Genomic DNA, 72,089 nt, shown 5'->3' on the forward strand with positions numbered 1-72,089 from the left:
TGTGTGTGGCAGTCCGGGTGAGCACCCTTCCCTACTATGGGGATATTATCCCTCAGGTGGAAAACAAATTGAGAACCAGGGGTATAGAATTATGGCCTATTGCTTTAACCAGATGCTTTTCAAACCCAGTTGGAAATGAGATGTAATTCTCTGCCACCTGCTTAGAGCAGTGAATTAGAACAAAGAGTGAGAAAGAAATGATGGCTGTAGACACACAGAGTAATTAAATGCTCCCAGTAGACGCTCAGGGCTCTCTTATGAAGATTCTTATCTCAACTTATCTAAGGGGAAAATCCTCCAAGTACCCTTCCCAATACGCAGGCTTAGAAATCTTGACCTCTACCTAGGATAATTCCCAAGCTGAACCATAGTGCTTATACTTGTTATTTCTTCATTCCTTCTCCCAAACAGAAAGGAGTCAGCCTCAAGTCTCTAGTGTTTGAACCTGGCTCCCTTACTTTGATTTTGTTCAGTAACTCCTTTAAAATGCCACCTCTATTTATTCACCACTCTTCTTTTTTCCCTTTCTCAATCCACAATATTCTCTCTCCACCCGTTCATAGAAAAAATGACTTAAACAAAACCAGTACCTTTACTGTCAGAAAATTTAAATTTTATTAGAAATCAGATAGGAAACTTGGCAATTCAAGAAATTGTAGAGAAACAATAGGCTTGACTTATTTGGAGTGTTAGAATCATAACTCTAAGGTTCATGGAGGATTTACAGATTTTTATCACATAGGTACAAATTCCAGATAATAGTGTTGTACAAAAATCTTTCTTGGCAGATGGAACTGAAATTATTAATAGGTACCAACCATGGTAGAGGGAGAAGGGGTATTTGGAAAATTAGACTCAAATAAAAAGACTCTTACATGCTCAGGAATGTGGCTTATAAATGTTTGTGAATAACTACTCTCTTAATTTTGAGAAAGAAGTCTCGGTGAGGAAGATTTGATGGCAAATAGCTGAGCATTGTACAGAACATTCAACAGCAAGAACCACCACAGTGTTCTTGAAGATCATGGAAATGGTATTCTGGTATCATTTAATTCATCTCAGCAGAAATTGGCTTTAAGAATCACTCCTGTAAAAGAACACACATTTGGACCACCTTTCCTGCCCTCCCAAACTTTGAATAAATTTGGTCTCATGACCTAAACATATGAAGGAAAATAAATATGTACTAAGTCCTGAGATTGAGGTAGCTATGCAATAGGCATATAACCCTTTGATCTAATCATAATCTCTGGATCATAAAAGGGTATTTTTTGTGCTTTATGTGAAAAAGATAAAGCAGCTAAGGGAAATTAAAATTAGAATTTACCGGGAAAAAGAGAGAAAGGGTAGAAAGATGAAAAGGTGAAGGAAGAATGCATTACTCATGTCCAGAAGAGTGTTCCAGTTTGCTAATGCTGCTAGAATGCAAAACACCAGAAATGAATTGGCTTTTATAAAGGTGCTTTATTCAGTTACAAAGTTACAGATTTAAGGCCATAAAGTGTCCAAGGTAAAGCACAAACAATAGGGTACCTTCACTGGAGGATGGCCATTGGCATTCAGAAAACCTGTCAGCTGGTTGCATTTCAAAATGGTGTTCTCCAAAATGTCAGTGTCAGCTTCCAACGGCCATCTTCAAAATGTGTCTCTCAGCTGTAGCTCTCCAAAATGTCACTCTTAGTTGCTCTGTCTGAGATTTATAGGGCTCCAGTGAACTAATCAAGGCCCACGCTGAATGGGCTGGGCCATGCTTCCATGGAAGGTATCTAATCAGAATTATCACCTGCAATTGGGTGGGTCACATCTCCATGGACACAACCTAATCCAAAGTTTCCAACTTAATTGTCTGCCCACACAAGTTTGCATCAAAGAACATGTCATTTAGGGGACATAATAATCCAAAACAGCACAAAGGACATTAGGTGGATCCCCAAGTGAGGGAAACCTGGAACTTTTGATGAAAAGCTGAATAAAAAGAACAGCCAAAGCACTCACTGGTACGAAGGCTAACATCGCTCAGAGATGAAAAAAGAGGTTTTGATGGGGTCACTTTCTTAAGAGACATAAAGGCATCTTGGTTGGATTCTCAGGTAGCCCTTGTGAGCCACACCCACCTCCTTTCCACCCATACCACCTTCTTCACCTATGTCTTCTACTAGGTTTTATCTAAAAGTTTTAAAGTTTCATATTTTATATTTAAGTCCATGATCCATTTTTAATTCAATTTTATTGAGATATATTCACATACCATACAATCAACCATGATGTACAATCAATTGTTCACTGTATCATTACATAGTTGTGCATTCATCACCACAATTTCTGATCATTTTCATTACCACACACAAAAAAGAATAAGAAGTTAAAGTAAAAAAGAACAACCCAAACATCCCATACACCCATTGTTCCCTAATGTTCATTTACTTTTTGTCCTCATTTTTGTATTAATCTGACCATACACTGGATAAAGGGAGTGGGAGCCACAAAGTTTTCACAATCACACAGTCTCACAGTGTAAGCAATATAGTTATACAGTCGTCTTCAAGAATAAAGGCTACTAGGTTGCAGTTCAACAGCTTCAGGTATTTCCTTCTAGCTATTCCAATACATGGAAAATAAAAAAGGGATGTCTCTTTAATGCATAAGAATAATACCCAGAGTGACCTCTCACTCACTCAGTGACTCTCAGCCACTGAAACTTTATTTTGTTTCATTTATCTTTCCCCTTTTGGTCCAAGAAGGCTTTCTCAATCCCACAGTGCCAGGGCTAAGCTCATCCCTGCAAGTCATGTCCCACATTACCAGGGAGATTTACACCCCTGGGAGTCATGTCCCCTGTATGGAGGAGGGCAGTGAATTTACCTGCTGAGTTGGCTTAGAGAAAGAGGCCACATCTGAGTAACAAAAGAGGTTTTCTGGGGTTTACTCTTAGGCACAATTATAAGTAGTTTTAGCCTCTCTTTTGCAGTAACAAACTTCATAAGGGCAAGCCCCAAGATCAAGAGCTTGGCCTTCTAAATTGGTAGCCCCCAATGCTTGTGAGAATATCATTAATTCCCCAGGTGGGGAAATGTAATATTTACACATTTTCCCCTACTTCCTCAAGGGGGCTTTGCAAATACATTTTTATACTCTGCCCAAATTACTCTGGGATGTATTGGGGCGTCACACTAACCTTACAAACCAACCAGATTTCACTCCCCATTCAACATTCCATGTAATTATGTTGTTGGAATAAACTGACCATACAAGTTAAATTAGATAGTGTGTTACAAAAAAACACAGATTTTGCACCTGATAAACATCTCTTCCTTTGGTCTCACACAGAAGTTGAAGTTTTAAAAACACTGTCAATATTGTCCTTTACTCTTCAGTCTGATTTACTTTAGTCCGAACCAAGTCCATTTTGTTCATGGTTCTAACTGAAGTCTGATCTCTTTTTATCAGACTCCAACATTTGCTCTATGGAGTAATGCTGACATTCATAGCTGCTGGACTTTGGCTCTGAGTCTCAGGCATCACACAGATACCCAAAGTTCCAGGGACTGATCAGGTTATACACAAAGAATTCAGCATCTCAGAATTTAGAAATAGCCATTACAACTCAGGAATAAATGTAACTGCTGTAAGAGCTTACAATCTAAGAACCTTTACAATAAGCCTTCCCCTGATAACCTATGCTTTCAGATCAATTCTCAGATTTGTACATTATAGTTAATCCATATTAGTGAGGCATTATAATGTTTTTCTTTTCATTTCTGCTTTATTTCACTCAACTTACTGTCCTCAATGTCCATTCACCTCACAACTTCACTCCTTATTGTAGCAGCTCAATATTCCATTGTTTGTATACTCCACAGTTTGCCATTCTGTTTATCAGTCAGCGTACCCTTAGGCCATATCCATCCACTGCAAATCATGAGTACTGACACCATCAACCCCACTGTACAAATGTCCATTTGTGTCCTTCTTTTCAGTTCTTCCAAGTATATACCCAATAACTGAGTTGCAGGACCATATGGCAACCCCATGCTTAGCTTCCTGAGGAACCACCACACTGCCCTCCAGATGGGCTATACCATTCTACTTCCCCACCATGGTGATTAGGTACAACCCTTTCTCCACATTTTCTCCAGCACTTGTATATCTTTGTTTATTTTTTAGATGGTTTTATTCACAAACCATACATTCCATCTTAAGTAAACAATCAGTGGTTCCCTGTATAATCACAGTTATGCATTCACCACCACTATCTATATGAAGACATTTCCAATTCTTCCTCAAAGAAAGAGAAAAAGGTGTAAAAAGAGAAAGAAAAAAATGACAACTAAAAACAACAGAAGAAAAAATAAAATTAAAATAAAATACACAAAAAAGTCAGACAACACCACCAATGCCAAGAATCTCATACCCCTCCCTTTTATCCCCCTCTCATAGACATTTAGCTTTGGTATATTGCCTTTGTTACAACCAATTGAAGCATATTACAATGTTACTGTTAACTAGACTCTAGTTTGCCTTGATTATATTTTTTCCCCAACACCACCCATTTCTAACACCTTGCAAAGTTGGCAATCATTTGTTCTCCCTCATGTAAAAACATTCTTATAATTGTACATTTAATCACAAACATTGACCATTCTAGGTTTCACTAAGTTATGTAGTCCCAGTCTTTATCTTCTATCTTTCCTTCTGGTGTCCTACATGCCTCTAACCTGCCTCTTTCAACCATACTCACAGTCATCTTTGTTCAGTGTACTTACAATATTGTGCTATCATCACCCAATATAGTGTTCCAAGCCTTTCTCTCCTGTCTTTTTCTATCTGCCTGTTGTGCTCCCTTTAGTATTTTCTGTAGAGCAGATATCTTGTTCACAAACACTCTCAATGTCTGTTTGTCTGAGAATATTTTAAACTCACCCTCATTTCTGAAGGACAGCTTTGTTGGATATAGAATTCTTGGTTGGCAGTTTTTCTCTTTCAGTATCTTAAGTATATCATACCACTGCCTTCTCACCTCCATGGTTTCTACTGAGAAATCTGCATATAGTCGTATCGAGTTTCCCTCATACATGATGGATTGCTTTTCTCTTGCTGCTGTCAGAATTCTCTCTTTGTCTTTGACATTTGGTAATCTGGTTATTAAGTGTCTTGGTGTAGGTCTATTCAGATCTACTCTGTTTGGGGTATGCTGCACTTCTTGGATATGTAATTTTATGTCGTTCATGAGAGATGGGAAATATTCAGTGATTATTTCCTACATTATTGTTTCTGTCCCTTTTCCCTTTTCTTCTCCTTCTGAGACACCCATGACATGTATATTTGTGTGCTTCATGTTGTCATTCAATTCCCTGAGACACTGCTCATATTTTTCAATTATTTTCCTATCCTTTTTTGTGTTTGTAGGATTTCCAATGTCCTGTCCTCCAGTCCATGAATCCTTTCTTCTTCCTCTTCAAATCTGCTGTTGTACATCTCCATTGTGTTTTTCATCTCTTGTATTGTTCCCTTCATTCCCATAAGTTCTGCCAATTGTTTTTTCAAACTTTTGAGTTCTTCCTTATGTTCACCCAATATCTTCTTTATATCCTTTATCTCTTTTGCCGTATCTTCAACTCACTGATTTGATTTTTTAATTAATTTAGCATATTTGTTTTTTGATCTGTAATTAGTTGTTTCAACTTCTGTATCTCATTTGAAGTGTAAGTTTGTTCTTTTGACTGGGCCATATCTTTGTTTTTCCTAATGTGACTCATAATTTTTTGTTGCATAGGTATCTGGTTTCCTTGATTACCCCAATCAGATTTTCCCAGACCAGATGGGCCCTGGTCTCAGAAGGAAGGTGCAATCATTATTAAGTTTCCCTGAGGATGAGACCCAGAATGTTGTCAGCCTTAGAATCTGCGCTTTTCCTATCCTGTCCAGCAGGTGGCTCTTGTCAGCCTGCAGCTCCCCACTGGTATAAAGAGGTCTGGCCCCTTTAATTCTTAGCAGACCCTGTCTTGGCCAGAGGCCAAGGGTGTCAGAAGCCAAGCTTAAGTTGTTTCTGGTTTGTTTGTTTTCCCCCAGGCCCTGGGTTCTGAGCTCTAAAGGGAGGGAAGCCACTTGAGCTGGACCCTGACCCCATTTTTTTTAGGGAAGATACACCCTTTAAAGAATTATCTCCTACACTTGAATTCCTCCTTTGTCTCTCTGACTCTATTAACTCCACTCTTGCCTGGGTTAGTGCTGACAATTGAACACGCCTGAGGCTTTCTCTAATGAGCTACTTTGAATGGGAGGAAAAAAGGGAAAAGAAAGAAAGCCCCTTTTCAGAGCTAGTCTCCAGCACCCCAGTTTTGCTGGTTGACCAGTATTGGTACACAATTCTCTGTGCCCCTTTTCTTGGGCCACAGCCATTGCCCAGTATTCTGAGCTCAGTTGTCTCCAAAAGCCTCTGTTTTTATGTATTTATTATTATTTTTTTTTACATCAGCCCTGCCTCCTCTCTTCCAGGAGAGACCTCAGGCTTCCTTTCCTGCTTGCTCCGGGTTTATCTGTGCTTGTAGCTTGTATTCAGTAGTTAAAATTTGTTAATAAAAACTGCAATTAGAGCTTGGTTGAGTTACTTGCTCTCACTCCAGATAGGTGGCATCTTTTCCCACAGGGAGTGTTACAATTCAGGTTGCAAGTTGGTGTATCAAGGATTACGATTCGGCCTATCAAGCTTTGACAATACTTTATGTTTCCCTCAAGGTAAGATTTATGGTTTTTATGATAGGGGAACATCATTTCTCTAGGGCCTGTGGGAAAGGGAAGAGTTAGGAAGTATCCAGCTGCCAAGATAATAATGGAGAAAGTAGTCTTTTGAACAAATGGTGCTGAAATAATTAAACAAACCTGTGTAAAAAAAACTAACCTTAACTCATGCATCACATCATGTACAAAAATCAAATCAAACTAGATTATAGACTGAAGGGTAAAAATGTAAAACTCAAAAACTTCCAGGAGGAAAAATAGAAAAAAAAGCCTTTTGGCTTACATTTTAAGAGTGAAACAAACTCGGGGCAGACTCACCTTAAACAAGCTCATAAAATCAGTATGCCAATTTATTATTAATTAACATGAGATATAATGTAAAGAGGAGCTAGAATTTTCATAGTTCATTTGAATAGCATATTTTTCCTGTAAGCATAACTGCATGTAAAGTTAAATCATAACCAGAGGGCAAAAAGTTATTTTCTGGGCAAAAACTTAGAACAGGACATTTGGCGAAGAATACTGAATGTCATCCAATGTATATGCTTCAAAATAGATTGGCCAAAGAATTTGAAGACTCAAAGTGCCTTGTCTGGCTCTCTCTATCCCCTGCAGTGCTTGGCCAGGCCTCGCTGACAGCGGCATTGGTGCCCCTCCTCTTTCTAAGTTGCCACGGTGCACCAGCCTCACCAGCCCCATTTAAGAGTCGCAGGTTCTTTAACAAACACCTTCAATCAACTTAGTGTAAATTCCGCAGCTTTGACACGGCACCTCTTCTGGTCCCTGAGTTCTGATACAAACTTGCTCATGTCTCTGCCTCATGAGTATCTACAATGGAATTTTATATTTTTATTCTGTTCAGTTTTGTAGTTACATTTATTGACTATTTTTAAAATACCATGTCATGGAAGTCTAATTATATTTTAAGTGACTTGGGGTTTCATCCACTTTTTATCTTTCTTCAAATAAATGTACAAAACTCAACCATTACTTTGTATTTTCACTCAGTTGTTACATGAGCTTTATCAATAACATCTGTATAAATGGTTTTTAAAAATTACCTGTATTTGCCCTTGTTGATGTATAGCAATAACATGAATGCTGTTTGACATTTGACATTTAAGACCTGGATCCCTTTGTACAAAAGTGTGAGACATAAGGGAATTTTTTGTTATACTTTTGAAACTTTTCTATAAATCTGAAATAATTCCAAAATGAAGACTTAATAAAAATAAATTTATGGTAAGAACAGAGAGAACCAAGCACAATAGTAGGTACAAAACAAACAGTAGAACATGTCGTCGTTACAGTGCACAATAGATGGGATAAATTGTAGAAGGTAAACTGATGGGGAGATAACCCTGAATAATTCATACTGTGAAGCACAGAATGTGTTAAATGAATGACAATGAAAATGATACATATCAAAATTTGGGGGAGCTGGAAAATTGGTAGTTCAGCTACATTTATAACCTTCAATACTCAGATGAGAATAAAACTTCAAAAGCAATTAAATGCCCATATGAAAGAGCTAGAAATATAAAAATAGAATTAACCAAGAAATCATAAATTAACGTGTAAAATATTGATACAGAAGAGAAGACCAACAAAGGCAAAATGTAATTTTTTGACTAAAAAATTGATAAACCACTGGCAAAAGTGTTCAGGACAAAGAGAGAAGACAGAGATAAAAAAATATTATGGATGAAGACTATAATGTGCATTGACCAAAGCTAGAAACAAACTATCCATACGGGAGAGAGAAAATTGGATTCCGACCACACCTAATGTACAAGTAAACTCTAGGAGTATGAAATACTTAAACATAAACAAAATCTTAAAACCCTTATTGGATAATTTATGGGGATGACTTTTGATCTTGACCAGGAAAAAACAGTGAAAGAAGAAAAACACATGGGGAAAATGCAAGCTTTACCGCACGTTTCCCACGTTCAAAGATAGCACAAAGTTGACCGATGTCCTGAAAATAGTGGTTTTCTACATTTCTCCAGCCTTCATTATTTTTTACAGCCTGAGGGAAAATGTTATGCTGCCTCCACATTACAGGAGGATTGAGAAGCCTAGTAAACCTGGTTTATCTCAGCACCATGACTCAGCATGTTTCCAGTAAGGCCAGGGATGTGCTATAAGGCAGCCTTCAACCCAACCGCGAGGGGCACAACACACCAAAGAAGGACACGGAGGAGTCCAGCCTGGGGAATAAGATGGGGCATTTATTAGGGGCCTTAACGGGGTCCTCGTCCTCAGTGGTGGGACGAGAGACAGAAACTCCTTGCTATGTTCATCCACACTACCCAGAGGACAGGTCAATGCTTGATAAGCGTCAGACAAAGGAAAGTGGGGTTGAGGACCTGGCACTGTGTGGTTGGCTATATATGGAGTCAAATGATGGATTTCAAGTTGGCTTATCAAGCTTCAACAACACGTGATGTTGTCCTCAAGGTAAAATGCACTGTTTTCATGATAGAGGAACATCTATTCCCTAGAACCTGTGGGAAAGGGAAGAGTTGGGGAATAATGCAAAGGATTGTATATCTTACACACATCACCATCACCATCTCTACAAAGTGCTTCCCAATGTAAGTCTTGCCAAGGGAAAGCAGATGCAGACTGACACTTCTGACATCTCAACAGGCTTAACAGTATTTCTTGACTGCATAGATCATTTCAGGAAAATACTCTTATTTTTAGGTTTCAATTAGGAAAAGAAACAAATCAATTACCCTGAGAAAATTCTTAACACTTCAGGACCAACTTCCTCCTTGGGCCATTTCCCCATGGACCATGGAAAATAACATAAACAACCACAAGGAAAAGTTCTGCTCATTGGTCCCAACACTGGGGGGTCCAGTGTATAAAAGCCCCAGAAGAGAAGGACTTCTCAGAATCTGGGAAACTCACCTTTGAACAGGAACCCGCCCTCCACACCTGACATCATGTGCTGCTGCTGCTCCCCTTGCTGCTCCCCTTGCTGCCAGCCAACTTGCTGCAGAACCACCTGTTGTAGGACCACCTGCTGCCAGCCCACCTGCTGTGGCTCCAGCTGCTGCCAGCCTTGCTGCCGTCCATCCTGCTGCGGGTCCAGCTGCTGCCAGCCTTGCTGTCAGAACACCTGCTGTGGGTCCAGCTGCTGCCAGCCTTGCTGCCGCCCAGTCTATTGTCAGACCACCTGCTGTAGGACCACCTGCTGCCGCCCCAGCTGCTGCTGCAGCCCTTGCTGTGTTTCCAGCTGCTGCCGCCCTTCCTGTTGCTAAAGCACCTACCCAGAGCCACCACCCACCACAGACTATCTATCCTCAACCGTTCTACAAGTTCCTACTGCTGCAAAAAACTGGTCCCCCATGCTTGCCTGAGAAACAACATGTGACTTTGACTACTACTGGCATCTTCTTCAGCCAAAGCTTGCGAGTCTGCTGAGGAATGCCGTCCTACTTCACCTTGATTTGAATCTTCTTTATTTCCTCCACATTGCTGCGCTCAGTGCTGGGCAGCGCCATGTGAATTTGCCCGGGATTCACAGTCTCAGCCTTGGGAAAGTGATCATCATTTCTTGTCTCTAACTAAAAAGAAAAAAATTTTTAAATCTTTTGATTGTGTGTTTAGCTCTGTACAATGATCAAAATGGATTAGCATTTTTCATATGGATATTATTTTGAGTTTTGTTTTCATTCATAATGATATCTGAATTGTGTTCATAGGTGCTCTTTTCTAATAAAATCTGTATTTTCCTGCATCAGATGGTATGTTTTTTGGGTTTTCTTTTTTTCTCAATAGTGCTTTTTTTCTAAGTCCGCACTTTTGAAATGAATTTCACATCTATTACCTCATTTAAGTCTCAAAATGGCCCTATATATTGGGCAGAGCAAAGATTTCATTGCCAGTTTAAGGATGAGAAAATGAATTTCACACATCTAGGAAATGATGGGAAGAATCCCAATGCCAGGTCCTCTGTTTCCAGGCCTAACATTTGCATCTTTCTCCAAGTAGAACTAACACACGTAACAAGGCACGGGGAATACGCTCACCTTGTGTTGCTTCTATAACAATGGAAATAACTAGACTCTTGAGCTGTGGAACACTTTCCTATCTTCACTGCTCTTCCCAGATACCCTTTCCTCCTCTATGATCAACAGACATTGCCTTTAGGATTTCCTGTCAAAAAAGGGAGGCCTTGCATCTTTTATGGGTTCTGGTCAACTACTGATGCACTCTGTCATCAACGAACCAAGTGAGCCCCAATGTCATCTAAAGAGATCTGCTCTCTGATTGCATGGAAATGGTATCCGGGTATCACTTAATTCATCTCAGCGGTAACTGACACACACGTTGGGCCACATTTCCTGGGCTCCCGAACATTGAATAGATTTGGTCTCATGACCTCAACATTATGAAGCAATGAAATGTGTACCAAGTCATGAGTTCTGAGATAACAATGAAATGGGCTTAAAACCCTTGGTCTAATCATAATCTCTGGAACATAAAAGGGTCCTTCTGCTTTCTGTGAAAAAGATAGAGCAGGGAAGGTATATTAAAATCAGAGTTTACAGGGAAAAAGAGAGAATGGATAGGAATGTGAAAAGGAGAAGGAAGCATGCGTTACCCAAAGTCAAGATGGACATTAGTTTGGTTCCCAAGTGGAGGGAACCTGGATCACTCAATGAAAAGACGAAAAAAAAAAAGAACAGCCAAAACACTCAGTGGTACAAAGCCAAAAGCAACTCTGAGATGAAAGTAAGAGGGTTTTATGGGGTCACCATTTTAAGGGACACAAAGGTGTTTTGGTTGGTTAATGCACTAGATGTGCACCAGACGTATTACCTTCCTAGAGGTTGTATCTGGAATTCTTTGCTTAGTTACTTAGCTTTCCAACAGAGGGAACACTTTGGAATGAGTTACCCTGATTTAATGAGTCCCTACTCTGTACTAGGTAGTGAGCTGGATCCTTTATCCACAATCACATTCTCATATAATCCTGAAAGGTGGGTATTATTGCTCCTCTATCAGATAGTAAGAAATCATAAATGTTGGAGGTAATTTGCAAACTTGCATGAATAACACACCTTAATATGGCTTCACTAGCAGTGCTGTTTTGTGTGTTGTTGGGGAATTGAGAGCCATATAGATAAACGGAACATAATTGAGAGTCCAGAAATAGATCCCCATATACATTACCCATTGATTTTAGACAATGGTGCCAAGATAAGTAGTGAGAAAGTTTAGTCTTTTGACCAAATGATGCTGATACATATTACACCCTTCTGCAAAAAAGTGAACCTTGACTCATGCTTCACATCATATACAGAAATCAAGTCAAAAAGGATCAGGACCTAAGCATAAAATGTAACACTACAGAACTTCAAAAAGGAAACAGGCAAAATGTATTTTGGCTTACATTTTAAGGGTGAAACCACCTTGGTGTAGACTCACTGTAATCAAGCCCATAAAATAAGTATGCCAATTTATTATTAATTTACACGAGAAATAACTTAAAGAGGAACTACAATTTCCATAGGTCATTTTGACCAGCATATTTTTCCTATATGCATACATGCATGAAAAGTTAAATCATAACCAAAGTATCAGAACAGGGCATTCAGAAAAGAATTTTGAATGGCATCTAATGCACACGTTTCACAATAGTTTTCCAAAGAATCTCAAGACTCAAAGTGCCTTGTCTGGTTCTCTCTATCCCCTGCAGTGCTTGGCCAGGCCTCGCTGACAGCTGCGTTGGTGCCCCTCCTCTTTCTAAGCTGCCACGGTGCACCAGCCTCACCAGCCCCATTTAAGAATCGCAGGTTATTTAGAAAACACCTTCAATCAACTTAGTGTAAATTCCGCAGCTTTGACGCGGCATCTAGTGCTCCCTCACTTCTCATACAAACTCGCTCGTGTCTCTGCACATGAGCATCGACAGTGGGAATTTATGTTTTTTCCCTGTGGATTTTTGTCATAAAATTTATTGACTATTTTTCAAGTTTCATGTGTAGCAATCAAATTATATTTTAGGTGACTCAGGGTTTCATCCCATTCTCTTTCTTCCAAATATTTAACACTCAACCATATATGTCTGTCCTCAGAAACAGACACTGGCCCTTTACTTTCATTAGGTAATAATATGACATCATCAGCTTGTGCGGGACCCATCCACCCCACGCAGGACTCCCGCCGTGAGTGGTGACTGGGGAGGCACGTCCTGCAGCAATTTCCTCTTCCTATGACAACAGCTGAACATAAAAGATAATTCCACGTTTCTGTCCTATTAAAATATATTGTTATGGAAAAGACAAGGTAATACTTTCAGGAAACCCCACTTCATCTTCTTTGCCTCTATAGAAAGTACATAACAATGCTCCCCTCCTTTTCTACTAGAGAATGTCTACTCCGAATCCTTTGCACATGGAATATGTATCAGAACGATTTCACTTGAGTTGTGTTTAAATAGGGAAGGAATGTCAGTCTCTGGACCTGAAATCTGGGATAGCACCAATATTTTAAGGCCTATGCCAGTTCCATACAAATGCCAATCCTGGTAGTCCTATCAATGACAAATTGATGCACAGGAGGATTGAGAAGCTTGCTATGTTCAGAGTTCCCTTATGTGTAAAATGTGGAGAAAACGCAGAAAAACAAAAGGATATGTAACCTGTCCTTACTTCCTTCAGTAGGATTTTTAAAGAAAATTTTTATTTTGAAACATATCTATCCCCTGTAACCTCTACACAGTATCCAACAAGCCTATCTTGCAGAACTATAGAATATCACAACCAGGAATTGACATTGATACAGTCAAGATATAGAACATTTCCATTCTCAGAAGGATCACTCAGGTAGACTTTGTGAGCCACACCTACCTCCTTCCCTCCCACACCATCTGCTTCACCTATGTCTTCTAATACGCTGTTTTTCTTTAACAGTTTCATAGTTTCAAAATTTACATTTAAGACCATGAGCAACTTTAATTCATTTTTGTATGAAACATGAGATACACGGGAATACTTTGTAACATTATTGCAACTTTTCTATCAGTATGAAATAATTCCAAAAGGGTGTGTTAATAAAAATAAATTCATGCTAAAGGCAGAGAGAATAGGTACAATATTAGCTAGAAAATATTACTTAGAAAACAAATAGTAGAACGTATAGTCATTACACTGCACAATGGATGGGAAAAATAGCAGGAGATACAGTGACATGGAAGACCAAACCCAAATAAATAAAATGTGAGGTATAGAATGTGTTAAAAGAATGACAAAGAAAATGCTAAATATCAAAATTTTGGGATGCTATAAAATTGGTACTTTGACTACATGCATAGCCTTAATTATTATGATGAGAAGAAAACCTCAAACTTAATTAAATGCCTGTCTGAATGAGTTAGGAAAATTAAAAGGACTAATCAAGAAATCATAAAATAATTAAAGTTTCAGTTTTTGAAATAATTAACTAAGATACAAAACAAGGGACCAACAAAGCCAAAACTTGCTCTCCTTTTTGTTTCTTTAAGTAAAAACTTGATAACCCATTGTCAGAAGTGATCAAAAATAAGAGAGAAGACAGAGATAAAAACATGAAGGATGAAGCCTAGAATGTACATTGATCAAAGCTGGAAACAATCTATCCACAAGGGACAGAAAAAATTGGATTCCAACCACATGCAATGTACAAAAGTTGAATCTAGGAGTATGAATTACCTAAAGATAAAAAACAAACCCTTAAAATTCTTACTAGATAATTTATGAGGATGACTTTTGATCTGGAGGTAGGGCGATATCCCTTGAAAGGAAAAAAATCCTGAAAACACAGAAAACCCTGGGGAAAATGCGAGCTTCACCTCGCGGGTTTCCGTTTTTCAAGGACTGTAGCACAAGTTGGCTGCTGTGCTGTAAATACTTGCTTTATATATTTCTCCAGCCTTCATTATTCTCTACAACTGAAGGGTAAATCCTATGCTTCTCCACGTTACAGGTGGAATCAGAAGCATAGTCAACCTAGTAAACCTGGGTTTTACTCAGCACCACGACTCAGCATGTTTCCAGTAAGGCCAGGGATGTGCTATAAGGCAGCCTTCAACCCAACTGCAAGGGGCACAACACACCAAAGAATGACTCGGACGAGTCCAGCCTGGAGAATAAGATGGAGAAGTTACCAGGGCTTATATGGGGACCCCGCCCTCGGCAGCGTGAAGAGACAGAAGTTCTTTGCTGTGCTGGTCAGCACTGACCAGAGGACAAGCCAATGTTTGATTAGCTTCTGACAAAGGGACGTGGGGTTGAGGCCCTGACACAGTGTGGTTGGCTGTGTATGGAATCAAATTAAGGCTTTCACGTTGGTCTATCAATTTGCTTAGGCATATGGAAGCATCTGTTCTCTAGGGCCTGTGGGAAAGGAAAGAGTTGGGGCATAATGCAAAAGTTCATATATGTTACACATGACCATCACCCTCTCTTCAAAGGTGCTTCCCAATGTAAGTCTCACCAAGGGAAAGCAGATGTAGACAGACACTTGTGACATCTCAGCAGGCTTAAAAGCATTTCATGACTGCATATCTCATTTCAGGGAAATAGTCTTATTTTTATGTATCAATTAAGAAAACAAACAAATCAATTACCTTGAGAAAATTCTTAACACTGAAAAAACAACTTCCTTCTTCGGCCATTTCCCCATGGACCATGGAAAACAACATAAACAACAAGTAAACTTCTGCTCATTGGTCCACATATTGGGGGTCCAGTGTATAAAAGCCCCAGAACAGAAGGATTTCTCAGAATCTGGGAAACTCACCTTTGAACAGGAACTCACCCTCCACACCTGACACCATGAGCTGCTGCTGCTCCCCTTGCTGCTCCCCTTGCTGCCAGCCAACTTGCTGTCAGACCACCTGTTATAGGACCACCTGCTGCCAGCCCACCTGCTGTGGGTCCAGCTGCTGCCAGCCTTGCTGCCATCCATCCTGCTGTGGCTCCAGCTGCTGCCGGCCTTGCTGCTGCCCCAGTTGCTGCTACACAACCTGCTGCCGGCCAGCTTGCAGTGGCCCCGTGTACTGCTCGAGAACCTGCTACCAACCAACGTGCTGCTGTGTGCCCGGTTGCCTAGCCAATAGCTGTGGAACCAGCTGCTGCCAGCCTTGCTGCCACAACACCTGCTGTGGGTCCAGCTGCTGCCAGCCTTGCTGCCGTCCATCCTGTTGTGGGGCCTGCTGCTGCCAGCCTTGCTGCCAGCCTACCTGCTGTGGAACCAGCTGCTGCCAGCCTTGCTGCCGCCCAGTCTGCTGTCAGACCACCTGCTGTAGGACCACCTGCTGCCGCCCCAGCTGCTGCTGCAGCCCTTGCTGTGTTTCCAGCTGCTGCCGCCCTTCCTGGTGCTGAAGCACTCACCTAGTCCCACCACCTACCACAGACGATCTTTCCTCAACCATTTGCCAGTGTTCCTACTCCTGCAATAAACTTGCTTCCCATGCTTTCCTGAGAAACAACACGCTGGCATTGAACAGTGCTGGCATCTTCTTCAGGCAATGCTTGTGAGTCTGCTGAGGAATGCCGTCTACTTCACCTTGATTTCATTCTTCATTTCCTCTTGATCGCTGTACTTGATGCTGGTCAGCGCCATCTGAATTTGCCCTGGATTCACGGTCTCGGCCTTGGGAACATGGTCATCATTTTTTGTATCTAATGAAAAAAAAAGAAAAAAATTAAATGTGATGATTGTATTTTTAGCTCTCTAAAATGATCAATATTTATTAGCTTTTATCATTGGAAAGTGTTTTGTGTTTGCTTTTCACTCTTAATAATATCTGAGTTGTCTTCCTAGCTGGTCTATTCTAATAAAATCTGTATTTTCCTGGATCTAATAGTATGTATTTTGCTTTTCTTTTTAATAGCGCTTCTTTTATAAGTCCTCCCTTTTGAACTGAATTTTGTATGCATCATCTCATTCAAGACTCACAATGACCCTACAAATTGGGCAGAGCAAAGATTGGTTGCCATTTTCAGAAAGAGAAAATGAATTTCACACATCTAGTAGACCACAGAAGCAAGCCCAATGCCCAGGTCCCCTGCTTCCACTCCTAATGCCCTTTTATTTGCATCTTTCTCCAAGTAGAACTAAGACAGGAAATGTGCTCACCTGCATCTTTCTCCAAGTAGAACTAAGACAGGGAATGTGCTCACCTTGAGTTGCTTCTCTAACAATGGAAATAACTATAGTCTTTATCTGTGGATCCTCTTCTATCTACAAAGCTCTTCTCAGACCCTTCCCACCTCTTTGACCAACAACACTGCCTTTAGGAGTTCCCGTCAACGAAGGGAGGCCTTGCATTTTCCATGGTTTCTGTTCAACCACTGGCACACTGTCCCTGACAAACAAAGTGATCCCCAACGTCACCTAAAGGGATCTGTTCTTTGATGGCATGGAAATGGTATTCTTGAATTATTTAATTCATCTCAGCAGGAATTGGGATTAAGAATCACCTCTGAAAAGCACACACACTGGGGCCAACTTTCCAGTGCTCCCAAACTTCGAACAAATTTGGTCTCATGACCTCAACATTATGAAGGAAAGTAAATTTGTACCAAGTACTAAGATTTGAGGTAGTTATGAGATAGGAATATAAGCCTTTGATTTAATCATAATCTCTGGGCCATAAAAGGGTGTTTCTTATGCTTTATGTGAAAAAGATAAAGCAGGGAAGGGATATCAAAATCAGAGTTGAAGGGAAAAAAGGGAGAAAGCAAGATGAAAAGGAGAAGGAAGGATGTATTACCCAAAGTCAAGATTGGCAATCGTTTAGTTCCCAAGTAGCTAGATCTTTTGATGAAAAGCTGAATAAAAAGAACAACCAAAGCAACTCAGAAGTACAAAGTCTAGTGCAGCTCTGAGATGAAAACAAGAGGTTTCCACAGGGTCACCTTTTTAAGGGATATAAAGTTGTTTTGGTTGCTTAACGGGATCAAGAGATGTGATATCTTCCTGCAAGATGTATCAGGAATTCTTTGCTTAGTTACTTAGCTTTCTAACAGAGAGAATATTAGGGATGAGTTACCCTGATTGAGTACCTATTATGTTCTAGTTAGTGAGCTCCATCCTTTATCGACACTGTCATTCTCATACAACCTTGAGAGTCTATTATTATTGACCCTATATTAGAGCTGAGAAAATCATAAATGATGGATTTAGAGCAATTTGCACAAGTTGCATGAACAGCACACCATTATATGACTCCAATAGCAATGTTATTTTGCGTGCTATTGGTGAAATGATAGCCATATAGGATCAATAGAAAGTAATAAGAATCCAGAAATAGATCCACACATATCATCCATTGACTTTAGAGAAAGATGCCAACATAAGTAGGCAGAAAGTTTAGTCTTTTGAATAAATGGTACTGAAACAATCAAAGATCCCTTTACAAAAATGAACCTTGATTCTACGTCACATCATGTACAAAATCATCTCAAAATGGGCCATGGACCTAAGAGTAACAACATAAAACTACAAAACTTCAAGAAGGAAACAGGATAAAAGGCCTTTTGACTTACATGTTAAGGGTTAAACCACCTTGCGGCACATTCACTTTTATCAAGCCTATAAAATCCATATTACTATTTATGATTTATTTACACGATAAATAACTTATTAAAGAGGAACTAGAATTCTCATAGGTTGTTTGACTAGCACATTTTTCCTATAAGCATACCTGCGTGAAAAGTTAAATCATAACGAGAAGTTTATTCCCTGAGCAAAATACCAGAACAGGGCATTTGGAGAAGAATATTGAACGGCATCTACTGTACATGTTTCACAATGGTTTGCCAATGAATCTGAAGTCTCAATGTGCCTTGTCCGGCTCTCTCTATCCCCTGCAGTGCTTGGCCAGGCCTGGCTGACAGCTGCATTGGTGCCCCTACTCTTCCTAAGCTGCCACGATGCACCAGCCTCACCAGCCCCATTTAAGAGTCGCAGGTTATTTAGAAAACATCTTCAATCAACTTAGCGTAAATTCTGCAGCCTTGACGCTGCAGCTCTAGTGCTCCCTGGCTTCTGATACCTACTGACTCATCTCTCTGCCTTCTGAGTATCCACAATGGAATTTTTTATTTTTATTCTGTTCATTTTTGTCTTTACATTAGTCAACTATGTATCAGAATGATTTTACTTGAGATGTATTTAAAAAGGAGAAGGAAAGTCAGTCTCAGTACCCAAACTCTGTGGTAGCACCGACATTTAAGGTGTATGATAGAATCCTAAAAACAATGCCAACAATGGAAGTCCTATCAAAGTCAAATTGATTCAAAGGAGGACTGAGAAGATTACTATCTTCAGAATTTCCTTATGTGGAAACGTGGAAAGATGAAAAAAGAATCCAAGGGAGATGTACAGTAACTTCCACTGAGATATAGAAGTGTAATTTTTTTTTAAGTGATAAAAATGATTTTACAAATTTGTCAAATTGGAAAGACTGACAAAGCCATTATATAAATTATCCGTGGGGATGCCCATGAATCTGGCAGGATGTTTTAATATCCTCTGGAAACAACGACCAAGATTTGAATGCTTCACAAATTAGTGACCAGATCTACCCAGTCTGACAGATTTCTATTGTACCTCTCTAGTTAGTATAGAGGCTTGAGGGCAAAGTTTTAGACTTTCCTTGGAAATGCAGTACAGATACTGTGACTCTACATTCAACAGCAAGTTAGGCTTTTATTTAAGAAGTGACTCACATCCCACTGACGGATGATCTCCAAGGCTATGGTGGAGGTGACCAAATGGTTGACTAATCTCAAAACCCTCTAATACTTTTGTGTTTTATAGACAGATGGCATTTTTAAACTTTTCCTCCTTCCCTCCGCCAGAATTTTGAAGTAAATTTTTTTTATTTGAAAAAAAGATAACCAATTTAACCTTTACCCAGTTTCCAAAAAACAAAATATTCAAAGCTATAGAACATCACAACCATAAATTGACAATGATACAGTGAAGATACGGAACATTTCCATCACCACCAGGATCCCGCAGGTAGCCCCTGTGAGCCACACCCACCTCCTTCCCACCCACACCACCTGCTTCACCTATGTCTCCTACTATGGTTTCTTTCTTAAAGTTTTATACTTCTACGTTTTGCACTGAAGTTCATGATCCATTTTTAATTTAATTTTTATAAAGTGTGAGATACATGGGAATTCTTTGAAATATTTTGCAATTTTTCTATAACTCTGAAACAATTCCAAAATGAAGACTTGATAATATAAATTGAAAGTAGGGGCAGAGTATATGAGGCATAATAGTAGTTAGAAAACAGAGTGGGGCATATAGTCATTAGGTTGCACACTAGATAGGATAAAGTGTAGAAGATACACTGGCATGGAACACTAAAGCTGAATAATTCATAGTGTGAAGTATAGAATGTGTTAATTGAATGACAATGAAAATATTACTTTTCAAAATTTTGGGATGCTGTAAGATTGGTACTATACCTACATTTATGGACTTAAATACTTTCATTAGAATAAAATCTAAAAATTAGTTAACTAAAACCCATTTTCATGAGTTAGAAAAATACAAACTAAATTAACCAAGAAATCATATATTAACTAAAGGGTATATTAATGAAACAATTAATATAGAAACAGTAGAAAGGTAAAAACCCCAAAAAATGTTTTGTATTTTTTTAACTAACATATTGACCAACCACTGTCAGAAGTGATCAAGAGAAAGAGAGAAGAGAGATAATAAAATTATGGATGAAGCAAGAATGTACCCTCATCAAAGCTAGAAACAATCTATCCACGTGGAACAGTTAAAATTGGATTCCAAGCGTACGTAAGGTAAAAAATGTCAACTCTAAGAGTATTAATGAACTAAAGATAAAAAACAAAACCTTAAAAGTCTTACCAGAAAAGTTACGTGAATTACTTTTGATCTTCAAGTAGGGAGATACCTCTTGACCAGGACAAAAATTTTAAAAAAGAGGAAAACCTGGTGATCCTGTTTGCTAATGCTTCACCGAAGAACACTGATAGTGTCTGGAAAACATCTGTCAGCTGGGAATGCACAGGCACGTGGCTGGCATCTGCTCTGGGGTTCTGGTTTCAAAATGGCCTTCTCCCAGGATGTTTTTCTCTAGGCATCTGGGGGTGATCTCTTAGTTTCTCCCAGGCAAACTCTAGACTAGCAAAAGTCTACTTTCAATGGCCATCCCCAAAATGTCTCTCTAAGCTGAAGCAGCACTGAGTTCCTTCTGTCTGAGCTCTTACACGGTTCCAGTAAATAAATCAAGACCCAGGCTGAATGGGCGGGGCGACACCTCCATGGAAATAATCTAATCAAAGATATTACGCACAGTTGGGTGGGTCACATCTCCACGGAAAAACCTAAGACAAAGATTCCAACCTAATCAACACGAATACATCTGTCCCCACAAGATTGCATTAAAGAACATGGCATTGGGGGGACATAATACATCCAAACTGGCACACCTGGAGAAAATGCAGGCTTTACCTCATGTGTTTCCTTCACTGAAAAATCATAGGTGAATCTGATTGCTCTCCTGGAAATACTTGTCTTATATGTTTCCCCAGCTTTCAATTTTGTTTACAGCTGGAGGGTAAATCCTATGCTGCTTCCACATTGCAGGTGGAACCAGAAGCCTAGTAAACCTTAGTTTACCTCAGCACCACGACTCAGCATGTTTCCAGTAAGGCCAGGGATGTGCTATAAGGCAGCCTTCAACCCAACTGCGAGGGGCACAACACACCAAAGAATGACTCGGACGACTCCAGCCTGGAGAATAAGATGCACCATTTATTAGGGGCTTTAATGGGGACCTCGTCCTCAGTAGCGGGAGGTGGGACAGAAATTCCTTGCTACCCTGGTCAGCACTGACCAGAAGACAGGCCCGTGTTTGGTAAGCTTCGAATACGGGGATGTGGGGTTGAGGTCCTGGCACTGTGTGGTTGGCTGTGTACGGAATCAAATTAAGGATTTCAAGCTGGCTTATCAAGCTTCAACAACACTTGATGTTGTCCTCAAGGGAAGATGCACTGTTTCATGATAGAGGAACATCTATTCCCTAGGGCCTGTGGGAAAGGGAAGAGTTGGGGAATAAAGCAAAGGTTCGTATATCTTACACACATCACCATCACCCTCTCTACAAAGTGCTTCCCAATGTAAGTCTTGCCAAGGGAAAGCAGATGCACACTGACACCTGTGACATCTTAACAGGCTTAATACAATTTCTTGACTACATAGATGATTTCAGGAAAATACTCTTATTTTTCGGTTTCAATTAGGAAAACAAACAAATCAATTACCCTGAGAAAATTCTTAACACTTAAGGAACAACTTCCTTCTTGGGCCATTTCCCTACGGACCCTGGAAAACAACATAAACAACAACAAGGAAAAGTTCTGCCCATTGGTCTCAACATTGGGGGTCCAGTATATAAAAGCCCCAGAGGAGAAGGACTTCTCAGAATCTGGGAAACTCACCTTTGAACAGGAACTCACCCTCCACACCTGACACCATGAGCTGCTGCTGCTCCCCTTGCTGCTCCCCTTGCTGCCAGCCAACTTGCTGTCAGACCACCTGTTGTAGGACCACCTGCTGCCAGCCCACCTGCTGTGGCTCCAGCTGCTGCCAGCCTTGCTGCCGTCCATCCTGCTGTGGCTCCAGCTGCTGCCGGCCTTGCTGCTGCCCCAGTTGCTGCTACACAACATGCTGCCGGCCAGCTTGCAGTGGCCCCGTGTACTGCGCGAGAACCTGCTACCAACCAACGTGCTGCTGCGTGCCCGGTTGCCTAGCCAATAGCTGTGGAACCAGCTGCTGCCAGCCTTGCTGCCAGAACACCTGCTCTGGGTCCAGCTGCTGCCAGCCTTGCTGCCGTCCATCCTGTTGTGGGGCCTGCTGCTGCCAGCCTTGCTGCCAGCCTACCTGCTGTGGAACCAGCTGCTGCCAGCCTTGCTGCCGCCCAGTCTGCTGTCAGACCACCTGCTGTAGGACCACCTGCTGCCGCCCCAGCTGCTGCTGCAGCCCTTGCTGTGGGTCCAGCTGCTGCTGCCCTTCCTGTTGCTGACGCACTCACCCAGACACACCACCCACCATAGACCATCTATCCTCAACCATTTTGCCAAATTCCTACATGTGACTTTAACCACTGCTGACATCTTCTTCAGGCAAAGCTTGGGAGTCTGCTGAGGAATGCCGTCCTGCTTCACCTTGATTTGATTCTTCTTTGCTTCATTTATGTCGCTTTAATCTACGCTGCTCAGCTCCATCTGAATTTGCTATGGATTCATGGTCTGAGCTTTAGGAAAATGATCATCATTTCTTACGTCTAACTAAAAAAAAATTTAATCTTGATTCTCTTTAGCTCTCTACAGTGATCAATATTTATTATCATTTCTCAAACAGATTTTTTTTTTTTGAGTTTTGTTTTCACTCATAACGATATCTGAATTATATTCCTAGGTGGTCTTTTCTAATAAAATCTTATTTTCCTGCATTGGATGGTATGTTTTTGCTTGTTTTTTTTTTTTTACAGCAGTTCTTTTATAAGTCCTCACTTTTGAATTGAATTTTATATCTGTTATCTCATTTGAGTCTTACAATGGCCCACAAGTTGGCCAGAGCAAAGATTTCATTAACATTTTAGGGGTGAGTAAATGAATCTCACACATCTATAAATGACAGATGCAGGTCCATTTCCCAGGTTTTCTTCTTCTAGTTTCTATGGGTTCTGGTCGACCACTGGTGCACCCCGTCACCAACAATGTGAGCCCCACCCTCACCTAATGGGATCTCTTCTTTGATGACTTGGAAATGGTATTGTGTTATCATTTAATTCACTTCAGCAGAAATTGGGATCAAGAATCACCCCTGTAAAGCACACATGTTCCAGCCACCTTTCCTGCACTCCAAACTTGAATACATTTGGCACCTGATGTAAACACTATGCAGGAAAATAAATTCGTACCAGTTCCTGAGATTTGAGGTAGCTATGAAATAGGCTTATAACCCTTTGATCTAATAACAATCTGCGGACTGGGAAAGCATGATTCTTGTGCTTTATGTGAAAAAGGTAAAGCAGCTCAGGAAAATTAAAATCAGAGTTTACAGGGAAAAAGAGAGAAAGTTTAGGAAGATGAAAAGGGGAAGGAAGGATTCATTATCCGAAGTAATTATGGGCAAAGGCTGGATCCCAAGTGGGGGACACCTGGGTCTTCTCATGAAAAGCTGAGTATAATCCCTCCATGCCGGGGCCAGGCTCATCCTGGGAGTCATGTCCCACTTTGCCAGGGAGACTCACACCCCTGGGAGTCATGTCCCACATAAGGGGGAGGGTCATGAATCCATGTGCAGAGATGGGCCTGAGAGAGAAAGGCCACATGTGAACAACAGAAGAGGTTCCCTGGAAGTGACTCTTAGGCACAATTATAGGTGGGCTTAGCCTTCCCTTAGCAGCAGGAAGTCTCAGAAGAGCAAGCCTCAAGAGCAAGGACTTTACTTATTAAGTAGGGGGTCCCTAATCTCACATAGCATATATTCTGTCCAAAATAAACAATCAACGTCTCACATTATCCTCATTTAGTTGTAAAATCATCATCACTCTCCATTTTAAACAATTATCATAACCCAGAACACCCCATAACTCTTATTCCCCACCCAATTATTTACCCCTAGTATTGGTGAGTACCATAAGGTATTCCTACTAAATATAGTCCATAGTATATAACAGGTAGTTTTCCCCATATACCATTCTGTTGTTAACTCTTTCTTCAAGTTTCATACCTTAGAAGTAGGCCATGCAAGAACTTATTTATATTTGTAGTGCTAATGCATGAGATACATGACATTAAACAACCCTTCCAATTGTGTTGGCCTTCAATACAGCACTGATACTTCTAAACCCATTAATGAACTGTCACCACCCCAGTCCATTCTCATACCTTTAAGTTCAACTTTGTTAACAAGTCTGTACATATTAGGTGATCGTTCCCCTTTCTCGAGCTTCTTTCTCTCTCTAGGTCCCCTATATTCTACATTTTAAGTCACTAATTTTACACTATCGAGGCAGTTCATATTAGTGATACCATACTATATCTCTCCTTTTGTGTCTGACTTATTTCACTCAGCATTATGTCCTCAAGGTTCATTCACATTGCCATGTTTCAGGATTTCATTCCTTTTACTGCTGCATAGCATTCCTTCGTACGTATATACAACATTTTGTTCACACATTCATCTGTTGAAGGACACTTGGGTTGTCTCCATGTTCTGGCAATTGCAAATAATGCTGCTATGAACATTAGAGTGCAAACGTCTGTTCGTGTCACTGCTTTCAGATCTTCTGGATTTATACCAAGTAGTGGAATTGCCAGGTCACAGGGTAGCTTGATACTTAGTTTTCTGAGGAACCGCCAAATTGTCTTCCACAGCAGCTGTAACATTATCCAGTCCCACCAGCTGTGGATAAGAGTTCTAATTTCTCCATATCCTCTCCTACATTTGTACTTACTTGTTTTTTTAATAGCAACCATTCTTACAGGTATGAGATAGCTCATTGTGGTTTTTCATTTCCCTGATAGCTAATGAAGATGAACATTTTTTTCATGTGCTTTTTAGCCATGTTTATTTCCTCTTTGGAAAAATGTCTTTTCATATCTTTTGACCATTTCATAATTGGGCCGTTTGTACTTCTGTCAATGAGTTGTAGGATTTCTTCATAAATGCTGGATATCAGTCCCTTATTGGATACATGGTTACCAAATATTTTCTCCCATTGAGTTGGCTGCATCTTCACCTTTTTGACAAAGCCCTTTAAGGCAGAGAAGCTTTTGATTTTGATGAGTTCCCATTTATCTCTTTTTTTTTTTTTCATTTCTTGTGCTTTGGGTGTAAGATCTAAGAAGCCACCTCCTATGACTAGATCTTGAAGTTCCCACATATTATATTCTAGAAGTTTTATGGTACTGGCTCTTATATTTAGGTCTTTAATCCACTTCGAGTTAATTTTTGTATATGGTGTGAGATAGCGGTCCTCTTTCCTTCTTTTGGATATGCATATCCAGTTCTCCCAGTCCCATTTGTTGAAGAGGCTACTTTCCTTATATTTAGAAAGCTAAATAATTGCTTCTTTATATGCATTCAACATCAAGGATCCAGAAATAATGAGTATTAAAGAAAAGAACTTCAGGAATGTGCTTAAAAATTGTCAGATGCTGCCAACTATCACAGGTGAACAAAAAGGAGCTATACTAAACCCAGTTTGGCACAGTCAAGAAATCTTAGTCTTGAATAATCAAATATTCTGGTTTATAACATTAGCACATGGGACTCTGATGAAATTCATGGAAAATTGAATGCTATTTTAGTTGTCTTTGGTAATTCAAAATTACCCCAACACCTTGCTACTAAAAGAAGCAATATCCATTAAAAATTCTCAGCGCTAAACTGGTTGACCGGCCTCAGTATGAACTGTATACAGAGACACATGCATGCATTTTGACCAGACGGTTGTTCTTTAAAATTATGCTTTCCTCAGGTAGTAAACTACAAACTGTCCCCCATTGCTGGTCTTACCTGGATCAGTGCTGCCTGACCTGAGCTGCGCACAAATGTTCTCATTTTCCTGCAGAGCCTTTTTAAAGTAGAAAATCCCCAAATTGTGCTTGCTCGTGGAGAAATGGATACAACCAAGATTATTCCAGAACATGCATCTCAAGCATTCACCTGTTTTCATCAATCGCGGATGTTTAGCAATGTTTGAACTATTTAATAGCCTCACGGCTTTTCGATAATTGCCTCTTAAGTACTCAAAATTGTTTTTAAGAAATAGAGAGGGTGCCGAATTTCCAGAGGTATTCATAACTGACTGCGTGTCCCTTTTGCATGCTTTCAGGGACTTCATTTGGATATAAGCTCTCAGTTTACACTGATGTATCTTTGATTTTACAGCCTCTATGAGAGCTCCATTTCGAGCTCTATGATTAGATCCATCTTTGAGGGTGTTATTACCAGCCTCAATCTTTCCGTTTTTGTTACTTTGCCCTGGGAAATCATTTTTGCTAGGACAGCAAGAAGATACAAAGATTTCTCAGCTTGGTAGGTTAATCTATACAGGTCTACAAGCAAAAAACACATGGCTTAGGCAAATTTTTCCTGAAAAGTCTCTATGAACTGATAGTTTTTTGCTGACTGATACTGCTTCTGTATACTGCCGCAAGTGATAATGACTGCTTGATTGTAATACAGCATGCTGTTTTCCACATTATCTAATCCATCCATTTCAACAGCTGAGTGGACCCGATTCTTCAGCTGGTTAAGTGTTTGTCTCAAATTATCTGCTGTCATTTGGTTATTTTATTTAAAAAATTCAGCTACTGCTGTATTCAAAATTATTTTATAATTATCTCTGTTTACATCTTGTAGGCAGGCAAGGTGCTGCAGACATGCATCACAATTCCCAGCTATGAAGGCTTGAAAAGCATTGCCTGACAACTCCTTCTCTTGATCAGTGATCCCAGAGGACTGACCTGTCCTTCCATGTTTCTCTGCTCCATGATCTCTTCCTGTTCACAGTGGATCTTTCTAGACTAATCCCAGTTGATAGGTACAGGGGTGGGGGTGGGGGCAGACTTGCAGAACCTTTCCTCCATTTTCTTCATCTTGGGATCTGGACCCTGCAGCCTTGTCTGCAGTCATTAACCCCAGTCTCCTTATGTGTAAAACGTGGAGACTATGGAAAAAGAATCAGTTGGAGATGTATAATGAATCCCACTGACATAAAAATGTGTATAGAATATTTTTTCAGAGATATAAAGGATTTTATGAATTTGTCAAATTCTGAAGACTGGTAAAGCTCTTATGTAAATTGTCATTGGGATGCCCAAGAATTGGCAGGATGTTTTAACATCTTCTGTAAGTAAACACCAGGATGTTGAAATGCGTCACAAATTGGTGACCAGATCCACCCCATCTGACAGATTTCTACTGTACCAATTTAGTTAGTATAAAAGCTTGAGCAGCAAAATTTTAGATGTTCCTTGAGAATGCAGTACGGATATTGGGACTTCAGATTCAACAGGAATTTAGACTTTTATTTCAGGAGTCACTCACCTCCCTCTGATAGATGATCTCCAGGCTATAGTGGAGGTGTTCAAATGTTGGATAATCTCCATATCCCTCATTCTTTTGCGTTTTACAGAAAATTGCATTTTTAAATTTTTCCTCCCATCCTTCATGGGATTTTTAAAGTAAATGTTTTTATATTGAAACAGATAGCCCAATAGACCTTTACCCAGTTTCCAAAAACAACATCTTCTAAAACTAAAGAATACCAAAACCATGAATTGACATTGATACAGCCTAGACACGAAACTTCTCAGTCCCCACCAGGAACCCTCAGGTAGCCCTTGTGAGCCACACCCACCTCATCCCACCCACACCACCTGCTTCACCTATGTCTTCTGTGTTTTTCCTAAAAGTTTTATAGATTTACATTTTACATTTAAGTCCATGATCCATTTTAAATTAATTGTTGTATAAAGTGTGAGAAATATGGGAATTCTTTTTTTTTAACTTTTTAGTTTTTACCAATTTTAGACTTAGATAAAAGTTGCAAAAACGGTACAGAGTTTCTTTATATCTCTCACCCAGCTTCCCCTAATGTTAATCTCTTATAAAACTGTAATACAATTCTCAAAAACAGGAAATCAACATTAGTACAACTTTATTGATTAAACCAGGATTTGACAATTTTTTCTGTAAAGGGCTAGAGAGTAAGTATTTTAGGTTTTTGGCCCCTATGATGTCTGTTCCAACTACTCAATGCTTTTGTTTTAGCAAGAAGACAGCCACAGACAGTTTGTAAGTAAATGAGCTTGGCTGTCTTTCAGGAAAACTTAATTTACAAAATCATTGCAGGCTTGGTTGCAGGCCTGAACTAAACTACATCCTGTGTGAGAATTTCACTAGTTTTTTTCCATTTGTGTCCTTTTTTTTTTTTCCAGGATCCTATTTAGGATCCCACATTCATTTTTTTTCTTTACTTTTAATTTTGAAATAATTTTAGACTTACAGAAGAATTGCAAAAAATAGTACAGAGTTCCTGTACTCCCTTCTCCTTATTTTAGCTAACATCTAACCATCTAAAAATTATCAAAACCAAGAAATTAACCTTGGTACAATACTATTAACTGTATGTCTTAGTTTGCCAGGCTGCTCTGACAAATACCACACAATGGACTGGCTTGAACAACAGGAATTTATTGGCTCACAGTTTTGAGGCTAGAAGTCAGAAATCAGGATCCCAGGAAGGCTTGCTTTCTCCCCAAAGATCTGTGGCGTTCTAGTCCTGGCTGCCAGCAATCTTGGGGGTTTCTTATTTCCGCCTCCCATCATATGGCCATGCCCTCTCCTTTTTCTTTTGGGGTCGCACTGACTTCTCCTCATGGCCTTCTCCTTATAAGGCCTCCACTAATCCAGACTGAGGCCCCCCTCATTCAGCTGGGCCACACCTTACTAAAATGGCATCTTCAAGAGGTCCTGTTTACGATGGGTTTAGCCCTACAGGAATGCAGATTAAGGTTAATAATATGTGTTTATTGGTGTACAGAGGGAATTCTTTGTAAAACTTTTATAACTTTACTAGAAGTCTGAAATAATTCCAAAATGAAGACTTAATAAAATAAATTGAAAGTAGGGGCAGAGTATATGAGGCATAATATTAGTTAGAAAACAGAGTGGGGCATATAGTCATTAGGTTGCACAATAGATAGGATAAATTATAGAAGATACACTGACATGGCAGATTAAAGCTGAATAATTCATAGTGTGAAGTACAGAATGTTTTAACTGCATGACAATGAAAATATTACTTGTCAAAATTTTGGGATGCTGTAAAATTAGTACTATACCTGCATTTATGGACTTAAATAGTTTGATTAGAATAAAATCTAAAAATTGATTAACTAAAAACCACTTTAATGAGTTAGGAAAATAAAAATTGTATTAACCAAGAAATCATAAATTAACTAAGGGGTATATTAATGAAATAATTAACAAAGATACAGTAGAGAAAACTAAAAAGCCAAAAAATGTTTTTGTTTTTTTGTTAACTAAAATATTGATAAACCACTGTCAGGAGTGATCAAGGAAAAGAGAGAAGACAGAGATAACAAAATTATAGGTGAAGCATAGGATGTACCCTGATCAAAGATAGAAACAAACTGTCCACATGGGACAGTTAAAATTGGATTTCAAGCACATGTAATGTAGAAAAAGTCAATTGTAGGGATATTAATACCTAAAGATAAAGATATAGGAACCTTGAAAGTCTTAGTGGATAAGTTATGTGAATGACTTTTGATCTTCAAATAGAGATCTCTTACAAGGACAAAAATAGTTGAAAATGAGAAAAACCTGGGGAAAATGCAGACTTCACCTCACATGTTTCCTTCATTGGAAAACTGTAGCCCAAATTTGATTGCTTTCCTGGAAATACTTGTCATATATTTCTCTAGCTTTCATGATTAGTCATAGCCGGAGGGTAAATCCTATGCTGCTTCCACATTACAGGTGGAACCAGAAGACCAGTAACCTGGGTTAACTCAGCACCATGACTCAGCATGTTTCCAGTAAGGCCCGGGGCTGTGCTATAAGGCAGCCTTCAACCCAACTGCGAGGGGCACAACACACCAAAGAGTGACTCGGGCGAGTCCAGCCAGGCAAGTAAGATGTACCATTTATTAGGGGCTAATATAGGGACTTCGCCCTCAGCAGCATGAAGAGGGACAGAAATTCCTTGCTATGCTTGTCTGCACTGACCAGGCCAATGTTTGATAAGCTTCAGACAAAGGGATGTGGGGTTGAGGCCCTGGCACCGTGTGGTTGGCTGGGTATGCATTCAAATTTAGGATTTCAAGTTGGCCTATCATCTTCCACAACACTTTATGTTGCCCTAAAGGTAAATTATACTGTATCATGGAAAGGGAAATATCTGTTCTCTAGGGCCTGTGGGAGAGGGAAGAGTTGGGGAAGATGCAAAAGTTCATATATCTTACACATGACCATCACCCTCTCTTCAGAGGTGCTTCCCAATGTAAGTCTTGCCAAGGGAAAGCAGATGCAGACTGACACTTGTGATGTCTCAACAGGCTTAACAGTGCTCCATGACTGCATAATTCATTTCAGGAAAATAGTCTTAATTTATGTATCAATAAGGAAAGCAAACAAATCAATTACCCTGAGAAAATTCTTAACACTTCAGGACCAACTTCCTCCTTGGGCCATTTCCCCATGGACCATGGAAAATAACATAAACAACAACAAGGAAATGTTCTGCTCATTGGTCCCAACATTGGGGGTCCAGTGTATAAAAGCCCCAGAAGAGAAGGACTTCTCAGAATCCGGGAAACTCACCTTTGAACAGGAACCCGCCCTCCACGCCTGACACCATGAGCTGCTGCTGCTCCCCTTGCTGCTCCCCTTGCTGCCAGCCAACTTGCTGCAGAACCACCTGTTGTAGGACCACCTGCTGCCAGCCCACCTGCTGTGGGTCCAGCTGCTGCCAGCCTTGCTGCCTTCCATCCTGCTGTGGCTCCAGCTGCTGCCAGCCTTGCTGCCAGCCCACCTGCTGTGGGTCCAGCTGCTGCCAGCCTTGCTGCCTTCCATCCTGCTGTGGAACCAGCTGCTGCCAGCCTTGCTGCCACCCAGTCTGTTGTCAGACCACCTGCTGTAGGACCACCTGCTGCCACCCCAGCTGCTGCTGCAGCCCTTGCTGTGTTTCCAGCTGCTGCCGCCCTTCCTGTTGCTAAAGCACATAGCCAGAGCCACCACCCACCACAGACCATCTATCCTCAACCGTTCTACAAGATCCTACTCCTGCAAAAATCTCGTCCCCCATGCTTGCCTGAGAAACAACATGTGACTTTGACTACCGCTGGCATCTTCTTCAGGCAAAGCTTGCGAGTCTGCTGAGGAATGCCGTCCTACTTCACCTTGATTCGAGTCTTCTTTATTTCCTCTGTATTACTGCGCTCAGTGCTGGGCAGCGCCATGTGAATTTGCCCTTGGGAAAGTGATCATCATTTCTTGTCTCTAACTAAAAAGAAAAAAAATTTTAAATCTTTTGATTGTGTGTTTAGCTCTGTACAATGATCAAAATGGATTAGCATTTTTCATATGGATATTATTTTGAGTTTTGCTTTCATTCATAATGATATCTGAATTGTGTTCATAGGTGCTCTTTGCTAATAAAATCTGTATTTTCCTGCATGAGATGGTATGTTTTTTGGGTTTTGTTTTTTTTCAATAGTGCTTCTTTTATAAGCCCTCACTTTTGAATTGAATTTTATATCTATTACCTCATTCAAGTCTCGAAATGGCCCTATACATTGGGCAGAGCAAAGATTTCATTGCCAGTTTAAGGATGAGAAAATGAATTTCACACATCTAGGAAATGATGGAAGCAATCCCAATGCCAGGTCCTCTGTTTCCAGGCCTAACATTTGTATCTTTCTCCAAGTAGAACTAACACACGTAACAAGGCACAGGGAGGACACTCACCTTGTGTTGCTTTTATAACAATGGAAATAACTAGACTCGTGAGTTGTGGAACACTCTTCTATATTCACTGCTCTTCCCAGATACCCTTTCCTCCTCTATGACCAACAGACATTGCCTTTAGGATTTCCTATCAAAAAAGGGAGGCCTTGCATCTTTTATGGGTTCTGGTCAGCTACTAATGCACTCTGTCATCAACGAACCAAGTGAGCCCCAATGTCATCTAAAGAGAACTGCTCTCTGATTGCATGGAAATGGTATCCAGGTATCACTTAATTCATCTCAGCGGTAACTGACACACACTTTGGGCCACATTTCCTGGACTCCCGAACATTGAATAGATTTGGTCTCATGACCTCAACATTATGAAGCAATGAAATGTGTACCAAGTCATGACTTCTGAGATAACAATGAAATGGGCCAAAAACCCTTGGTCTAATCATAATCTCTGGAACATAAAAGGGTCCTTCTGCTTTATGGGAAAAAGATAAAGCAGGGAAGGGATATTAAAACCAGAGTTTACAGGGAAAATGACAGAATGGATAGGAATGTGAAAAGGAGAAGGAAGCATGTGTTACCCAAAGTCAACACAGACATTAGTTTGGTTCCCAAGTGGAGGGAACCTGGATCACTCAATGAAAAGATAAAAAGAAAAAAAGAATAGCCAAAACACTCAGTGGCACAAAGGCAAAAGCAACTCTGAGATGAAAGTAGGAGGGTTTTATGGGGTCACCTTTTTAAGGGACACAAAGGTGTTTTGGTTGGTTAATGCACTAGATGTGCACAAGATGTATTACCTTCCTAGAGGTTGTATCTGGAATTCTTTGCTTAGTTACTTAGTTTTCCAACAGAGGGAACACTTTGGGATGAGTTACCCTGATTTAATGAGTCCCTACTCTGTACTAGGTAGTGAGCTGGATCCTTTATCCACAATCCCATTCTCGAAGATTCCTGAAAGGCGGGTATTGCCTCTATATCAGATCTTAAGAAACCATAAATGTTGGAGGTAATTTCCAAACTTGCATGAATAACACATCTTAATATGGCTTCACTAGCAATGCTGTTTTCGGTGTTGTTTGGGAATTGAGAGCCATATAGATAAATGCAACATAATTGAGGGTCCAGAAATAGATCCACATATACATTACCCATTGATCTTAGACAAAGGTGCCAAGATGAGTAGTCAGAAAGTTTAGTCTTTTGACCAAATGACACCCCTGTGCAAAAAAATGAACCTTGACTCATGTTTCACATCATATACAGAAATCAAGTCAAAGAGGATCAGGAGCTAAGCGTAAAAATGTAACACTACAGAACTTCAAAAAGGAAACAGGCAAAATGCATTTTGGCTTACATTTTAAGGGTGAAACCACCTTGGGGTAGACTCACTGTAATCAAGCCCATAAAATAAGTATTCAAATTTATTATTAATTTACACGAGAAATAACTTAAAGAGGAACTAAAATTTCTATAGGTCATTTTGACCAGCATATTTTTCCTATATGCATAAATGCATGAAAAGTTAAATCATAACCAAAGTATCAGAACAGGGCATTCGGAGAAGAATTTTGCATGGCATCTAATGCACACATTTCACAATAGTTTGCCAATGAATCTCAAGACTCAAAGTGCCTTGTCTGGCTCTCTCTATCCTCTGCAGTGCTTGGCCAGGCCTCGCTGACAGCTGCATTGGTGCCCCTCCTCTTTCTAAGCTGCCACAGTGCACCAGCCTCACCAGCCCCCTTTAAGAGTCTCAGGTTATTTAGAAAACACCTTCAATCAACTTAGTGTAAATTCCGCAGCTTTGACGCGGCGCCTCTTCTGGTCCCTGAGTTCTGATACAAACTTGCTCATGTCTCTGCCTCATGAGTATCTGCAATGGAATTTTATATTTTTATTCTGTTCAGTTTTGTAGTTACATTTATTGACTATTTTTAAAATACCATGTCATGGAAGTCTAATTATATTTTAAGTGACTTGGGGTTTCATCCACTTTCTCTTTCTTCAAATAAATATACAAAACTCAACCATTACTTTGTATTTTCACTCAGTTGTTACATGAGCTTTATCAATAACATCTGTATAAATGGTTTTTAAAAATTACCTGTATTTGCCCTTGTTGATGTATAGCAATAACATGAATACTGTTTGACATTTGACATTTAAGACCTGGATCCCTTTGTACAAAAGTGTGAGACATAAGGGAATTTTTTGTTATACTTTTGAAACTTTTCTATAAATCTGAAATAATTCCAAAATGAAGACTTAATAAAAATAAATTTATGGTAAGAACAGAGAGAACCAAGCACAATAGTAGGTACAAAACAAACAGTAGAACATGTCGTCGTTACAGTGCACAATGGATGGGATAAATTGTAGAAGGTAAACTGATGGGAAGATAATCCTGAATAATTCATACTGTGAAGCACAGAATGTGTTAAATGAATGACAATGAAAATGCTGCATATCAAAATTTGGGGGAGCTGGAAAATTGGTACTTCAGCTACATTTATAACCTTCAATACACTGATGAGAATAAAACTTCAAAAGCAATTAAATGCCCATATGAAAGAGCTAGAAATATAAAAATAGAATTAACCAAGAAATCATAAATTAACGTGTAAAATATTGATACAGAAGAGAAGACCAACAAAGGCAAAATGTAATTTTTTGACTAAAAAATTGATAAACCACTGGCAAAAGTGTTCAGGAAAAAGAGAGAAGACAGAGATAAAAAAATATTATGGATGAAGACTATAATGTGCATTGACCAAAGCTAGAAACAAACTATCCATACAGGAGAGATAAAATTGGATTCCGACCACACCTAATGTACAAGTAAACTCTAGGAGTATGAAATACTTAAACATAAACAAAATCTTAAAACCCTTATTGGATAATTTATGGGGATGACTTTTGATCTTGACCAGGAAAAAATAGTGAAAGAAGAAAAACACATGGGGAAAATGCAAGCTTTACCGCACGTTTCCCACGTTCGAAGATAGCACAAAGTTGACCGATGTCCTGAAAATAGTGGTTTTCTACATTTCTCCAGCCTTCATTATTTTTTACAGCCTGAGGGAAAATGTTATGCTGCTTCCACATTACAGGTGGATTGAGAAGCCTAGTAAACCTGGTTTATCTCAGCACCATGACTCAGCATGTTTCCATTAAGGCCAGGGGCTGTGCTATAAGGCAGCCTTCAACTCAACTGCGAGGGGCACAACACACCAAAGAGTGACTTGGGTGAGTCCAGCCTGGAGAATAAGATGCAGCATTTATTAGGGGCCTTAACGGGGTCCTTGTCCTCAGTGGTGGGACGAGAGACAGAAACTCCTTCCTATGATCATCCACACTACCCAGAGGACAGGTCAATGCTTGATAAGCGTCAGACAAAGGGAAGTGGGGTTGAGGACCTGGCACTGTGTGGTTGGCTATGTATGGAGTCAAATGACGGATTTCAAGTTGGCTTATCAAGCTTCGACAACACGTGATGTTGTCCTCAAGGTAAAACGCACTGTTTTCATGATAGAGGAACATCTATTCCCTAGAACCTGTGGGAAAGGGAAGACTTGGGGAATAATGCAAAGGATTGTATATCTTACACACATCACCATCACCATCTCTACAAAGTGCTTCCCAATGTAAGTCTTGCCAAGGGAAAGCAGATGCAGATTGACACTTGCGACGTCTCAACAGGCTTAACAGTATTTCTTGACTGCATAGATCATTTCAGGAAAATACTCTTATTTTTAGGTTTCAATTAGGAAAAGAAACAAATCAATTACCCTGAGAAAATTCTTAACACTTCAGGACCAACTTCCTCCTTGGGCCATTTCCCCATGGACCATGGAAAATAACATAAACAACAACAAGGAAAAGTTCTGCTCATTGGTCCCAACACTGGGGGGTCCAGTGTATAAAAGCCCCAGAAGAGAAGGACTTCTCAGAATCTGGGAAACTCACCTTTGAACAGGAACCCGCCCTCCACACCTGACACCATGTGCTACTGCTGCTCCCCTTGCTGCCAGCCAACTTGCTGCAGAACCACCTGCTGCAGGACCACCTGCTGCCAGCCCACCTGCTGTGGGTCCAGCTGCTGCCAGCCTTGCTGCCGTCCATCCTGCTGCGGGTCCAGCTGCTGCCAGCCTTGCTGTCAGAACACCTGCTGTGGGTCAGGCTGCTGCCAGCCTTGCTGCTGCCCATCCTGCTGTGGGTCAGGCTGCTGCCAGCCTTGCTGCCGCCCAGTCTGTTGTCAGACCACCTGCTGTAGGACCACCTGCTGCCGCCCCAGCTGCTGCTGCAGCCCTTGCTGTGTTTCCAGCTGCTGCCGCCCTTCCTGTTGCTGAAGCACATAGCCAGAGCCACCACCCACCACAGACCATCTATCCTCAACCGTTCTACAAGTTCCTACTCCTGCAAAAAACTCGTCCCCCATGCTTGCCTGAGAAACAACATGTGACTTTGACTACTGCTGGCATCTTCTTCAGCCAAAGCTTGCGAGTCTGCTGAGGAATGCCGTCCTACTTCACCTTGATTTGAATCTTCTTTATTTCCTCCACATTGCTGCGCTCAGTGCTGGGCAGCACCATGTGAATTTGCCCGGGATTCACAGTATCAGCCTTGGGAAAGTGAGCATCATTTCTTGTCTCTAACTAAAAAGAAAAAAAATTTTAAATCTTTTGATTGTGTGTTTAGCTCTGTACAATGATCAAAATGGATTAGCATTTTTCATATGGATATTATTTTGAGTTTTGTTTTCATTCATAATGATATTTGAATTGTGTTCATAGGTGCTCTTTTCTAATAAAATCTGTATTTTCCTGCATCAGATGGTATGTTTTTGGGTTTTCTTTTTTTTCAATAGTGCTTTTTTTGTAAGTCCGCACTTTTAAAATGAATTCCACATCTATTACCTCATTCAAGTCTCAACATGGCCCTATATATTGCGCAGAGCAGAGATTTCACTGCCAGTTTAAGGATGAGAAAACGAATTTCACACATCTAGGAAATGATGGAAGCAATCCCTATGCCCAGGTCCTCTGTTTCCAGGCTTAACACACTTTCATTTGCATCTTTCTCCAAGTAGAACTAACACACGTAACAAGGCACGGGGAATACGCTCACCTTGTATTGCTTCTATAACAATGGAAGTAACTAGACTCTTGAGCTGTGGAACACTTTTCTGTCTTCACTGCTCTTCCCAGATACCCTTTCCTCCTCTATGACCAACAGACATTGCCTTTAGGATTTCCGGTCAACAAAGGGAGGCCTTGCATCTTTTATGGGTTCTGGTCAACCACTGATGCACTCTGTCATCAAGGAACCAAGGGAGACCCAGTGTCATCTAAAGAGATCTGCTCTTTGATTGCATGGAAATTGTATCCTGGTATCACTTAATTCATCTCAGCGGTAACTGACACAGACGTTGGGCCACATTTCCTGGGCTCCCGAACATTGAATAGATTTGGTCTCATGACCTCAACATTATGAAGCAATAAAATGTGTACCAAGTCATGAGTTCTGAGGTAACAATGAAATGGGCTTAAAACCCTTGGTCTAATCATAATCTCTGGAACATAAAAGGGTCCTTCTGCTTTATGGGAAAAAGACAAAGCAGGGAAGGGATATTAAAATCAGAGTTTACAGGGAAAAAGAGAGAATGGATAGGAATCTGAAAAGGAGAAGGAAGCATGCGCTACACAAGTCAAGATGGACATTAGTTTGGTTCCTAAGTGGAGGGAACATGGATCACTCAATGAAAAGATGAAAAAAAAAAAAAAAAGAACAGCCAAAACACTCAGTGGTACAAAGGCAAAAGCAACTCTGAGATGAAAGTAAGAGGGTTTTATGGGGTCACCTTTTTAAGGGACACAAAGGTGTTTTGGTTGGTTAATGCACTAGATGTGCATGAGATGTACTATCTTCCTAGAGGTTGTATCTGGAATTCTTTGCTTAGTTACTTAGTTTTCCAACAGAGGGAACACTTTGGGATGAGTTACCCTGATTTAATGAGTCCCTACTCTGTACTAGGTAGTGAGCTGGATCCTTTATCCACAATCTCATTCTCATAGATTCCTGAAAGGCAGGTATTATTGCTCCTCTATCACATCTTAAGAAATCATAAATGTTGGAGGTAATTTGCAAACTTGCATGAATAACACACCTTAATATGTCTTCACCAGCAATGCTGTTTTCTGTGTTGTTGGGGAATTGAGAGCCATATACATAAACGGAACATAATTGAGAGTCCAGAAATATATCCCCATATACATTACCCATTGATTTTAGACAAAGGTGCCAAGATAAGTAGTGAGAAAGTTTAGTCTTTTGACCAAATGATGCTGATACATATTACACCCTTGTGCAAAATGATGAACCTTGACTCATGCTTCACATCATATACAGAAATCAAGTGAAAAAGGATCAGGACCTAAGAATAAAAATGTAACATTACAGAACTTCAAAAAGGAAACAGGCAAAATGCATTTTGGCTTACATTTTAAGGGTGAAACCACCTTGGGGTAGACTCACTGTAATCATGCCCATAAAATAAGTATGCAAATTTATTATTAATTTACACGAGCAATAACGTAAAGAGGAACTAGAATTTCCATAGGTCATTTTGACCAGCGTCTTTTTCCTATATGCATAAATATATGAAAAGTTAAATCATAAACAAGGTATCAGAACAGGGCATTCGGAGAAGAATTTTGAATGGCATCTAATGCACACGTTTCACAATAGTTTGCCAATGAATCTCAAGACTCAAAGTTCTTTGTCTGGCTCTCTCTATCCCCTGCAGTGCTTGGCCAGGCCTCGCTGACAGCTGCATTGGTGCCCCTCCTCTTTCTAAGCTGCCACGGTGCACCAGCCTCACCAGCCCCATTTAAGAGTCGCAGGTTATTTAGAAAACACCTTCAATCCACGTAGTGTAAATTCCGCAGCTTTGACGCGGCACCTTTAGTGCTCCCTGACTTCTGATACAGACTCACTCATGTCTCTGCACATGAGCATCGACAGTGGGAATTTATGTTTTTTCCCTGTTGATTTTTGTCATAAAATTTATGGACTATTTTTGAAGTTTCGTGCGTAGAAATCAAATTATATTTTAGGTGACTCAGGGTTTCATCCCATTCTCTTTCTTCCAAATATTTAACACTCAACCATACATGTCTGTCTTCAGGAACGGACTTTGGCCCTTTACTTTCATTAGGTAATAATATGACATCATCAGCTTGTACGGGACCCATCCATCCCACGCAGGACTCCCACCGTGAGTGGTGACGGGGGAGGCATGGCCTGCAGCAATTTCCTCTTCCTATGACAACAGCTGAACATAAAAGATAATTCCACGTTTCTGTCCTCTTAAAATATATTATTATGGAAAAGACAAAGTAATACTTTCAGGAAACCCTTCTTCATCTTCTTTGCCTCTATGGAAAGTACGTAACAATGCTCCCCTCCTTTTCTACTAGAGAATGTCTACTCCGAATTCTTTGCACATGGCATATGTATCAGAATGATTTCACTTGAGTTGTATTTAAATAGGGAAGGAATGTCAGTCTCTGGACCTGAAATCTGGGATAGCACCAATAGTTTAAGGCATAAGCCAGTTCCATACAAATGCCAATCCTAGTAGTCCTATCAATGACAAATTGATGCACAGGAGGATTGAGAAGCCTGCTATGTTCAGAGTTCCCTTGTGTGTAAAATGTGGAGGAAATGAAGAAAAAAGAAAAGGAGATATAACCTGTCCTTCCTTCCTTCAGTCGGAGTTTTACAGAAAATTGTTATTTTGAAACACATCTATCCCCTGTAACCTCTACACAGTATCCAACAAGCCTATCTTGCAAAACTATAGAATATCACAACCAGGAATTGACATTGATACAGTCAAGATATAGAACATTTCCATTCTCAGAAGGATCCCTCAGGTAGACTTTGTGAGCCACACCTACCTCCTTCCCTCCCACACTATCTGCTTCACCTATGTCTTCTAATACGCTGTTTTTCTTTAACAGTTTCATGCTTTCAAAATTTACATTTAAGACCATGATCAACTTTAATTAATTTTTGTATAAAATATGAGATACACGGAAATGCTTTGTAATATGATTCCAACTTTTCTATAAGTATGAAATAATTCCAAAAGGGTGTGTTAAGAAAAATAAATTTATGCTAAAGGCAGAGAGAACAGGCACAATATTAGCTAGAAAATATTACTTAGAAAACAAATAGTAGAACTTACAGTCATTACAGTGCACAATAGATGGGAAAAATGGCAGGAGATACAGTGACATGGAAGACCAAACCCGAATAAATAAAATGTGAGGTATAGAATGTGTTAAAAGAATGACAAAGAAAATGTTAAATAGCAAAATTTGGGGATGCTGTAAAATTGGTACTTTAACTACATTTATAACTTTAATTATTATGATGAGAAGAAAACCTCAAACTTAATTAAGTGCCTGTCTGAATGAGTTAGAAAAATAAAAACAGAATTAATCAAGAAATCATAAAATAATTAAAGTGTCAGTTATAGAAATAATTAACAAAGATTCAAAAGAGAGGACCAACAAAGCCAAAATTTGCTCTCTTTTTTGTTTCTTTAAGTAAAAAATTGATAACCCACTGTCAGAAGTGATCAAAAATAAGAGAGAAGACAGGGATAAAAACATGAAGGATGAAGCCTAGAATGTATATTGATCATAGCTAGAAACAATCTATCCACAAGGGACAGAAAAAATTGGATTCCAACCACATGCAATGTACAAAAGTTCAATCTAGGAGTATGAATTACCTAAAGATAAAAAACAAAACCTTCAAATTCTTACTAGATAATTTATGAGGATGACTTTTGATCTGGAGGTAGGGAGGTATCCCTTGACAGGAAAAAAACCTGAAAAAAGAGAAAACCCTGCGGAAAATGCGAGCTTCACCTCGCGGGTTTCCCTTTTTCAAGGATTGTAGCACAAGTTGGCTGCTGTGCTGTAAATACTTGTTTTATGTATTTCTCCAGCCTTCATTATTGTCTACAACTGAAGGGTAAATCCTATGCTTCTCCACGTTACAGGTGGAATCAGAAGCCTAGTCAACCTAGTAAACCTGGTTTAACTCAGCACCATGACTCAGCATGTTTCCAGTAAGGCCAGGGGCTGTGCTATAAGGCAGCCTTCAACCCAACTGCGAGGGGCACAACACACCAAAGAGTGACTCGGGCGAGTCCAGCCTGGAGAGTAAGATGCAGCGTTTATTAGGGGCTTTAATGGGGACCTTGTCCTCAGCAGCGGGACAGAAATTCCTTGCTATGCTGGACGGCAGAGACCAAAGGACAGGTCAATATTTGATAAGCTTTGAAAAAGGAGGGGTGGGGGGTGGGGTTGAGGTTCTGGTACTGTGTGGTTGGCTGTGTACGGAATCAAATTCAGGATTTCAAGGTGGCTTATCAAGCTTCAACAACACTTGATGTTGTCCTCAAGGGAAGATGCACTGTTTCATGATAGAGGAACATCTATTCCCTAGGGCCTGTGGGAAAGGGAAGAGTTGGGGAATAAAGCAAAGGTTCGTATATCTTACACACATCACCATCACCCTCTCTACAAAGTGCTTCCCAATGTAAGTCTTGCCAAGGGAAAGCAGATGCACACTGACACCTGTGACATCTTAACAGGCTTAATACAATTTCTTGACTACATAGATGATTTCAGGAAAATACTCTTATTTTTAGGTTTCAATTAGGAAAACAAACAAATCAATTACCCTGAGAAAATTCTTAACACTTCAGGAACAACTTCCTTCTTGGGCCATTTCCCTATGGACCCTGGAAAACAACATAAACAACAACAAGGAAAAGTTCTGCCCATTGGTCTCAAAATTGGGGGTCCAGTTTATAAAAGCCCCACAAGAGAAGGACTTCTCAGAATCTGGGAAACTCACCTTTGAACAGGAACTCCCCCTCCACACCTGACACCATGAGCTGCTGCTGCTCCCCTTGCTGCTCCCCTTGCTGCCAGCCAACTTGCTGTCAGACCACCTGTTGTAGGACCACCTGCTGCCAGCCCACCTGCTGTGGCTCCAGCTGCTGCCAGCCTTGCTGCCGTCCATCCTGCTGTGGCTCCAGCTGCTGCCAGCCTTGCTGCCGCCCCAGTTGCTGCTACACAACCTGCTGCCGGCCAGCTTGCAGTGGCCCCGTGTACTGCACGAGAACCTGCTACCAACCGACGTGCTGCTGCGTGCCCGGTTGCCTAGCCAATAGCTGTGGAACCAGCTGCTGCCAGCCTTGCTGTCAGAACACCTGCTGCGGGTCCACCTGCTGCCAGCCTTGCTGCCGCCCAGTCTGTTGTCAGACCACCTGCTGTAGGACCACCTGCTGCCGCCCCAGCTGCTGCTGCAGCCCTTGCTGTGGGTCCAGCTGCTGCTGCCCTTCCTGTTGCTGACGCACTCACCCAGACACACCACCCACCACAGACCATCTATCCTCAACCATTTTGCCAAATTCCTACATGTGACTTTAACCACTGCTGGCATCTTCTTCAGGCAAAGCTGGGAGTCTGCTGAGGAATGCCGTCCTACTTCACCTTGATTTGATTCTTCTTTGTTTCATTTATGTTGCTTTAATCTACGCTGCTCAGCTCCATCTGAATTTGCTATGGATTCATGGTCTGAGCTTTAGGAAAATGATCATCATTTCTTACGTCTAACTAAAAACAAAATTTAATCTTGATTCTCTTTAGCTCTCTACAGTGATCAATATTTATTATCATTTCTCAAACAGATTTTTTTTTTTGAGTTTTGTTTTCACTCATAATGATATCTGAATTATATTCCTAGGTGGTCTTTTCTAATAAAATCTTATTTTCCTGCATTGGATGGTATGTTTTTGCTTGTTTTTTTTTACAGCACTTCTTTTATAAGTCCTCACTTTTGAATTGAATTTTATATCTGTTATCTCATTTGAGTCTTACAATGGCCCACAAGTTGGGCAGAGCAAAGATTTCATTAACATTTTAGGGGTGAGTAAATGAATCTCACACATCTATAAATGACAGATGCAGGTCCATTTCCCAGGTTTTCTTCTTCTAGTTTCTATGGGTTCTGGTCGACCACTGGTGCACCCCGTCACCAACAATGTGAGCCCCACCCTCACCTAATGGGATCTCTTCTTTGATGACTTGGAAATGGTATTGTGTTATCATTTAATTCACTTCAGCAGAAATTGGGATCAAGAATCACCCCTGTAAAGCACACATGTTCCAGCCACCTTTCCTGCACTCCAAACTTGAATACATTTGGCACCTGATGTAAACACTATGCAGGAAAATAAATTCGTACCAGTTCCTGAGATTTGAGGTAGCTATGAAATAGGCTTATAACCCTTTGATCTAATAACAATCTGTGGACTGGGAAAGCATGTTTCTTGTGCTTTATGTGAAAAAGGTAAAGCAGCTCAGGAAAATTAAAATCAGAGTTTACAGGGAAAAAGAGAGAAAGTTTAGGAAGATGAAAAGGGGAAGGAAGGATTCATTATCCGAAGTAATTATGGGCAAAGGCTGGATCCCAAGTGGGGGACACCTGGGTCTTCTCATGAAAAGCTGAGTATAATCCCTCCATGCCGGGGCCAGGCTCATCCTGGGAGTCATGTCCCACTTTGCCAGGGAGACTCATACCCCTGGGAGTCATGTCCCACATAAGGGGGAGGGTCATGAATCCATGTGCAGAGATGGGCCTGAGAGAGAAAGGCCACATGTGAACAACAGAAGAGGTTCCCTGGAAGTGACTCTTAGGCACAATTATAGGTGGGCTTAGCCTTCCCTTAGCAGCAGGAAGTCTCATAAGAGCAAGCCTCAAGAGCAAGGACTTTACTTATTACGTAGGGGGTCCCTAATCTCACATAGCATATATTCTGTCCAAAATAAACAATCAACGTCTCACATTAACCTCATTTAGTTGTACAATCATCATCACTCTCCATTTTAAACAATTATCATAACCCAGAACACCCCATAACTCTTATTCCCCACCCAATTATTTACCCCTAGTATTGGTGAGTACCATAAGGTATTCCTACTAAATATAGTCCATAGTATATAACAGGTAGTTTTCCCCATATACCATTCTGTTGTTAACTCTTTCTTCAAGTTTCATACCTTAGAAGTAGGCCATGCAAGAACTTATTTATATTTGTAGTGCTAATGCATGAGATACATGACATTAAACAACCCTTCCAATTGTGTTGGCCTTCAATACAGCACTGATACTTCTAAACCCATTAATGAACTGTCACCACCCCAGTCCATTCTCATACCTTTAAGTTCAACTTTGTTAACAAGTCTGTACATATTAGGTGATCGTTCCCCTTTCTCGAGCTTCTTTCTCTCTCTAGGTCCCCTATATTCTACATTTTAAGTCACTAATTTTACACTATCGAGGCAGTTCATATTAGTGATACCATACTATATCTCTCCTTTTGTGTCTGACTTATTTCACTCAGCATTATGTCCTCAAGGTTCATTCACATTGCCATGTTTCAGGATTTCATTCCTTTTACTGCTGCATAGCATTCCTTCGTACATATATACAACATTTTGTTCACACGTTCATCTGTTGAAGGACACTTGGGTTGTCTCCATGTTCTGGCAATTGCAAATAATGCTGCTATGAACATTAGAGTGCAAACTTCTGTTCGTGTCACTGCTTTCAGATCTTCTGGATTTATACCAAGTAGTGGAATTGCCAGGTCACAGGGTAGCTTGATACTTAGTTTTCTGAGGAACCGCCAAATTGTCTTCCACAGCAGCTGTAACATTATCCAGTCCCACCAGCTGTGGATAAGAGTTCTAATTTCTCCATATCCTCTCCTACATTTGTACTTACTTGTTTGTTTAATAGCAACCATTCTTACAGGTATGAGATAGCTCATTGCGGTTTTTCATTTCCCTGATAGCTAATGAAGATGAACATTTTTTTCATGTGCTTTTTAGCCATGTTTATTTCCTCTTTGGAAAAATGTCTTTTCATATCTTTTGACCATTTCATAATTGGGCCGTTTGTACTTCTGTCAATGAGTTGTAGGATTTCTTCATAAATGCTGGATATCAGTCCCTTATTGGATACATGGTTACCAAATATTTTCTCCCATTGAGTTGGCTGCATCTTCACCTTTTTGACAAAGCCCTTTAAGGCAGAGAAGCTTTTGATTTTGATGAGTTCCCATTTATCTCTTTTTTTTTTTTTCATTTCTTGTGCTTTGGATGTAAGATCTAAGAAGCCACCTCCTATGACTAGATCTTGAAGTTCCCACATATTATATTCTAGAAGTTTTATGGTACTGGCTCTTATATTTAGGTCTTTAATCCACTTCGAGTTAATTTTTGTATATGGTGTGAGATAGCGGTCCTCTTTCCTTCTTTTGGATATGCATATCCAGTTCTCCCAGTCCAATTTGTTGAAGAGGCTACTTTCCTTATATTTAGAAAGCTAAATAATTGCTTCTTTATATGCATTCAACATCAAGGATCCAGAAATAATGAGTATTAAAGAAAAAAACTTCAGGAATGTGTTTAAAAATTGTCAGATGCTGCCAACTATCACAGGTGAACAAAAAGGAGCTATACTAAACCCAGTTTGGCACAGTCAAGAAATCTTAGTCTTGAATAATCAAATATTCTGGTTTATAACATTAGCACATGGGACTCTGATGAAATTCATGGAAAATGGAATGCTATTTTAGTTGTCTTTGGTAATTCAAAATTACCCCAACACCTTGCTACTAAAAGAAGCAATATCCATTAAAAATTCTCAGCGCTAAACTGGTTGACCGGCTTCAGTATGAACTGTATACAGAGACACATGCATGCATTTTGACCAGACGATTGTTCTTTAAAATTATGGTTTCCTCAGGTAGTAAACTACAAACTGTCCCCCATTGCTGGTCTTACCTGGATCAGTGCTGCCTGACCTGAGCTGCGCACAAATGTTCTCATTTTCCTGCAGAGCCTTTTTAAAGTAGAAAATCCCCAAATTGTGCTTGCTCGTGGAGAAATGGATACAACCAAGATTATTCCAGAACATGCATCTCAAGCATTCACCTGTTTTCATCAATCGCGGATGCTCAGCAATGTTTGAACTATTTAATAGCCTCACGGCTTTTCAATAATTGCCTCTTAAGTACTCAAAATTGTTTTTAAGAAATAGAGAGGGTGCCGAATTTCCAGAGGTATTCATAACTGACTGCGTGTCCCTTTTGCATGCTTTCAGGGACTTCATTTGGATATAAGCTCTCAGTTTACACTGATGTATCTTTAATTTTACAGCCTCTATGAGAGCTCCATTTTCAGCTCTATGATTAGATCCATCTTTGAGGGTGTTATTACCAGCCTCAATCTTTCCATTTTTGCTACTTTGCCCTGGGAAATCATTTTTGCTAGGACAGCAAGAAGATACAAAGATTTCTCAGCTTGGTAGGTTAATCTATACAGGTCTACAAGCAAAAAACACATGGCTTAGGCAAATTTTTCCTGAAAAGTCTCTATGAACTGACAGTTTTTTGCTGACTGATACTGCTTCTGTATACTGCCGCAAGTGATAATGACTGCTTGATTGTAATACAACGTGCTGTTTTCCACATTATCTAATCCATCCATTTCAACAGCTGAGTGGACCCGATTCTTCAGTTGGTTAAGTGTTTGTCTCAAATTATCTGCTGTCATTTGGTTATTTTATTTAAAAAATTCAGCTACTGCTGTATTCAAAATTATTTTATAATTATCTCTGTTTACATCTTGTAGGCAGGCAAGGTGCTGCAGACATGCATCACAATTCCCAGCTATGAAGGCTTGAAAAGCATTGCCTGACAACTCCTTCTCTTGATCAGTGATCCCAGAGGACTGACCTGTCCCTCCATGTTTCTCTGCTCCATGGTCTCTTCCTGTTCACAGTGGATCTTTCTAGACTAATCCCAGTTGATAGGTACAGGGGTGGGGGTGGGGGCAGACTTGCAGAACCTTTCCTCCATTTTCTTCATCTTGGGATCTGGACCCTGCAGCCTTGTGTGCAGTCATTAACCCCAGTCTCCTTATGTGTAAAACGTGGAGAATATGGAAAAAGAATCAGTTGGAGATGTATAATGAATGCCACTGACATAAAAATGTGTATAGAATATTTTTTCAGAGATATAAAGGATTTTATCAATTTACCTTCTGAAGACTGGTAAAGCTCTTATGTAAATTGTCATTGGGATGCCCAAGAATTGGCAGGATGTTTTAACATCTTCTGTAAGTAAACACCAGGATGTTGAAATGCGTCACAAATTGGTGACCAGATCCACCCCATCTGACAGATTTCTACTGTACCAATTTAGTTAGTATAAACGCTTGAGCAGCAAAATTTTAGATGTTACTTGAGAATGCAGTACGGATATTGGGACTTCAGATTCAACAGGAATTTAGACTTTTATTTCAGGAGTCACTCACCTCCCTCTGATAGATGATCTCCAGGCTATAGTGGAGGTGTTCAAATGTTGGATAATCTCCATATCCATCATTCTTTTGCGTTTTACAGAAAATTGCATTTTTAAATTTTTCCTCCCATCCTTCATGGGATTTTTAAAGTAAATGTTTTTATATTGAAACAGATAGCCCAATACACCTTTACCCAATTTCCAAAAACAACATCTTCTAAAACTAAAGAATACCAAAACCATGAATTGACATTGATACAGCCTAGACACAAAACTTCTCAGTCCCCACCAGGAACCCTCAGGTAGCCCTTGTGAGCCACACCTACCTCATCCCACCCACACCACCTGCTTCACCTATGTCTTCTGTGTTTTTTCCTAAAAGTTTTATAGATTTACATTTTACATTTAAGTCCATGATCCATTTTAAATTAATTGTTGTATAAAGTGTGAGAAATATGGGAATTCTTTTTTTTTAACTTTTTAGCTTTTACCAATTTTAGACTTAGATAAAAGTTGCAAAAACGGTACAGAGTTTCTTTATATCTCTCACCCAGCTTCCCCTAATGTTAATCTCTTATAAAACTGTAATACAATTCTCAAAAACAGGAAATCAACATTAGTACAACTTTATTGATTAAACCAGGGTTTGACAATTTTTTCTGTAAAGGGCTAGAGAGTAAGTATTTTAGGTTTTTGGCCCCTATGATGTCTGTTCCAACTACTCAATGCTTTTGTTTTAGCAAGAAGACAGCCACAGACAGTTTGTAAGTAAATGAGCTTGGCTGTCTTTCAGGAAAACTTAATTTACAAAATCATTGCAGGCTTGGTTGCAGGCCTGAACTAAACTACATCCTGTGTGAGAATTTCACTAGTTTTTTTCCATTTGTGTCCTTTTTTTTTTTTCCAGGATCCTATTTAGGATCCCACATTCATTTTTTTTCTTTACTTTTAATTTTGAAATAATTTTAGACTTAAAGAAGAATTGCAAAAAATAGTACAGAGTTCCTGTACTCCCTTCTCCTTATTTTAGCTAACATCTAACCATCTAAAAATTATCAAAACCAAGAAATAAACCTTGGTACAATACTATTAACTGTATGTCTTAGTTTGCCAGGCTGCTCTGACAAATACCACACAATGGATTGGCTTGAACAACAGGAATTTATTGGCTCACAGTTTTGAGGCTAGAAGTCAGAAATCAGGATCCCAGGAAGGCTTGCTTTCTCCCCAAAGATCTGTGGCGTTCTAGTCCTGGCTGCCAGCAATCTTGGGGGTTTCTTGTTTCCGCCTCCCATCATATGGCCATGCCCTCTCCTTTTTCTTTCGGGGTCCCACTGACTTCTCCTCATGGCCTTCTCCTTATAAGGCCTCCACTAATCCAGACTGAGGACCCCCTCATTCAGTTGGGCCACACCTTACTAAAATGGCATCTTCAAGAGGTCCTGTTTACGATGGGTTTAGCCCCACAGGAATGCAGATTAAGGTTAAGAACATGTGTTTATTGGGGTACAGAGGGAATTCTTTGTAAATCTTTTATAACTTTACTAGAAGTCTGAAATAATTCCAAAATGAAGACTTAATAAAATAAATTGAAAGTAGGGGCAGAGTATATGAGGCATAATATTAGTTAGAAAACAGAGTGGGGCATATAGTCATTAGGTTGCACAATAGATAGGATAAATTGTAGAAGATACACTGACATGGAAGACTAAAGCTGAATAATTCAGAGTGTGAAGTATAGAATGTTTTAACTGAATGACAATGAAAATATTACTTGTCAAAATTTTGGGATGCTGTAAAATTGGTACTATACCTGCATTTATGGACTTAAATAGTTTCATTAGAATAAAATCTAAAAATTAATTAACTAAAAACCACTTTAATGAGTTAGGAAAATAAAAATTGTATTAACCAAGGAATCATAAATTAACTAAAGGGTATATTAATGAAATAATTTACAAAGATACAGTGGAGAAAACAAAAAAGCCAAAAAATATTTTTGTTTTTTTTGCTAACTAAAATATTGATAAACCACTGTCAGGAGTGATCAAGAAAAAGAGAGAAGACAGAGATAACAAAATTATGGGTGAAGCATAGGATGTACCCTGATCAAAGATAGAAACAAACTGTCCACATGGGACAGTTAAAATTGGATTTCAAGCACATGTAATGTACAAAAAGTCAACTGTAGGGATATTAATACCTAAAGATAAAGATATCGAAACCTTAAAAGTCTTAGTAGATAAGTTATGGGAATGACTTTTGATCTTCAAATAGAGATCTCTTACAAGGACAAAAATAGTGAAAAAGGAGAAAAACCTGGGGAAAATGCAGGCTTCACCTCACATGTTTCCTTCACTGGAAAACTGTAGCCCAAATTTGATTGCTTTCCTGGAAATACTTGTCATATATTTCTCCAGCTTTCATGATTATTCATAGCCGGAGGGTAAATCCTATGCTGCTTCCACGTTACAGGTGGAACCAGAAGACCAGTAACCTGGGTTAACTCAGCATCATGACTCAGCACGTTTCCAGTAAGGCCAGGGGCTGTGCTATAAGGCAGCCTTCAACCCAACTGCGAGGGGCACAACACACCAAAGAGTGACTCGGGCGAGTCCAGCCTGGCGAGTAAGATGGACCATTTATTAGGGGCTAATATAGGGATTTTGCCCTCAGCAGCATGAAGAGGGACAGAAATTCCTTGCTATGCTTGTCTGCACTGACCAGGCCAATGTTTGATAAGCTTCAGACAAAGGGATGTGGGGTTGAGGCCCTGGCACCGTGTGGTTGGCTGGGTATGCATTCAAATTTAGGATTTCAAGTTGGCCTATCAGCTTCCACAACACTTTATGTTGTCCTCAAGGTAAATTATAGTGTATCACGGAAAGGGAAATATCTGTTCTCTAGGGCCTGTGCGAGAGGGAAGAGTTGGGGAAGATGCAAAAGTTCATATATCTTACACATGACCATCACCCTCTCTTCAGAGGTGCTTCCCAATGTAAGTCTCACCAAGGGAAAGCAGATGCAGACTGACACTTGTGACGTCTCAACAGGCTTAACAGTGCTTCATGGCTGCATAACTCATTTCAGGAAAATAGTCTTAATTTATGTATCAATAAGGAAAGCAAACAAATCAATTACCCTGAGAAAATTCTTAACACTTCAGGACCAACTTCCTCCTTGGGCCATTTCCCCATGGACCATGGAAAATAACATAAACAACAACAAGGAAAAGTTCTGCTCATTGGTCCCAACATTGGGGGTCCAGTGTATAAAAGCCCCAGAAGAGAAGGACTTCTCAGAATCTGGGAAACTCACCTTTGAACAGGAACTCCCCCTCCACACCTGACACCATGTGCTACTGCTGCTCCCCTTGCTGCCAGCCAACTTGCTGCAGAACCACCTGTTGTAGGACCACCTGCTGCCAGCCCTCCTGCTGCGGGTCCAGCTGCTGCCAGCCTTGCTGTCAGAACACCTGCTGTGGGTCAGGCTGCTGCCAGCCTTGCTGCTGTCCATCCTGCTGTGGGTCCAGCTGCTGCCAGCCTTGCTGCCGCCCAGTCTGTTGTCAGACCACCTGCTGTAGGACCACCTGCTGCCGCCCCAGCTGCTGCTGCAGCCCTTGCTGTGTTTCCAGCTGCTGCCGCCCTTCCTGTTGCTAAAGCACATACCCAGAGCCACCACCCACCACAGACCATCTATCCTCAACCGTTCTACAAGATCCTACTCCTGCAAAAATCTCGTCCCCCATGCTTGCCTGAGAAACAACATGTGACTTTGACTACTGCTGGCATCTTCTTAAGGCAAAGCTTGTGAGTCTGCTGAGGAATGCCGTCCTACTTCACCTTGATTTGAATCTCCTTTATTTCCTCCACATTACTGTGCTCAGTGCTGGGCAGCGCCATGTGAATTTGCCCGGGATTCACAGTCTCAGCCTTGGGAAAGTGATCATCATTTCTTGTCTCTAACTAAAAAGAAAAAAAATTTTAAATCTTTTGATTGTGTGTTTAGCTCTGTACAATGATCAAAATGGATTAGCATTTTTCATATGGATATTATTTTGAGTTTTGTTTTCATTCATAATGGTATCTGAATTGTGTTCATAGGTGCTCTTTGCTAATAAAATCTGTATTTTCTTGCATCAAATGGTATGTTTCTTGGGTTTTCTTTTTTTTCAATAGTGCTTCCTTTATAAGTCCTCACTTTTGAATTGAATTTTATATCTATTACCTCATTCAAGTCTCGAAATGGCCCTATAAATTGGGCAGAGCAGAGATTTCATTGCCAGTTTAAGGATGAGAAAATGAATTTCACACATCTAGGAAATGATGGAAGCAATCCCAATGCCAGGTCCTCTGTTTCCAGGCCTAACATTTGCATCTTTCTCCAAGTAGAACTAACACATGTAACAAGGCACGGGGAATACGCTGCAAATACTTGTTTTACATATTTCTACAGCCTTCATTATTGTTTACAACTGAAGGGCAAAACCTATGCTTCTCCACGTTACAGGTGGAATCAGAAGCCTAGTCAACCTAGTAAACCTGGGTTAACACAGCACCATGACTCACCATGTTTCCAGTAAGGCCAGGGGCTGTGCTATAAGGCAGCCTTCAACCCAACTGCAAGGGGCACAACACACCAAAGAATGACTGGGACGAGTCCAGCCTGGAGAATAAGATGCAGCATTTATTACGGGCTTTAATGGGGACCTCGTCCTCAGCAGTGGGAGGAGGGAGAGCTGGTCAGCACTGACCAGAGGACAGGCCCGTGTTTGATAAGCTTTGAATACAGGGATGTGGGGTTGAGGTTCTGGTACTGTGTGGTTGGCTGTGTACGGAATCAAACTACGGATTTCAAGTTGGCTTATCAAGCTTTGACAACATGTGATGTTGTCCTCAAGGGAAGATGCACTGTTTTCGTGATAGAGGAACATCTATTCCCTAGAACCTGTGGGAAAGGGAAGAGTTGGGGAATAATGCAAAGGATCGTATATCTTACACACATCACCATCACCCTCTCTACAAAATGCCTCCCAATGTAAGTCTTGCCGAGGGAAAGCAGATGCAGACTGACACTTGTGACATCTTAACAGGGTTAACAGTATTTCTGGACTACACAGATCATTTCAGGAAAATACCCTTATTTTTAGGTTTCAATTAGGAAAACAAGCAAATTAATTACCCTGAGAAAATTCTTAGCACTTCAGGACCAAATTCCCCCTTGGGCCATTTCCCCATGGATCATGGAAAATAACATAAACAACAACAAACAAAAGTTCTGCTCATTGGTCCCAACATTGCGGGTCCAGTGTATAAAAGCCCCAGAAGAGAAGGACTTCTTAGAATCTGGGAAACTCACCTTTGAACAGGAACTCCCCCTCCACACCTGACACCATGTGCTGCTGCTGCTCCCCTTGCTGCTCCCCTTGCTGTCAGCCAACTTGCTGCAGAACCACCTGTTGTAGAACCACCTGCTGCCAGCCCACCTGCTGTGGCTCCAGCTGCTGCCAGCCTTGCTGCCGTCCATCCTGCTGCGGGTCCAGCTGCTGCCAGCCTTGTTGTCAGAACACCTGCTGTGGGTCAGGCTGCTGCCAGCCTTGCTGCTGTCCATCCTGCTGTGGGTCCAGCTGCTGCCAGCCGTGCTGCCGCCCCAGTTGCTGCTACACAACCTGCTGCCGGCCAGCTTGCAGTGGCCCCGTGTACTGCTCGAGAACCTGCTACCAACCAACGTGCTGCTGCGTGCCCGGTTGCCTAACCAATAGCTGTGGGTCCAGCTGCTGCCAGCCTTGCTGCGGTCCATCCTGCTGTGGGTCAGGCTGCTGCCAGCCTTGCTGTCGCCCAGTCTGCTGTCAGACCACCTGCTGTAGGACCACCTGCTGCCGCCCCGGCTGCTGCTGCAGCCCTTGCTGTGTTTCCAGCTGCTGCCGCCCTTCCTGTTGCTGAAGCACATACCCAGAACCACCACCCACCACAGACCATCTATCCTCAACCATTCTACAAGTTCCTACTCCTGCAAAAATCTCGTCCCCCATGCTTGCCTGAGACACAACATGTGACTTTGACTACTGCTGGCATCTTCTTCAGCCAAAGCTTGCGAGTCTGCTGAGGAATGCCGTCCTACTTCACCTTGATTCGAATCTCCTTTATTTCCTCCACATTGCTGCGCTCACTGCTGGGCAGCGCCATGTGAATTTGCCCGGGATTCACGGTCTCAGCCTTGGGAAAGTGATCATCATTTCTTGTCTCTAAAAAGAAAAAAAATTTTAAGCCTTTTGATTGTGTGTTTAGCTCTGTACAATGATCAAAATAGATTAGCATTTTTCATATGGATATTATTTTGAGTTTTGTTTTCATTCATAATGATATCTCAATTTTGTTCATAGGTGCTCTTTTCTAATAAAATCTGTAATTTCCTACATCAGATGGTATGTTTTTTGGGTTTTGTTTTTTTTCAATAGTGCTTCTTTTATAAGTCCTCACTTTTGAATTGAATTTTATATCTATTACCTCATTCAAGTCTCAAAATGGCCCTATACATTGGGCAGAGCAAAGATTTCACTGCCAGTTTAAGGATGAGAAAATGAATTTCACACATCTAGGAAATGATGGAAGCAATCCCAATGCCAGGTCCTCTGTTTCCAGGCCTAACATTTGTATCTTTCTACAAGTAGAACTAACACACGTAACAAGGCACAGGGAGGACACTCACCTTGTGTTGCTTTTATAACAATGGAAATAACTAGACTCTTGAGTTGTGGAACACTTTTCTATCTTCACTGCTCTTCCCAGATACCCTTTCCTCCTCTATGACCAACAGACATTGCCTTTAGGATTTCCTATCAAAAAAGGGAGGCCTTGCATCTTTTATGGGTTCTGGTCAGCTACTAATGCACTCTGTCATCAACGAACCAAGTGAGCCCCAATGTCATCTAAAGAGAACTGCTCTCTGATTGCATGGAAATGGTATCCGGGTATCACTTAATTCATCTCAGCGGTAACTGACACACACGTTGGGCCACATTTCCTGGGCTCCCGAACATTGAATAGATTTGGTCTCATGACCTCAACATTATGAAGCAATGAAATGTGTACCAAGTCATGAGTTCTGAGATAACAATGAAATGGGCTAAAAACCCTTGGTCTAATCATAATCTCTGGAACATAAAAGGGTCCTTCTGCTTTATGGGAAAAAGATAAAGCAGGGAAGGGATATTAAAATCAGAGTTTACAGGGAAAATGACAGAATGGATAGGAATGTGAAAAGGAGACGTAAGCATGCGTTACCCAAAGTCAAGATGGATATTAGTTTGGTTCCCAAGTGGAGGGAACCTGGATCACTCAATGAAAAGATAAAGAGAAAAAAAGAATAGCCAAAACACTCAGTGGCACAAAGGCAAAAGCAACTCTGAGATGAAAGTAGGAGGGTTTTATGGGGTCACCTTTTTAAGGGACACAAAGGTGTTTTGGTTGGTTAATGCACTAGATGTGCACGAGATGTATTATCTTCCTAGAGGTTGTATCTGGAATTCTTTGCTTAGTTACTTAGTTTTCCAACAGAGGGAACACTTTGGGATGAGTTACGCTGATTTAATGAGTCCCTACTCAATACTAGGTAGTGAGCTGGATCCTTTATCCACAATCCCATTCTCGAAGATTCCTGAAAGGTGGGTATTATTGCCTCTATATCAGATCTTAAGAAACCATAAATGTTGGAGGTAATTTCCAAACTTGCATGAATAACACATCTTAATATGGCTTCACTAGCAATGCTGTTTTCGGTGTTGTTTGGGAATTGAGAGCCATATAGATAAATGCAACATAATTGAGGGTCCACAAACAGATCCACATATACATTACCCATTGATCTTAGACAAAGGTGCCAAGATGAGTAGTCAGAAAGTTTAGTCTTTTGACCAAATGACACCCCTGTGCAAAAAAATGAACCTTGACTCATGTTTCACATCATATACAGAAATCAAGTCAAAGAGGATCAGGAGCTAAGCGTAAAAATGTAACACTACAGAACTTCAAAAAGGAAACAGGCAAAATGCATTTTGGCTTACATTTTAAGGGTGAAACCACCTTGGGGTAGACTCACTGTAATCAAGCCCAAAAATAAGTATGCAAATTTATTATTAATTTACACGAGAAATAACTTAAAGAGGAACTACAATTTTCATAGGTCATTTTGACCAGTATATTTTTCCTATATGCATAAATGCATGAAAAGTTAAATCATAACCAAAGTATCAGAACAGGGCATTCGGAGAAGAATTTTGCATGGCATCTAATGCACACGTTTCACAATAGTTTTCCAATGAATCTCAAGACTCAAAGTGCCTTGTCTGGCTCTCTCTATCCCCTGCAGTGCTTGGCCAGGCCTCACTGACAGCTGCATTGGTGCCCCTCCTCTTTCTAAGCTGCCACAGTGCACCAGCCCCACCAGCCCCATTTAAGAGTCGCAGGTTATTTAGAAAACACCTTCAATCAACGTAGTGTAAATTCCGCAGCTTTTATGCGGCACCTCTAGTGCTCCCTGACTTCTGATACAGACTCACTCATGTCTCTGCACATGAGCATCAACAGTGGGAATTTATGTTTTTTCCCTGTTGATTTTTATCATAAAATTTATGGACTATTTTTGAAGTTTCGTGCATAGAAATCAAATTATATTTTAGGAGACTCAGGGTTTCATCCCATTCTCTTTCTTCCAAATATTTAACACTCAACCATACATGTCTGTCCTCAGGAACGGACACTGGCCCTTTACTTTCATTAGGTAATAATATGACATCATCAGCTTGTACGGGACCCATCCATCCCAAGCAGGACTCCCACCGTGAGTGGTGATGGGGGAGGCATGGCCTGCAGCAATTTCCTCTTCCTATGACAACAGCTGAACATAAAAGATAATTCCACGTTTCTGTCCTCTTAAAATATAGTATTATGGGAAAGACAAAGTAATACTTTCAGGAAACCCTTCTTCATCTTCTTTGCCTCTATAGAAAGTACGTAACAATGCTCCCCTCCTTTTCTACTAGAGAATGTCTACTCCGAATTCTTTGCACATGGCATATGTATCAGAACAATTTCACTTGAGTTGTATTTAAATAGGAAGGAATGTCAGTCTGTGGACCTGAAATCTGGGATAGCACCAATAGTTTAAGGCGTATGCTAGTTCCATACAAATGCCAATCCTGGTACTCGTATCAATGATAAATTGATGCACAGGAGGATTGAGAAGTTTGCTATGTTCAGACTTCCCTTGTCTGTAAAATGTGGAGAAAACGCAGAAAAAAGAAAAGGAGATATAACCTGCCTTCCTTCCTTCAGTCGGATTTTTAAAGAAAATTTTTATTTTGAAACACATCTATCCCCTGTATCCTCTACACAATACCCAAAAAGCCTATCTTGCAAAACTATAGAATATCACAACCAGGAATTGACATTGATACAGTCAAGATATAGAACATTTCCATTCTCAGAAGGATCCCTCAGGTAGACTTTGTGAGACACACCTACCTCCTTCCCTCCCACACCATCTGCTTCACCTATGTCTTCTAATGCGCTGTTTTTCTTTAACAGTTTCATGCTTTCAAAATTTACATTTAAGACCATGATCAACTTTAATTCATTTTTGTATAAAATATGAGATACACAGGAATACTTTGTAATATTATTGCAACTTTTCGATAAGTATGAAATAATTCCAAAAGGGTGTGTTAATAAAAATAAATTTATGCTAAAGGCAGAGAGAACAGGTACAATATTAGCTAGAAAATATTACTTAGAAAACAAATAGTAGAACTTAGTCATTACACTGCACAATGGATGGGAAAAATAGCAGGAGATACAGTGACATGGAAGACCAAACCTGAATAAATAAAATGTGAGGTATAGAATGTGTTAAAAGAATGACAAAGAATATGCTAAATATCAAAATTTGGGGATGCTGTCAAATTGGTACTTTGACTACATTCATAGCCTTAATTATTATGATGAGAAGAAAACCTCAAAATTAGTTAAGTGCCTGTCTGAATGAGTTAGAAAAATTAAAAAGGATCCATCAAGAAATCATAAAACAATTAAAGTTTCAGTTACTGAAATAATTAACAAAGATACAAAAGAGAGGACGAACAAAGCCAAAATTTGCTCTCTTTTTTGTTTCTTTAAGTAAAAAATTGATAACCCATTGTCCGCTGTGATCAAAAATAAGAGAGAATTCAGAGATAAAAACATGAAGGATGAAGCCTAGAATGTACATTGATCAAAGCTGGAAACAATCTATTCACAAGCGACAGAAAAAAATGGATTCCAACCACATGCAATGTACAAAAGTTCAATCTAGGAGTATGAATTACCTAAAGATAAAAAACAAAACCTTAAAATTCTTACTAGATAATTTATGAGGATGACTTTTGATCTGGAGGTAGGGCGATATCCCTTGAAAGGAAAAAAATCCTGAAAACAGAGAAAACCCTGGGGAAAATGCGAGCTTCACCTCGCGGGTTTCCCTTTTTCAAGGACTGTAGCGCAAGTTGGCTGCTGTGCTGTAAATACTTGTTTTATATATTTCTCCAGCCCTCGTTATTGTCTACAAATGAAGGGTAAATCCTATGCTTCTCCACGTTACAGGTGGAATCAGAAGCCTAGTCAACCTAGTAAACCTGGGTTTTACTCAGCACCATGACTCAGCATGTTTCCAGTAAGGCCAGGGGCTGTGCTATAAGGCAGCCTTCAACCCAACTGCGAGGGGCACAACACACCAAAGAGTGACTCGGATGAGTCCAGCCTGGAGAATAAGATGCAGCATTTATTAGGAGCTTTAACGGGAACCTCGTCCTCAGCAGCGGGAGGAGGGACAGAAATCTCTTGCTACGCTGGTCACCACTGACCAGAGGACAGGCCCGTGTTTGATAAGCTTCGAATACGGGGATGTGGGGTTGAGGACCTGGCACTGTGTGGTTGGCTGTGTATGGAATCAATGGACAGATTTAAAGTTGGCTTATCAAGCTTCGACAACACGTGATATTGTCCTCAAGGGAAGATGCACTGTTTTCGTGATAGAGGAACATCTATTCCCTAGAACCAGGGGGAAAGGGAAGAGTTGGGGAATAATGCAAAGGATCCTATATCTTACACACATCACCATCACCCTCTCTACAAAGTGCTTCCCAATGTAAGTCTTGCCAAGGGAAAGCAGATGCAGACTAGACACTTGTGACATCTTAACAGGCTTAACAGTATTTCTTGACTGCATAGACCATTTCAGGAAAATACTCTTATTTTTCAGTTTCAATTAGGAAAACAAACAAATCAATTACCCTGAGAAAATTCTTAACACTTCAGGACCAACTTCCTCCTTGGGCCATTTCCCCATGGACCATGGAAAATAACATAAACAACAACAAGGAAAAGTTCTGCCCATTGGTCCCAACATTGGGGGTCCAGTGAATAAAAGCCCCACAAGAGAAGGACTTCTCAGAATCTGGGAAACTCACCTCTGAGCAGGAACCTGCCCTCCACACCTGACACCATGAGCTGCTGCTGCTCCCCTTGCTGCTCCCCTTGCTGCCAGCCAACTTGCTGCAGAACCACCTGTTGTAGGACCACCTGCTGCCAGCCCACCTGCTGTGGCTCCAGCTGCTGCCAGCCTTGCTGCTGCCCCAGTTGCTGCTACACAACCTGCTGCCGGCCAGCTTGCAGTGGCCCCGTGTACTGCTCAAGAACCTGCTACCAACCAACGTGCTGCTGCGTGCCCGGTTGCCTAGCCAATAGCTGTGGAACCAGCTGCTGCCAGCCTTGCTGCCAGAACACCTGCTGTGGGTCCAGCTGCTGCCAGCCTTGCTGCCGCCCAGTCTGTTGTCAGACCACCTGCTGTAGGACCACCTGCTGCCGCCCCAGCTGCTGCTGCAGCCCTTGCTGTCTTTCCAGCTGCTGCCGCCCTTCCTGTTGCTAAAGCACTCACCCAGACGCACCAACGCCATGAGCCATCTTTTCTCAACCATTTACCAATGTTCCTACTCCTGCAGTGAACTTGCTCCCCATGCTTTCCTGAGAACAACATGCTGACATTGAACACTGCTGGCATCTTCTTCAGGCGATGCTTGTGAGTCTGCTGAGGAATGCCGTCTACTTCACCTTGATTTCATTCTTCATTTCCTCTAGAATGCTGGTCAGCACCATCAGAAGTTGCCCTGGATTCATTGTCTCAGCCTTGGGAAAGCAATCATCAATTTTCGTCTCTAATTAAAGAAAAAAAATTTAAATCTTATGATTGTGTATTTAGCTCTCGAAATGATCAATACTGATTAGCTTTTTTTCATTGGAAAGTGTTTCGTATTTGTTTTTCACTCTTGATGATATCTGAATTGTCTTCCCTAGCTGGTCTATTGTAATAAAATCTGTATTTTCGGATCTCATTTTATGTATTTTGCTTTTTTTTTTAATAGCACTTCCTTTATAAGGCCTCCCTTTTGAACTGAATTTTGTATCTATTATCTCATTCAAGACTCACAATGACCCTACATGTTGGGCAGAGCAAAGATTTAGTTGCCATTTTCAGAATGAGAAAATGAAATTCACACATCTAATAAATGATAGCAGCAGTCACAATGCCCAGGTCCCCTGCTTCCAGGCTTAATGTGCTTTTATTTGCATCTTTCTCCAAGCAGAACTAACACAGGGAACAGGACACAGGGAATGTGCTGACTTTGAGTTGCTTCTCTAACAATCGAAATAACTATGCTCCATCTGTGGAACACTTTTCTATCTGCAAAGCTCTTCCCAGTTACCGTTTCCACCTCTATGACCGACAGACACTGCCTTTAGGAGTTCCCATCAACGACGGGAGGCCTTGAATATTCTATGGTTTCTGGTCAACCACTGGCGCGCTCTGGCACCAACGAACAAAGCAAGCCCCACCCTCACCTGAAGGAATCTGTTCTTTGATGGCATGGAAATGGTATTTTGGTATCATTTAATTCATCTCAGCAGGAATTGGGATTAAGAATCACCCCTGAAAAGCACACACTCTGGGGCCACCTTTCTTGTGCTCCCAAACTTTGAATAAAGTTGGTCTCATGCCATAAACATTATAAAGGAAAATAAACTTGTACCGAGTCCTAAGATTTGAGGTAGCTATGAAATAGGAATATAACCCTTTGATCTAATCTTAATCTCTGGATCATAAAAGGGTGCTTCTTTCACTTTGTGTGAAAAAGATAAAGCAGCTAGGGATATTAAAATCCGAGTTTACTGGGAAAAAGAGAATGGGTAGGAATCTGTAAAGGAGGAGGAAGGATGTACTATCCAAAGTGAAGATTGGCATTAGGTGGGTTCCCAAGTGGTGGGCAGCTGGACCTTCTGACGAAAAGCTGAATAAAAAGAACAGCCAAAGCACTTAGTTGCACAAAGTCTAATGCAGCTCTGAGACGAAAACAAGAGGTTTGACAGCATCACCTTAAGAGGCAAGAGATGTGTTATCTTCCTAGAGGTTGTCTCTGGAATTCTTTGCTTAGTAACTTGGCTTTGCAACAGAGGGAATACTTTGGAATGAGTTACTGTGATTTAATGAGTAGCTACTATGCATTAGGTACTGAGCTGGATCCTTTATCGACAATCTCATTCTCATACAATCCTGAGAGGCTGTTATTATTTCTCCTATATTAGAGCTGATGAAATCATAGATGAGGGAGGTAGAGTAACTTGCACAAGTTGCATGAAGCACACCATTATTTGGCTTCAATAGCAAGGTTAATTTGTGTGCTATTGTGAAATAACATCTGTCAAGGTCAATGGAACAACATTCTTGAGACTCCAGAAATAGATCCACACATATATTACCCATTGATTTTAGACAAAGATGCCAAGATAAGTAGTGAGAAATGTTCGTCTTTTAAACAAATGGCGCTGAAACAATTAAACATCCCTGTGCAAAAAAATTAACCTTGACTCATGCTTTACATCATATACAAAATCAACTCAATATAGACCATGGACCTAAGTGTAAAAAACTACACAACTTCAAGAAGGAAACCTAGGAAAAAAGCCCTTTGACTGAAATTTTAAGGGTGAAACCACCTCAGGGCGGACCCACTTTTACCAAGCCCATAAAATCAGTATTAACAATTTATAATTAATTTACATGAGAAATAACTTAGAGAGGAACTAGAGTTTTCATAGGTCATTTAGACAAACATACTGTTCCTATAAGAGTATCTGCATGAAAAGCTAAATCATAACCAGAAGGTTATCAGAACAGGACATTTGAGAAGAATATTTAATGGCATCTAATGTATAGGTTTCAAAATAGATTTGCCAACAAATCTGAAGGCTCAAGGTGTCTTGTCTGGCTCTCTCTATCCCCTGCACTGCTTGGCCAGGCCTCGCTGACAGCTGCATTGGTGCCCCTCCTCTTTCTAAGCTGCCATGGTGCACCAACCCCACCAGCCCCATTTAAGAGTCGCAGGTTCTTTAACAAACACCTTCAATCAACTTAGCGTAAATTCCGCAGCCTTGATGCTGCATCTCTTCTGATTCCTGACTTCTTTTTTTAATGCAATTTTATTGAGATATATGCACATACCATACAATCATCCAAAGTGTACAATCAATGTTCACAGTATCATCATACAGTTGTGCATTCATCACCACAATCAACTTTTTGAACATTTTCGTTACTCTAAAAAATAGAAATAAAAATAAGAATAAAAATAAAAGTAAAAAAGAAGTCCCAAAGCGTCTCATACCCCTTCTCCTCCGCTATTATTCATTTACTTTTTTTCCCCATTTTTCTACTCATCTGTCCATACACTGGATGAAGACAGTGTGAGCCACAAGGTCTTCACAATCACACAGTCACACCATGTAAGCTACATGGTTATAAGATCGTCTTCAAGAATCAAGGCCACCGGATTGCAGTTCAACAGTCTCAGGTATTTCCTTCTAGCTACTCTAATACACTAAAAACAAAAAAGGGATATCCATATAATGCATAAGAATAACCTCCAGAATGTCTTCTTCATACCATTTGAAATCTCTCAGACACTGCAACTTTATTATGTTTCATTTTGCTTTCCCTTTTTGGTCCAAGAAGGTTTTCTCATTCCCATGATGCCGGTTTCAGGCTCATCTCTGGGAGTCATGTTCCACCTTGCCAGGGATATTCACACCCTTGGGAGTCATGTCTGATGTAGAGGGGAGAGCAGTAATTTAACTGCCGAGTTGGCTTAGAGAGACAGGCCACATCTGAGCAACAAGAGAGGTTCTCTAGGGGTAACTCTTAGGTACAATTGTAGGTAGGCTTAGCCTCTCTTTTGCAGTAACAAGCTGCATAAGGGCAAGCACCAAGATCGAGGGCTTTGCCTACTAAACCGGTAGTCTCCAATGCTTGCGAAAGTATCAGGGATTCCCCAGGTGGGGAAGTTTACTATTTCCACATTTTTCCTCTGGTCCTCAAGGGGGCTTTGCAAATACTTTTTATTTTCTGCCCAAATTACTCTGGGATGTATCAGGGTTTCATGCTAACCTATACAAACCAACCAGATCTCACACCCTGTTCAAGGTTCCATGTAATTATGGTGTTTGAATAAACTGACCATACATGTAAAATTATACAGCATGCTAAAGAAAATAAAGATTTTCCACCAAATAAACATCTCTTCCTTTGGTCTCACACAGAAGTTCAGGTTTTTAAATACAGTCAATATCATCCTTTACCCTTTAGTCTGGTTTACCTTAGTCCTAACCAAGCCCGTTTCATTCATATCTCTAATTGAAGTCTGATCTCTTTTTCAGCTTCTTTAAAATTTGTTGTATGGGGTAAGGCTGACATTCATAGCTGCTGAACTCGCTCTGAGTCTCAGGTGTCACACAGATACCTGAAGTTCCAGGGACCAACCAGGTTATACACAAACAGCTCAGCATCTCAGAATTGAGAGACAACTGTTAAAACTCACAAATAGATGTGACTGCTGTAAGAGCTTACAATCTAGGAACCTTTACCATAAGCTTTCCCTCGTTAACCTACGTTCTCAGATTCAATTCTTAGAGTTTGCACGTTATACTTAGTCCACATTAGTGAGGTATTATAATGTTTGTCTTTTTGATTCTGGCTTATTTCACTCAACACACTTTCCTCAAGGTCCATTTACCTAGTAGCATATGTCACAACTTCATTCCTTCTTACTGTTGCTCATTATTCCATCATTCCATTTATCAGCTGATGTACCCTTAGGCCACCTCTTTTCTCCCACAGAGAAAGAGGAAGAGGAGAAAAGAATGAAGCATAAAAAAATAAAAGATAGAAGAAACAATAAAATAATATAAAATAAAATAAAATACAAAGTAGGTCAGACAATACCACCACCACCAAGAATCCCATATATCCCCCTCTTATAGATATTTAGCTTTGATATATTGCCTTTGTTACTGTGAATGGAAACATATACAATATTTATGTTAACCATAGTCTCTAGTTTGCGTTGATTGTATTTTTCCCCTATACCATCCAATTTTCAACACCTTGCAATGTTGACCTTCATTTGTTCTCCCTCATTTAAAAACATTCTTATATTTCTACATGTAATCAGCATCATTGACCACTCTGGCTGTCGCTAAGTTATATAATTCCACTCTTTATCTTCTATCTTTCTTTCTGGTGGCATACATGCCCCTAGCTTTCCTGTTTCAACCATACTCACACTCATCTTTGTTCAAAGTACCTACAATATTGTACTACCTTCACACAGTGTTATGCTATCCATTCCATTTCTGAATCTATACGATCAATCCTGTTGAACTATCTGTACTCCTTCAGCATCAAATGCCCGATCTCTAACCTCTTTCTATCTCCTGATACCCTGTGTTCTCAACTCTCAAATTTCCCTCATCAATGCTGGTTCATATTAGTGAGACAATACAGTATCCATCCTTTTATTTCTGGCTAATTTCACTCAATGTAATGTCTACTGTCTACCGTTTTGTCTTTTGGATTTTATATGTCATATCTCATTTTAGTTTTTATTTTTTGCCCTTTCTCTCTTTTTATCCTTACTGATAGTCTTCATTTATATACTCTTCTCCAAACCTCTCTCTCCTGTCTTGTCCTGTCTGACTGTAGTGCTCCCTTTAGTATTTTTTGTAGAGCAGGTATCTCATTCACAAACTCTCTCAGTGTCTGTTTATCTGTAAATATTTTAATCTCTCCCTTATATTTGAAGGACAGATTTACCGGATACAGAATTCTTGGTTGGCAGTTTTTCTCCTTCAGTATCTTTAATATATCACACCACTTCCTTCTTGCTTCCACTTTCTACTGAGAAATCTGCACAGTCTTGTCGAGCTTCCCTTCTATATGATGGATCACTTTTCTCTTGCTGATTTCAGAATTCTCTCTTTGTCTTTGACATTTGACAATCTGATTATTAAGTGTCTTGCAGTCAGTCTACTTTTATCTATTCCATTTGGGGTATGCTGCACTTCTTGGATTTGTAATTTTATGTCTTTTATAAGAAATGGGAACTTTTCTGTGATTTTCCTCTATTATTTGTTTCTGCCCCTTTTCCCTTCTCTTCTCCTTCTGGGACACCCACGACACATATATTCACGTGCTTTGTGTTGTCATTCAATTCCCTGAGACCCCGCTCATATTTTTCCATTCCTTTCCCTATCTGTTCTTTTGTGTGTCGGATTTCAGATGTCCTGTTCTCCAATTCATGAATCCTTTCTTCTTACTCTTCAAATCTGTTGTTGTATGTGTCCATTGTGTTTTTCATCTCTTGTATTGTGCCTTTCGTTCCCATAAGTTCTGCCAATTGTTTTTTCACATTTTTGAGTTCTTCCTTATCTTCACCCAATGTCTTCTTTGTATCCTTCATCTCTTTGGCCATATCTTCCCTCAACTCGTTGATTTGAATTTTGAATTGATTTAGCATATTTGTTTGAAGATCTTTAATGAGTTGTTTCAGCCCCTGTATCTCATTTGAAGTGTAAGTTTTTTCCTTTGATTGGGCCATAGCTTCATTTTCCAGTGTGATTTGCAATTTGTTGTTGTCTAGGCATCTGTTTTCCCTGATTATCCCAATCAGATTTTCCCAGACCAGATGGGCCCAGGTGTCATGAGGAGAGTGTATTCAGTATCAGCTTTACCTGAGGGTGAGACCCAGAAGATTGTCAGACTTTCCTGTGAGACCTCTAGATGCTGTGTTTTTTTCTGCCCCACCCAGAAGGTAGTGCTTGCCTGCCTGCAGCTCCCCACCATCATAAAGAGTTGTGGTACCTTTAATTCTTAGTACATCCTGTCCCTGCCAGAGGCTGAGGGTGTCAGAAGCCAAGCTTAAGTCTTTTTTTTCTCCCCCAGCCCTTGGGGTCTGAGTTCTCTGAAGAAGGGCCACCACTTGCGTGGGCCCTGACCCCCCTTTTCTTAGGGAAGATAAGCCCTTTAGGGAAATATCTCCCACACCTGAGTTTTTTTGACTCTCTATCTTAACTCCACCATTGCCTGGGTCACTGCTGACAACTGAAAATGCCTGAGGCTTTCTCTAATGAGCTAGTTAGAATGAGAGAAAACAAAAGCTAAACAGAAAGCAGTCGCCTTTTCACAGCCTGTCCCCAGCCCTCCAGTTCACCAATCAAGATCCAGAGGTGGTACCTGGTTCTATGTGCTCCTTTTCTTGGGGACACAGCTCTTTTCCAGTATTCTGAGCTCAGCTGACTCCAAAAGCCTCTGCTTTTATTTATTTATGTATTTTTTTCCCATCAGCCCTGCCTCCTCTCTGCCAGGAGAAACCTCCAGGTTCCTTTCCTGTTTGCTCTGGGTTTATCTGTGCTTGTAGCTTGTATTCAGTAGTCCAAATTTGTTAATTAAAACCACAATTCAAGCTTGGTTGGGCTATATTCCCTTGCCCCCAGCAGGGATTGGTTCTTTTTCCCATGGGGAAGTGTTCAACTCTGCCTGCCATGCCGATGGGGGGAGGGGGGCACCAGCTCTGCAGTTTGGAGAGTTTTACTTAGCAGTTCTATGCTATGATCTTAGTTGTTCCACTCATTCCAGACTGGTGTACAATGTTGTCTGGTCACAGAAGTCCCCCAACATTTGTTCCAGTTTATTTAACTAGTTGTTTCTGGATATTTGCTAGTTGATCTAGGAGACTAACTAAATTCCACACCTCCCTATGCCACCATCTTGCCCCAACTCCAGTGCCTGACTTCTGATACAACCTCACCCATCTCTCTGCCTCATGAGCATCGACACTGGAATTTTATGTCTTTATTCTTCTCTTTTTTGTCATAATATTTATTGACTATTTGAGAAACTTCAGGTCATAGAAGTCTAAATATATTAGGTTACTCTGGGTTTCATCCACTTTCTCTTCCTTCCTAGCAAATATATCAAATTCAACCATGCATGTTTATCCTCAGAAAACGGCATTGGCCCTTTACTTTCAAAAGATAATACTATTGCATCATCAGCTTGTACTGGACCCATCCATCACACGCAGGACTCCCGCCATGAGTGGTGATGGGAGACGCACAGCCTGCAGCAATTTCCTCTTCCTATGACAACAGCTGAACATAAAAGATAATTCCATCTTTCTGTCCTCTTTAAACACATTATTATGGAAAAGACAAGGTAATACTTTCAGGAAACCCTTCTTCATCTTCTTTGCCTCTATACAAAGTACATAACAATGCTCTCCACCTTTTCTACTAGAGAATGTCTACTTCGAATTCTTTGCACATGGCATATGTATCAGAATGATTTTACTTGAGTTGTGTTTAAATAGGGAAGGACTGTCAGTCTCTGGACCTGAATTCTGGTATAGCACCAATAGTTTAAGGCATATGCCAGTATCCATACAAATGCCAATCCTGGTAGTCCTATCAATGACAAATTGATGCACAGGAGGATTGAGAAGCTTGCTATGTTCACAGTTCCCTGATGTGTAAAATGTGGAGAAAATGAAGAAAAAACAAAAGGAGATATAAACTGTCCTTCCTTCCTTCAGATTTTTAAAGAAAATTTTTATTTTGAAACACATCACCCCTATAACCTCCACACAGTATCCAACAAGCCTATTTTGAAAAACTATAGAATATCACAACCAGGAATTGACATTGTTACTGTCAAGATGTAGAACATTTCCATTCTCAGAAGGATCCCTTAGGTAGACTTTGTGAGCCACACCTACCTCCTTCCCTCCCACACCATCTGCTTCACCTATGTCTTCTAATACACTGTTTTTCTTTAACAGTTTCATGGTTTCAAAATTTACATTTAAGACCATGATCAACTTTAATTAATTTTTGTATAAAATATGAGATACACGGGAATACTTTGTAATATTATTGCAACTTTTCTATAAGTATGAAATAATTCCAATAGGGTGTGTTAATAAAAATAAATTCATGCTAAAGGCAGAGAGAACAGGTACAATATTAGCTAGAAAATATTACTTAGAAAACAAATAGTAGAACTTACAGTCATTACACTGCACAATGGATGGGGAAAAATAGCAGGAGATACAGTGACATGGAAGACCAAACCCGAATAAATAAAATGTGAGGTATAGAATGTGTTAAAAGAATGACAAAGAAAATGCTAAAAATTTTGGGATACTGTAAAATTGGTACTTTAACTACATTTATAGCCTTAAATATTATGATGAGAAGAAAACCTCAAAATTAAGTGCCTGTCTGAATGAGTTAGAAAATTAAAAAGGATTAATGAAGAAATCATAAAATAACTGAAGTTTCAGTTATTGAAATAATTAACAAAGATACAAAAGAGAGGACCAACAAAGCCAAAATTTGCTCTTTGTTTCTTTAAGTAAAAAATTGATAACCCATTGTCAGAAGTGATCAAAAATAAGAGAGAAGACAGAGATAAAAACATGAAGGATGGAGCCTAGAATGTACATTGATAAAAGCTAGAAACAATCTATCCACAAGGGACAGAAAAAATTGGATTCCAACCACATGCAATGTACAAAAGTTCAATCTAGGAGTATGAATTCCAAAAAGATAAAAAACAAAACCTTAAAATTCTTACTAGATAATTTTTGAGGATGACTTTTGATCTGGAGGTAGGGCGATATCCCTTGAAAGGAAAAAAATCCTGAAAACAGACAAAACCCTGGGGAAAATGCGAGCTTCACCTCACAGGTTTCCCTTTTTCAAGGACTGTAGCACAAGTTGGCTGCTGTGCTGTAAATACTTGTTTTATATATTTCTCCAGCCCTCGTTATTGTGTACAACTGAAGGGTAAATCCTATGCTTCTCCACGTTACAGGTGGAATCAGAAGCCTAGTCAACCTAGTAAACCTGGGTTTTACTCAGCACCATGACTCAGCATGTTTCCAGTAAGGCCAGGGATGTGCTACAAGGCAGCCTTCAACCCAACTGCGAGGGGCACAACACACCAAAGAGTGACTCGGACGAGTCCAGCCTGGAGAATAAGATGCAGCATTTATTAGGGGCTTTAACGGGGACCTCATCCTCAGCAGCGGGAGGAGGGACAGAAATCTCTTGCTACGCTGGTCAGCACTGACCAGAGGACAGGCCCGTGTTTGATAAGCTTCGAATACGGGGATGTGGGGTTGAGGTTCTGGCACTGTGTGGTTGGCTGTGTACGGAATCAAATGACGGATTTCAAGTTGGCTTATCAAGCTTTGACAACACGTGATGTTGTCCTCAAGGGAAGATGCACTGTTTTCGTGATAGAGGAACATCTATTCCCTAGAACCTGTGGGAAAGGGAAGACTTGGGGAATAATGCAAAGGATCGTATATCTTACACACATCACCATCAACCTCTCTACAAAATGCTTCCCAATGTAAGTCTTGCCAAGGGAAAGCAGATGCACACTGACACTTCTGACATCTTAAGAGGCTTAACAGTATTTCTTGAATGCATAGATCATTTCAGGAAAATACTCTTATTTTTAGGCTTCAATTAGGAAAACAAATCAATTACCCTGAGAAAATTCTTAACACTTCAGGAACAACTTCCTCCTTGGACCATTTCCCCATGGACCATGGAAAATAACATAAACAACAACAAGGAAAAGTTCTGCTCATTGGTCCCAACATTGGGGGTCCAGCGTATAAAAGCCCCAGAACAGAAGGATTTCTCAGAATCTGGGAAACTCACCTTTGAACAGGAACTCCCCCTCCACACCTGACACCATGAGCTGCTGCTGCTCCCCTTGTTGCTCCCCTTGCTGCCAGCCAACTTGCTGCAGAACCACCTGTTGTAGGACCACCTGCTGCCAGCCCACCTGCTGTGGGTCCAGCTGCTGCCAGCCTTGCTGCCTTCCATCCTGCTGTGGGTCCAGCTGCTGCCATCCTTGCTGCTGCCCCAGTTGCTGCTACACAACCTGCTGCCGGCCAGCTTGCAGTGGCCCTGTGTACTGCTCGAGAACCTGCTACCAACCAACATGCTGCTGCGTGCCCGGTTGCCTAGCCAATAGCTGTGGTACCAGCTGCTGCCAGCCTTGCTGCCGCCCAGTCTGTTGTCAGACCACCTGCTGTAGGACCACCTGCTGCCGTCCCAGCTGCTGCTGTAGCCCTTGCTGTGTTTCCAGCTGCTGCCACCCTTCCTGGTGCTGAAGCACTCACCTAGTCCCACCAACTACCACAGACCACCTTTCCTCAACCATTTGCCAATGTTCCTACTCCTTCAATAAACTTACTCCCCATGCTTTCCTGAGAAACAACACGCTGGCATTGAACACTGCCGGCATCTTCTTCAGGCAATGCTTGTGAGTCTGCTGAGGAATGCTGTCTACTTCACCTTGATTTCATTCTTCATTTCCTCTTGATCGCTGTACTCAATGCTGGTCAGCGCCATCTGAATTTGCTCTGGATTCACGGTCTCAGCCTTGGGAACACGATCATCATTTTTTGTATCTAATGAAAAAAAAGAAAAAAATTAAATGTGATGATTGTAGTTTTAGCTCTCTAAAAGGATCACTATTCATTAGCTTTTATCATTGGAAAGTGTTTTGGGTTTGCTTTTCACTCTTAATAATATCTGAATTGTCTTCCTAACAGGTCTATTCTAATAAAATCTGTATTTTCCTGGGCCTAATACTATGTGCTTTGCTTTTCTTTTTAATAGCGCTTCTTTTATAAGTCCTCCCTTTTGAACTGAATTTTGTATCTATCATCTCATTCAAGACTCACAATGACCCTACAAATTGGGCAGAGCAAAGATTTGTTGCCATTTTCAGAATGAGAAAATGAATTTCACACATCTAGTAGACCACAGAAGCAAGCCCAACGCCCAGGTCCCCTGCTTCCACGCCAAATGCGCTTTTATTTGCATCTTTCTCCAAGTAGAACGAAGACAGGGAATGTGCTCACCTTGACTTGCTTCTCTAACAATGGAAATAACTATAGTCTTCATCTTTGGATCCTTTTGTATCTACAAAGCTCTTCCCAGACCCCTTCCCACCTCCTTGACCAACAGACACTGCCTTGAGGAGTTCCCCTCAATGAAGGGAGGCCTTGCATTTTCCATGGTTTCTGTTCAACCACCAGCACACTGTCCCCGACAAACAAAGTGATCCCCAACGTCACCTAAAGGAATCTGTTCTTGGATGGCATGAAAATGGTATTCTTGAATTATTTAATCCATCTCAGCAGAAACTGGGATTAAGAATCACCCCTGAAAAGCACACACACTGGGGCCACCTTTCCTGTGCTCCCAAACTTTGAATAAATTTGGTCTCATGACCTCAACATTATGAAGGAAAGTAAATTTGTACCAAGTACTAAGATTTGAGGTAGTTATGAGATAGGAATACAAGCCTTTGATTTAATCATAATCTCTGGATCATAAAAGTGTGTTTCTTGTGCTTTACGTGAAAAAGATAAAGTAGGGAAGGGATATCAAAATCAGAGTTGAAGGGAAAAAAGGGAGAAAGCAAGATGAAAAGGAGAAGGAAGGATGTGTTACCCAAAGTCAAGATTGGCAATCGTTTAGTTCCCAAGTAGCTAGATCTTTTGATGAAAAGCTAAATAAAAAGAACAACCAAAGCAACTCAGTAGTACAAGGTCTAATGCAGCTCTGAGAAGAAAACAAGAGGTTTCGACAGGGTCAACTTTTTAAGGGATATAAAGTTGTTTTGGTTGGTTAATGGGATCAAGAGATGTGATATCTTCCTACAAGATGTATCTGGAATTCTTTGCTTAGTTACTTAGCTTTCTAACAGAGAGAATACTTAGGGATGAGTTACCCTGATCGAGTACCTATTATGTTCTAGTTAGTGACCTCCATTGTTTATCGTCACTGTCATTCTCATACAACCC

The 72,089-nt window shown here is 40.5% G+C and overlaps 2 protein-coding genes and 2 pseudogenes across 2 annotated transcripts; 3 read left to right on the top strand and 1 right to left on the bottom strand.

The window, feature by feature from the left end:
• Positions 1–15,575: 15,575 nt before the first annotated feature.
• On the top strand, positions 15,576–16,124 carry LOC119513942 (keratin-associated protein 9-8-like). The gene has a single exon (XM_037809413.1). The coding sequence runs from the start codon at positions 15,576–15,578 to the stop codon at positions 16,122–16,124; it is 549 nt and encodes a 182-aa protein (XP_037665341.1).
• A 6,155-nt stretch (positions 16,125–22,279) lies between these two features.
• On the top strand, positions 22,280–42,755 carry LOC119514755 (annotated as a pseudogene).
• Positions 42,756–46,203: 3,448 nt separating this feature from the next.
• LOC119514756 lies at positions 46,204–51,131 on the bottom strand (annotated as a pseudogene).
• LOC119513714 (keratin-associated protein 4-7-like) lies at positions 51,130–59,734 on the top strand. The gene is made up of 3 exons (XM_037809144.1): positions 51,130–51,434; positions 53,196–53,685; positions 59,354–59,734. The coding sequence occupies exons 1-3, from the start codon at positions 51,130–51,132 to the stop codon at positions 59,732–59,734; spliced, it is 1,176 nt and encodes a 391-aa protein (XP_037665072.1).
• Positions 59,735–72,089: the final 12,355 nt, after the last annotated feature.

This window comes from Choloepus didactylus, chromosome 18 (assembly GCF_015220235.1).
Source record: "Choloepus didactylus isolate mChoDid1 chromosome 18, mChoDid1.pri, whole genome shotgun sequence".
NCBI classification, from domain to species: domain Eukaryota; kingdom Metazoa; phylum Chordata; class Mammalia; order Pilosa; family Megalonychidae; genus Choloepus; species Choloepus didactylus.

Excerpts from the sequence above, each read along its gene's own strand:
- LOC119513714 (XM_037809144.1), top strand. The coding sequence starts at position 51,130 with ATGTGCTACTGCTGCTCCCCTTGCTGCCAGCCAACTTGCTGCAGAACC. Across the intron at positions 51,435-53,195 it reads TGCCGCCCTTCCTGTTGCTA|CTCCCCTTGCTGTCAGCCAA; the intron begins AAGCACATACCC and ends CTCCCCTTGCTG. Across the intron at positions 53,686-59,353 it reads GCTGCTGCAGCCCTTGCTGT|CCAACTTGCTGCAGAACCAC; the intron begins GTTTCCAGCTGC and ends CCTTGCTGCCAG.
- LOC119513942 (XM_037809413.1), top strand. The coding sequence starts at position 15,576 with ATGAGCTGCTGCTGCTCCCCTTGCTGCTCCCCTTGCTGCCAGCCAACT.